Raw genomic sequence first — 72,089 nt, 5'->3', positions numbered from 1 at the left:
ATGCACAGGATCCTTAGGCTTAAGGCAAGTGCAGAGCATACTCAATTTAGAAAATTAGAGATGAGCGTATCATTATTAACAAAAACAATTTCTTTGATTCCTAGAAGAGAGAAAAAGTTTAGAGAAACATGATGTGAAGAAAACCTGGATTTTATTTCTAATTAACTTCTGCCTTACAAAGGGATAGAGAGATCCTTATATAGAGATCTTGAGGGAGGAGAGATAAGGTGGGGCCCTTATCTTTTACAAAAGCATAATAATTAAAGCACACCACGCCAAATGAGAAAAAGCATAAAACAAACTTTAGACAAGACAGGACCCTTGTCTAATTATTAAAGCAAACTTTGCAAAAAGCAAAAACATAAAAAGCAAAAGCAAGAAATTCCCATGCGTGTCTGCAATCATGGAGTGGATGGGTAGTGTGATGGAGACATATCACCAGTTGCTTTTTCATATTGGCGCGCTTGGCACGACGAATTTGTCTCTGATCAAGATACGCTTCAACTTGCAGATATGCTTCTTCATCAGCGTCAGTCATCTCTTTTGGTGCTGATGGTGCAGAAGCATCTGGGTTTGTGACTGTGTAATGGGAATTTTCAGTATGGAGAAGAGACTGAAAATCTTCCCATGGATCCTGAGCGTCTTGGAATAAGACGTTTGTGTAATCAGGACGTTGTTCCATGACAAGGATTCCTTGAGGACTTGAACTGGAACTTAGAGTACAAGCTTGGTTCTTTGGAATAATTTCCAAGGTGTGTGATGGTCCAACAGATGTGTGGTGGATGTTTGTGGCAGGTGGCGAAACATTGTTGAGTTCCATTAGGTATGACTGGAGAACCGAGGTAACAATTGTGTCATGGATGAGGGTATAAGGATGGGGATAAGTCTTCCATTCATAGGCCATGTCTTGTGTCCAGAAGTTCTTTGTTTCTGGGTGTTGGAAGTAAGGTCTGTGAATGATGAAGACTGTAGTGAACATGTTGGCTTCTTGTTCTGGCATTCTGTCTAATCTGTGAAAAGTACACAGATTTTTGAGTTGTTTACGCCACCATGTGAGTGTGGAATACCATTTTAGGAGAGTCCAGAGAAGATCTGAAGAGAACTCAGGAGTAGTGATGTGAGTGAGGACTAGTTTAACAGGAACAACCAGCTTTGTAGCATACAGAGTGGTGAGGCACCACATGTACCATAACTCATCTTCACATATGGTTAAGGAAGAGAGGGTGAGGCTTGTTAGAAATAGGTTTTCTAGACAGAGGGAAGGAAAGCGATCAGGCTTTTTGCTTTGACCATTGAAGAAATACCGGTAAAGGAATTTCTTTGCAAAATCTTGGAGCTGGTAGGCTAAGTGAAAGGGAATGTTCATGGGAAAGGTTCTCTAGTTGAGAGCTTTGAAAGGAAGTTGACAGTTCATGGCTATAACTAGGATGGTGTGAATTGAGGAAATAAGTGAGGGTTTATTTATAGCCGGACATGTAAGGAAATCTGGGATAAGGTTTTGTTTACCTTTTATGTGCTGGACAGTAAAGTCATACTTAGCAAACCAGTTTTTGAGGCTGAGCAACTGTTTGTCAGGGAGCAACTTATTTTTGAGGTCAAAGATTCTAGGAAAAGAGGGGTTGTCCATGTTGATAAGGAATTTATGGTTGATGAGATGAAATTCAAATTTTTTGATTCCATACTTGACTGCCAAAATCTCTTTGTAGATCACATGGTAATTCTTTTCAGATTTCTTGAATTGTCCGCTGGCATAGGCACAGAAATGAGACACGCCATTTATTTCTTCAAGAAGGACAGCACTCCAGTAATCATCACTGGCGTCCATTTGTAAAATGCGCTGTCCAGTTGTGGGGATTCGGAGAGGAGGAGGTGATTGGGCTATCAGCTTTAGCTGCTTGACAGCTTTTGTCTGTGCTGGTCCCCATGGAGGGCACTGTTTTTTGAGCATGCGCGACAACTGGCTTGTGTGGACTGCAACTTTAGGGATGAAATCATGGACATAATTAACAATCCCGAGGAATTGTTGTATCTGCTTTTTGGTGAGATGTGTGTCCGGGAACTTTAATAATTCAGTTGCAATGTGTGGACCATGTTGGTAATGGCCATCTTTAATCACTATGCCAAGAAAGTCAATTGATTCTTTCGTTATGCTGCTTTTCTTTTCAGAAAGCATGATTCCGTGTTCCTGCACAATATGAAAGAAATCCAAAAGGAGCTTCTGGTGGCTCTCATGATCAGAGGAAAATAATAAGATATCATCAATATAAACCAAAGCATGATGAAGGATAGGACTGAAGATTTTTGTCATGGCTTTTTGAAATAATGAAGGAGCAACCTTAAGACCAAAAGACATAACAGTCCACTGATAATGGGCATCAGGGATGTAGAAGGCAGTTTTGTGACGGTCAACTGGTGAAATACCAAATTTCCAAAAACCAGCTTTTAAATCAAACTTAGAGAAGATACTAGCCCCTTGAAGATGGACAAACAAGGTTTGGATTTTTGGAAGGGAGAACTTATCATCTTTAAGGAAAGAATTAAGTGGCTGGTAATCAATAACTAACCTCTTTTTTCCACGAACTAATTTAGATCTTTTTTCAACATAGAAGGCTTGACAAGCCCAATCTGAATCAGTAGGTTCGATAAGACCTTGCTGAAGCAATTGAGAACATTCTTGCTTAGCAAGTAAGAGGTCTGAAGGAGACATGTTCGAATGAGATGCTTTTGTGGGATTGATATCTTCATTGAGTTTGAATGGAAGGTGAATGAAGAATTGTTCATTCTTCCAAAGAGGTGAAGGATGGTGAAACTGTAAATGGTTTTCTGGACAAAATTCTAGGAACTTTTTTGAAATATGACTGTATAAAGATGGTGTTTCTGAAAGTGTATACAGACGTAGTGTTTCTGTATAAGGCAAGAACATTTGCTTGTAGCGAACTCCAGAACTAGTGAGGAATAGGTTTTTAACCAAATGAAGAATGTCAAAACCTATAAGTAAATCTTTATCTGGGAGTTTGGATGCTACAATCTTTTTCCAAATTATGCAATTTCGGAAAGAATTGAATACCAATGGGTTTTTTGGTAATCAAAGTGGTAATCAAGTGTTTTTCCCAACAATCAGAGGGAAGGACAGAAGGATCAATCATACTGGTATCTGCACCAGTGTCAATAAACCCGATGACAGGAATAGGTTTATGAAATTTTGAAGGAAGGATTGACATTTTGAGAGAAGGTCTAGGAATGGTTGAAACATGGTTGACAGTTTGGACCGTAGAGATGACTGAAATATCATCAGAATCAGAAGATTCTGTGATAATGAAAGCAGTCTGGTCATCTTGTTCTGATTGTTCAGAAAAATTTGATTCAACATCTTCATTTTCAGATAACAGGGAAGAATGCTGAAGATGTTGTATGAGACGAATAGCTTTGGCAGATTTGTGAGGATAGTTTCGAGCAAAGTGACCGCGTTTCTTGCAGATGAAACAACAGTTATGCTTTTTCTTTATGTACTGGGAAACATCCTTTTTCTTGAAATACTGGAAAGGCTTTTTGGAGGATGATTTTTTGTGGAAGTGTTTCTGAAAATGTCTTTTCTTCTTGGTCGAACAAACGCACTTCTTTTCATCTTTGCACTCTATCTTGAGATAGGGTTTTTTACAGGCTTCAGAAAAGGATTTTTTGTCTTCCATGAGATCTTTGAAAAATTCTTTTTGCTCACAGATCTTGTCGAGACATAGCATTGCCATTTGGAAAATCTTTCCCAGAGAGATGTCAGCTATGCTGAGATTAGTGGCTGTAAGTTTTCTTTGAAGATCAGGTTGTAACTCAGAAGGAAGTGAGGCTATGAAGACATGTTTGAGAGAAGGTTCATTGAACCCATTCATCTTGTAAAATAGAATACTCATTCTTTTGTAATGAGATTCTAAAAGATGTCTTTTGAGAGAACAGCACTTCATCTTATGATACTCTTTTCTGTCTGCATCAGTGGAGGCAGTTTTTTCACCGATGAACTGTTCATGGATGATATTGAGTGTTGTACCAATTGGTGATTCCATGAATTGGAGCTGTCTGTATTCTCCCAAGCTTTCTAACCAATCTCGTAAAGAACCCGTGGATCGGGCCATGAATTCTCAGAGAACAGCTTGAGGTTAAGCATTTGGCTTTGTTCCTTAGAGATCAATCCATGCAGCAAATTCTTGAAGTCTGGTAGACCATTTGTGACGAGGAATGTCATCAAATGTAAACCAAGATGCTGAAGATGATTTTGTTGAGTGATGAGGAGTTGGTGGTGGCATTGGTGGTACTGGTTCTATCTGAGATGTTTAATTTTCATCACCAGAAGGATTGTTGTCAACAATAGGAGTTGAAGTAGAAGCACCTGGATCTTCAGTTTCTGTTGCCATTAATATGCTTGTAATGTCAGCATATTCTGATTCAGAGTCAGTGGGGGTACTGGATGAGTTTATGGATGAGGAAGAGGAAGATGGATTTGATTCTGATGGGTTTGACTCATACATTGTTTCTTAGTATGATAATAATACTAGTCCATTGGTCTTTTATCTTTTTTAGGAGATTCAGGAGTGGCTTTTGGTGAATCGTCTGGAGGTACTGAAGGAACAGATGAAGATGAAGTGGCCTTTGACTTTGGTTTTGAAATTTTGACTTTGGATTTTGATTTCTTGGGTGAATATGGCTTTGGTTGAGCAGTTGGTTGAAGGTGTGAGAATCCAAAGAACTGGTTGTAAACAGGTTGTTAAGGTCTAGATGGTGTGTAGAAAGGTGCATAAGTTTCAAACATTTGAGGAGGTACTACTGTGGTTTGTGTTTGAGTAAAAAGTGATGGACGAGCCTTTTCAGCATCAATTCTTGCCAATTCAACTTTGAGCTTTCTGATCTCTGCTTCTTTTTTATTAAACTTTGGACCCCAGATGTGATGGTTGATCATTCGTCTGAGATCAGTATCTAATTCAGAGATACGGTCTTGTAGATGTATGTACATCTGATCAAGACGATTGCTGATTGAATCAACTTTAGTTTATGTCTGGGAGACTTGACTGGCAACTCAATCAATTTTCTTTCCGAGTTGTTAAAGAGTTTGATTCTGAGCATTGGCATTTTTGGTTTGCCAATTTAAAACAGCTTCATACTGTTTTGGTTCTTCAGGCTACCCAGAGGCTGTAACTGGGGATTGAACAAAAGGTTTTGAGATAACTCTAGTTTGTGTGTCTATCTGTTTTTCAAGTGGAGGGAACGATTCCTCATAAGATTGACTTGAAAACATTAGGCATGATCTTATTTGGTGGATAGGAGGTTTGGGATCTGGTGGAGGTTGTGGAGGAAAGGTTTTGCAAGATGTTTTTGGAGAAGAAGGTTTTTTCTTTTTCTTTCTCCTCATAATTTCCAGTTCATCATCAATATCCGTGTCGTCCAAGCAAGGACAATCTGGATTGCACATATGGGCTTCAGGGACATCCCATAGAAAATGACCATTGATTTTGTCAGGATATACTGGATACCCTTCTGATGAGAAACCATGAATGGGGAGTTTCTTTTCTTGACCAGTTTGAACTGCTATAATCATAGCAGTGTAGGAAAGCCTTGGAGCATCTGAAACAGGCTTGGTTTCAGGTATTTGGAAGGATAGTTGGACTTGACCATTTTATCGTCTTTCAAACGTGGCTTCTATTGTCTGAACTGGTTCAGAGTTTTGGTGGAAATGCTCATAATTGGTCAGCCATTCAAGAGGCATGAGTTGATGCTGAAAAGGCTCGTCCATCACTTTTTACTCAAACACAAACCACACCAATACCTCTTCCAATGTTTGAAACTTATGCACCTTTCTACACACCATCTAGACCTCAACAACCTTTTTAAACAAAAACAAAAAGAAAATTAAACAAAAGAGAAGAGAAAGAAATGTTTATTGATTGAATTATAGCTATGGCAGCCAAGTCTTATCTCCAATTTCCCACCCATCTTTTCCTTGCATTCTTCTCTTCTTTGGAACTAATTATTCACTTTTTTTTTCTTAGGACGTTTAATTGTTGTCCAAATATATAATTGTTGTCCAAATCCTTTTAGGAATAATGAAGCTCGTTTTGGACCTCTTTTCCCTTTCAAGAATAGGATTCTGACCCAAGGAAATAGGTACCTGTTGCAAAATAACTCCAAAATTAGTTTTTGTTGTAGGCTCAATTAATAAATCTAACTAGGGTGATGTGAACCTTAAAAAGATCAATGAGGTTCTTTTGCCAAGTATCTTTCTAATTTAGATTAAAAAAACCATAAAATAAAGACTTTGACTGTGAGGTACAATTTTCTCACTTAAATATAATAGAATTTATTTTAAGCTAACAACCTCTGGAGCACCAGAAGCACCAAAGCAGTATGAAGCAGTGCTCAACTGGCAAACCCAAAATGCCAGTGCTCAGAATCAAGCTCGTCACCATCTTGGTAAAAAGATTGATAAAATGGCATCACATGTGTCACAAACATAAACAAAGGTGGACAATATTATTGCCCGACTTGAACAAATTTATTCAAATCTGCAGAATAGAATCTCTGAATTGGATATTGATCTCAGAACGATGATCAACAATCGTATTTGGGGTCCCGAAAACAATAAGAAAGAAGCAGAGATCAGACAGTTAAAGGCAGAATTGGCCAGAATTGATGCTGACAAAGCACAACCTTCACTTTTCACCAAAACACAATCCATTCTGATACCAGCCCCACTGTTCACATCATACCAACCTTTTTACACTCATTCTAAACAGTCAACTTACGACCAATTCTTTGGTCTTTCCCATCTTCATAATATCCGTTCCGTTCCACCACCAAAAACTACTTCACCAAAAAGATCCAAATCAAAAGTCAAGATCTCAAAACCTCCACCCAAGGAAGATCTTCAAGTTCCAGAAGACTCTCCTAAAGCAACTCCTGAACCTCCAAAGAAAGACAAAGCTCCAGCTTACCAATACCATTATCAACCTCAAAAGAAAGTTTACCCTCTACAGAGATACTCAGTTCCTCTTAACAAACTTCTTCAGACTCCGAGTCTCAATATGCAGATATTTATGGTCTTTTAATGGCCACAAAAACAGAAGATCCTAATACATCCACTCCTGTTGTCAACACTCCTATTGTCGACGAATCTTCTGATGATAATGATGATGTCCAAGGCTCACAAACAGAATCGGCTCCCTCTGTTCCTCCGGTTTCTACAAAGCCTCCCAAACCATCTTCTTCCCCATGGTTTACATTTGATGACATCCCTCGTCACAAATGGTAGGCTCGACATCAAGAATTTACTGCAAGGATTGATGTGAAAATGACAAGTCCTAATGCACAATCTCATAATGTTCTCCGTGAGTTTTGTTCCAGATTCACTGGATCTCTACGAGATTGGTTTGAAAGTCTAGGCGAATACAGACAACTCCAATTGATTCAAACCACCATTCCAATAGCTCTTGCAGTCATTTATGAGCAGTTTATTGGGGAACCAGCAGCATCAACTGAAGCATCTCGAAAAGAATATCACCAGATGAAATGTTGTTCTCTTAAACGACATCACCTGGAAATGCATTACAAAAGGATGAGCATGCTTTATTACAAACTGAATGGATTCAATGATCCATCTTTAAAGCATGTCTTTGCTGCATCTTTACCACCAGAGCTTCAGCCAAAGCTTCAAAGGCAACTGAAAGCCTTTAATCTTGACATCGCACATGTCTCTCTTGGAAAAATCTTTCAATTAACCTTGCTCTGCCTTGATAAGATCTGTGAGCAAAAAGATTTCTTCAAAGATCTTATGGAACACAAAGAACCCTTTGCCTCAGCCTGTAAAAAGCCTTATCTCAAAATCCAGTGCAAAGATGACAAAACATGCACTTGTCCATCCACCAAAAAGAAACACTTCCAGAAACATTTCCACAGATCCTCTTCTAAAAAACCAAAAAAGCCTTACAGATACTTTCGGAAAAATGATCCTTCCCAGTTCAGAACGAAGAGACACAATCGATGTTTTATTTGCAAGAAACGCGGACATTTTGCCCGCAATTGCCCAAATAAGTCAGCCAAAGTTGTTCGTCTCATTCAACACCTACAGCAATCTTCTATCCTTTCTGAAAACGAAGAAGTTGAATCCATCTTCTCAGAACAGTCCGAGAAAGATGATCATACAGCCTTCATCCTTACTGATTTAACAGACTCAGATCCAGATGACATTTTTGTAATCTCCACTATTCAAGAGATTAACCACATTCGTCCCACACTTCCTGGTCCATCAGTAAAAATTTCAGTCATCCCTTCAAAAATCCATAAACCTGTCTCAGTTATTGGTTTCCTTGATACTGGCGCACAACGCAGTATGCTCAATCCCAAAATCCTTCCTCCAAACTATTGGGACAACCATACTGAATACTTCAGAGCTGCAAATGGAAAAGTTTTTGAAACTTCTCTCATTACCAAAAAAACCCATTAGTATCCAGTTCTTCCCCAACTGTATCATTTGGCAAAAGATTGTTGGTTCAGATTTACCAGACAAAGATCTCCTCATCGGATTTGATATCCTCCAACTGGTAAAAAACCTCTTCATTACTCCAACAGGCATTAAATTCAAACAAATGTTTATGCCTTATACAGATGTTCTCTGTCTGTATATATTGTCAGATACAACTCCTCCTTATACCTCCATTTCTCAAAAGTTCCTTGAACTTTGTCCTGAAAATCACTCACAATTCACCCATCCATCACCACTTTGGAAAAATGACCAGTTTTTCATTCATCTTCCTTTCAAACTCAATGAAGATGTCAATACTACCAAGGCCACCCATCCAGGAATGCCTCCTTCTGATCTCACTCTCGCCAAGCAAGAATGCACTCAATTGCTTCGGCAAGGTCTCATAGAACCTACTACTTCAGATTGGGCTTGTCGAGCCTTCTATGTTGAAAAGCGTTCTGAATTAGTTCGTGGAAAAAAGAGATGAGTCATTGATTACCAGCCACTTAATGCTTTCCTTAAAGATGATAAATTTCCTCTCCCCAAGATCTAGTCCCTGTTTATTCATCTTCAAGGTGCAAAGGTATTTTCAAAGTTCGATCTTAAAGCTGGTTTTTGGCAACTTGGCATTTCTCCGGAAGATCGTCCCAAAACAGCCTTCTGTATCCCTAATGCTCATTATCAATGGACAGTTCTACCCTTCGGTCCCAAGGTTGCTCCATCCTTATTTCAAAAAGCAATGGTTAAGATCTTCTCTCCGATCCTCCATCATGCTTTGATCTACATTAACGACATTCTGTTGTTTCCCATGACCATCAGACACATCAACAACTCCTTTCAGATTTCCTGGAAATCATGCAGACACATGGCATCATGCTTTCTGAAAAGAAAAGCAACATAGGAAAGGAATCTATTGACTTTTTTGGCATGACCTTGAACGATGGCCACTACCATCCAGGACCACACATAACAGCAGAATTATTAAAGTTTCCAGACACTGATTTCACCAAAAAACAAATTCAACAGTTCCTTGGAATTGTTATTTATGTCAGAGACTTTATTCTGAAAGTTGCGGTCCACACTAGTCAGCTATCGTGCATACTCAAAAAGACAGCTCTACCATGGGGTCCAGCCCAGACAGAAGCTGTAAAGCAGCTTAAAAAGATAGCCTAGTCACCTCTTCCACTCAAAATTCCCACTACCGGCCAATGCATCCTCTAGACAGATGCTAGTGATGACTTTTGGAGTGCTATCCTCCTGGAAAAGATCGGTGACTCTGAGTCCTATTGCGCTCATGCAAGTGGACAGTTCAAATAATCAAAAAAGAATTACCACGTGATTTACAAGGAAATTCTTGCAGTAAAATATGGAATTAAGAAGTTTGAATTTCATCTCATCAGCCACAATTTCCTCATCAGAATGGACAACAGTTCTTTTCCAAAGATCTTTGACTTCAAGAACAAATTGCTTCTTAACAAACAATTGCTCAACCTAAAGACATGGTTTGCAAAGTATGACTACACAGTCCGACACATCAAAGGTAATCAAAATCTTATTCCTAATTTCCTCACCCGACCATCTATAAAAAGCCATGTTCTCATCTCTTCCATCCAAACCATCCCAATTATCGCCATGTATCGTTCACTCCCTTTCAAAGCTCTCACCCAAAAAGCTTTTCCTCTAAACCTCACTTTCCGATCAGCCTTCCAAATCCAAGATTTTGCAAAGAAATTCCTTTATAGGTATTTCATGAATGTTCACATAACCAAACCTGAACGTTTTCCTTCTCTATGTTTAGAACACCTGTTCCTCACTAGCTTCACCATTACCAACCTTACCATCTCTGAAGATGAGTTATGGTACATGTGGTGTCTCACAGTCCTGTTTGCTACAAAACTTGTTCTTCCTATCCGACCAACACTTAGGCATCTCTCCACACCAGACCATGCACCCACACTTCTCTGGACACTCCTTGAATGGTTTTCCCCACTCACTTGGTGGCGTAAACAATTACAGAATGTATCTAACTTTCATCAGTTATATCGAATTCCAGATCAAGAAGCAGATATGTTTACTTCGGTATTCATAGTCCACAGGCCATATTTTCAATATCCTCAGACAAAAGATTACTGGACACAGGACATGGCATATGAATGGAAAACATTCCCTCATCCTTTCCCTCTTGACCATGATCCTACAATTATCTCCACTCTCAAAGCCTTCTTGTTAGAACTCAACAATGTCCAACCTGTTCCAACAGACATTCACCACACCTCCATTGGTCCTTCCCATACTCTTGAGATTCTACCAGGCACTCAAATATGAACTCCAAGATCCAGTTCCAGTCCTCATGGCATTCTTGTTCGAGAACAACGACCCGACGACACAAGAAATGTTCTCTTCCAAGACGCTCAAGACCTTTGGGCAGACTTTCAATCCGTATTAGAAACCCAAGACATCAGTACATTGTGACCGAACCAGGCTCTTCGTCTACTCCAACTCAAGCTCAACGACCAACAAGCCCCGACTTAGATGAAGACATCCTGATCTACCAAGAAATCCAAAGAGTAAAAAAAGAATATGAAAAAGAAACCGGTGACGTGTCCCCATCCAGATTTTCCTCAACTCCTTAATCACCTCACATGGCTACAGAGTCATCCGGGAATCTCGGCTTTTCCTGCTTTCAATAAAAGACATGGGTCCTACCTTGTCTAAAGTGTGTTTTATCTTTTATGCTTTTTCTTTTGCTTTAATTATTATGGTTTGCTTTTGCTTTATGCTTTTGTCAAAGAAAAGATAAGGGGTCCTATCCTATCTTTATCTTTATCTTAGCTTTCCAGCTCTATTTAAGAGCTCTTCCGTCCTTGTAAAATTCATATTGCCATCAATAATATTTCTAAGTTTTTCTTAAACTTCTATGGCTTCCTAAGTCCCTCTTCTTCTTCTAGGGAACGAAGAAAATACTTGAGTTATTAAACAAAGAGCGTTCATCTCTATTTTCTATACTGAGTATGCTCTACACTTGCCTTGCTTCAAGGATCCTGTGTATCAGAAAAGTCCTGATTTATTTATAAAACTGATTTAAAATAAAATTGTTTTCTCACAACGTTCACCCTCTTTGAAGGTCAGAAGTGACCTATTTTCGGGTGGTATCGTGATCAATGGTTTTTGCTTTTTTAGGTTTTATATCTCAGGGATTATAGGTATATCGGCTGGAAACCAAAACTTGAGGACTACTTGTCCAAAAGATAGTCTAGCACTATCATATTTCAGGTGTAACAATGCCACGTATCTGTACTTAACGCAGTGGTCATCCAAACCATCCCAATTATCACCATGTATCGTTCACTCCCTTTCAAAGCTCATGATACCACCTCTAGAAAACGTCGTTTAATTCTAAGTAATGATGAAATAAGCAATGATATAAGTAATGATGCCATAAGCAATGACATAAGTGATGACGTAAGAGAAGTATGTAGAGAAAGTTAAGAATTTTAGAATTTAGTAAGTTATTTATGAAGGTTAATCTCAACCATTAATCAAGATTTATGGTGGCAAAATCCTAACTATCCATTAGCCCTAAGAAATCCTATGAATACCCCCTTCCATTTTCAATCCAACCTAGAAATTCCATTATCTTCTATTCTAAGTCATAATATCAAGAGTAGAGAAATCCTTAATTTAGAAAGGTCTAGAAAAGTTAAGGTCAAGAGGTAAGTAACGCTTCAACTGCAATATAGGGACAAAATTATTTTCATACTTAACTTCAGTTTTAGCCATTCCTTTATTTTGTGATGGCTATTATGATGTGATTAGTTATAATCTAAATTCTCATATGGTTGGCTATGCCGCCTAATCTATGATACTTAATTACGTTATGGTCGGCTCTGCCGCCTAATCTATGATACTTAGTTACGTTATGGTCGACTCTTCCGCCTAATCTGTGATGCTTATACTTAATTATGCTATGGTCTGTTATGCCGCCAATATTAAAGAATCTTGTTCTTAAATAGTGTTGTGTGTTGATTCTGTTATGCATCTACTTCAAATGTTATGACATAAGTTGCATTGGATACATGCATATCATGGATTACATTATGAAGAATATGTTTCAGAAAATGAATTTATGAAAAATAGGTGGTTGTACTACCAGGTGGCAAAGTTTCTAAGGAGGGCAAGCCCTCAAAGCTAAGTAAAAAGAAATCTTTTGGGGACGACGATACGTAACGCCCAAAAGATCAACTAATAAGGCCCAAGGGCATGTTGTTTAAAGAGTAAAAGTGCAAACCTTGTTGTGCAACATACTTAGGGCCTTAATGAAGTTGTTTTGTATTTTCTAAGCTTGTTTTAAAAGCTTAATATGATCATCCATATGCATAATAAGTTATACATGCATTCAAGTGTTATCTTACTGGGCATTAGCTCATAAAGTCCTTACATTGCAGGTAACAATGAGTAGGGTAAGCTGGCGCCATAACCAAGACGAAGTGCATATGGGCATAATAGACCTTGGGATTTTATGATGGGCTCAGTTTTGTTTCAATAGAAAATAAGCATCTTAATTTTATGTAATAGTAAAGTTTTTACACTAAGAAGTTTTTGTATGACTCTTACTCTTTGTAAGAAAGTTTTGTTACATCTTTAAAATGAATATTTAAGTGGAGTGTTACATTGACCCTTTATCTATAAAGTTAAAACCAATGATATAAAAAATTTAGGTTGATGCCACACTCAAGAAATTTGATCATGGAGAAATTAGCTAATGAACCTTTACTTACCTCGCCTAACTTTGGTAAAACTTTTAAAATTGAGTGTGGTGATTCAGGAATAGGTATTGGAACTGTTCTGATGCAAGAAGGACGTCCCATTGTATATTTTAGTAAAATACTAAGTGGGGCAGCCTTAAATTACCGTACATATGACAAAGAAATGTAAACTCTAATATGAAATTCCCAATACAATTGAATTTTACTTACAACCTAAAGTAAAAAGGAAATAAAAGATCCTAAAATAAAAATAAAAGATCTTGTTGATCCTAAAATAAAAAGAAAGCAAAGGATCTTATTTCCAAAACAAATTAATAAACAAAGATTTTACTTTATTTTTTTCCTAATTTGATAAGGCCTCATTCAATCTTCTTGCAAGTCACTCCTACTCAAATTTAGAAGCTTGAATAATATTAACAAAGTGTTGACTATCTTGAACATTTATTTTTGGCACATTAGTATCTTAGACAAGGCATAAATTTGAGATGTGCTCAATTAATTCATTTAATGCTTCCTTTATATTCTTGGTTCTTGTGCTTGTCATTTGACCTCCATGGATACTCAATGGATTTTGTGAAGCTTTATCAACATGGTTCTCATCACCTTCTCTTTGGCTAAAACCCTCTCATTCACTGCTTTCTTATTCAGGGATAGTCTTTTCATATTTTTCTTCAAGTTCGTTAGGGACCATGCTATTTATGAAATGATAGTTGGTTTGTGGAACTCTAATTCTTCTTTGCAAGCTCAAGAATTTGTACTACTGATTGGATGTAAAAGATCATCCACTGAGTTTGAATTATAGCTGTGACCTCTTGATCTTCTTTAAGTGATTATTGTAGTTGACGTCCATATCTTCATGGTTAGATAACACATAGATATCTTGCATATGGAGGTGGCCATAAATGGGCATCCTATGATCATGTTATGAGGACTGTAAGTGTCCATGACTGATTGGAAATTAGATGACCTCTTAAGAAGTTACTATTTCTCCAGAAATATAACCAGCAATGCTTTAAATTTATGGAACTTAGGCTATTTTGTCTAGAGTGCCCTTGAAGATTGTGTTGACAGAGCTTTTAGTATCAACTAGGGTCCTATCATCTTCCTTTGCTGCAACTTTTAGTGTAACCTTTAGAATGTCCTTATGAGGGTACCTGACCCTCACAACGTCATCTTTAAAAAAGATTATCGGTAATGGGTGTTGTAGTCTATCCTCACTTCACATGATTTAGGTCCATGTTTAGGCATCCCTCGGTTACAACGGTTCCTTACATTACAGTGTTCACTAAGTCTTTTTCGTTTAACCTGCTCACCTAGTATCCCTCTATAGGTTTTTGTATATAGGGTTCATCCTTTTCCTCCCTTTTTTTGGATCTTTTGGTTCCTCATTGTGTCTATGACAATCACTTGCAAGTGTTCTCTATAATACTGTGGCCTCAATTACGATGAACCTCATAATATTTCTTACCCTTTTTTTGTCTTGGATCCTTATGTATCTCATTCTCCATAATCAAGTAGAAGATGCTCTTTAGGAGGTTTTTATTCATCACATTTTGTAAAACTAGGAGCAACTAGTGGTCAGATCTATTTTTAGCTCCTCTTAATTAGTTTAGAAAGTTGAACAACCTTTTTTCGTGGTGAAGTTACGTATGGCATGCTTCTTTCTTTTTATGGTGCTTCATTGCCCCAAGAGCTCTTTACTTTTCCCTTTCTTTTCATGTTGTAGTTCTCTTTCTCAATCTATTTAAGTTCTTTAAGAGATTAAGTGCCTTGTTCATAATTTCTTCCGTAGACAACTTGCTTCTACCTATTCTTGTGCTTTTCTATGGCTTTTAGTGTTAGAGAATAATAAGAATATGGAGGCAAAGAACAAAAAAAGTTTCTTAGGATTTGAGACGCGTTTGCACACTTTCCTTTAAGGTTTTATTTGCCCTCACCAATCTTGGTTTGCTATAGAGTTTTTTTTGGCAAATTACCCCTAAGATATATCAAATCCTGAATACAATCTCTAGCAAAAAAGATTGTATTTCCAGAACATATATGAAACCTGCAAAATCTGATAATTAATCTAATTATGTGTCTTTCTTTAATGAAGAAGATGTTTATTTGAAAGAATACAACCATTAGAAAATGGTACTTCTTCGAAGACACTCTTTTTTTTTGTTTGAATTTGCCTCGATTGACAATTGAAATTTTCATTCTTGCTAACTGTTTTTCCAATTGACGCCTTTCTGAAAATAAACGGTTAGCGGTTTTCTCAATAAATGGTGAGCCGTTTTATTCCAGAATGTCAAATACATTGCTCTCGATAAATAAACGGTTAGCCATTTTCTCAATAACGGTGAGCCGTTTTCTCTAGAACATAAAACATGCTCTCTGGAGTTAAACGGTTAGCCGTTTTCTCAATAACGGTGAGCCGTTTTATCCATAACAGCAAACATGCTCTCTGGACTTAAATGGTTAGTCATTTGCTCAAGAAACGGCAAACCGTTTTCGTCCAGAATATCAAACCAAAAAACTTGGAAAAATGTTACAATCTCTCTTACAATCCCCACTAGATTGTAATATTTTTCAGATTTATTAATGATAAACTTATACATACAAAAAGGTATCTTTCGATTTTAACCTTTAATTAGTGAGTGTATTTCAAAGCATTTACAAGACAATAGTGTGCTAAGCATTAAACTTTGTCTCTTAAGATACATCACATATAAGCTATCCCAGATTTCAAAGTTGTGTTCCAATAGTTAGCACTATTCCGGCCTTGTGCTCTATCTTGGATTCACGAACATTTACAAGATTAAACCATGACCTTGTTAGAAACGGCACCATTTCTTATGTTCACTTAGGTGAAGTTTCAAATCATGTCTTTAGCTACTATAAGACTTGAACTTCATTAAGAGTAAATACTCAACCTCAATCTCGTAGCTATTTGCGCCGAAACTCTCGAATGGGATTATTTATTACTCTGTGCCAAACCAGTCACATAACAACAACTTGTTATTACCCATTTAACTATGGAGTAGCTGTACAACTACTACATAGTTGGGTTACCGTCGTTGGTGACTTTATTATGCAAAGGTTTCAATCCCATTCCAAAAGATGTATCCTTAACTAAGTCTCTTGAAAGACCTTTTGTTAAAGGATCTGCTAGGTTCTTATTAGTCCTAACATAAACAATATTAATAACACCATCTGCTATTAATTGTTTCACATATTCATGTCTCAAGCTAATATGTCTAGACTTTCCATTATACACTTTATTATAAGCTCTAGAAAATGTAGCTTCACTGTCGCAGTACAAAGAAATAGATGGCATCGATTGTGGCCACAACTTTATATCAAACAACAAATTTCTCAGCCATTCTGCTTCTTTGCCTGCAGCTGCAAGTGTTATAAACTCACTTTCCATTGTTGAATGAGTTATGCACGTTTGTTTCTTTGAAGCCCAAGAAACCGCTCCTCCAGCAATTGTAAAAATCCAACCAGAAGTGGATTTATTGTCTCTTGTATTGGTTACCCAACTAGCATCTGAATATCCTTCCAGTACTTCAGGATAATCGTTATAAAACAAACCCAAATTAATGGTCCTTTTAAGATAACCAAGTATCCTACCAATTGCTTTCCAGTGTTCAGGCCTCGTACAATGCATAGCATACATCAAGCTACCAATAGCACTAGCATATTCTAGTTGTGCTACTACTCGGCCTGAATTCTCTAGTAATTTAATACTAGAATCATATGGGGTATTAGCTTCTTTAAATTTCAAATAATTGAATTTAAGAAGCACTTTCTCTATATAATGAGATTGACACAACGAGTAACCCCCACTATGTTTATTCACTTTGACACCTAAGATAGTATCTAATTTACCAAGATCTTTCATCTTAAATTGTGAAGTTAAATACTTCTTTGTATCATCTACTCCTTGCATATTTGTTCCAAAGATAAGCAAGTCATCAACATACAAGCATATAATCACACCAAAATCATTCGTAAATTTAAAATATATACATTTATCAGCATTATTATGCTTAAAACCATGAGATAAAATTACCGAATCAAACTTCTCATGCCATTGTTTTGGTGCTTGCTTTAAACCATAAAGAGATTTGACTAACTTGCATACCTTTTTCTCATTTCCTGGCAAAACAAATCCCTCAGGTTGTTCCATATAGATTTCTTCATCAAGATCACCATTTGATGCACATACAAATTGTTCAATGAAACAATTGCAAATAGCACTCTTATAGAAGTTAACCTAGCTGCCGATTTAAATATCTTGGCTTGCCAAGGATCTCAGCACTCTGGTAAAACAACGCCACGTACAACTACCACTTCTTTGCTTAAACCCTTTGGCTACTAATCTAGCCTTAAAAGTTTGCAAAGAACCATCACTATTGTACTTTCTTCTAAATACCCATTTGCTGCTAATTGGTTTAGATCCTAAAGGAAGATCAACCAAGACCCATGTTTGATTCGACATAATCGAATCCATTTCATAGCTTCGCTAAATGTCTTTGGATCTTTTTCAATATTTAACAACAATGGTACTTTGTTAAGTACATTCTTTCTATCCCCTTCAACCAAGAAGAGTAGTGCTTGTGATGAAATAAAATCCAGAGCTAAACTCTTTTCTTTCTTTTTACGTTGACTCCTCCTTGGTTCAAAAAATGTCATAGACTCTTTCCTTTTATTATTGTTAGTGGAGGTAACAGGAGTATTAACACATGGTTGATCAATAATTGATTCTAATTCAATATTAGAATCAAGTTGAAGTTTATTCTCAATAAACTCAACATCTCTAGATTCCACAATCACATTAGAATCTAAATCTAACAACCTATATGCTTTGGAATTTTCAGCATATCCTACGAAAACACTCTTTATACCTCTAGCACTTAACTTTGATGATTTAGGATCATGTATTTTATAAAAGGCTAAACAACCCCAGACCATTAAATACATCAAGTTTGGTTTTCTTCCTTTCCAAATTTCATAAGGAGATATATGTGTTTTCAAAGATGTAATTCTGTTATGAATATGACATGCAGTGAGTAATGCTTCCCCCCACAGTTTTGCATTAATGATCATGGAATTTATCATATCCATGAAGATCCTATTCTTCCTTTCAGCCAAACCATTTTGTTGAGGAGTAAATGGATCTGATCTTTGGTGAATAATTCCAACTTCTTCACAATAATTATTAAATTCAATTGAGAAATATTCACCACCTCTATCACTACGAACCATTTTGATTTTCTTATCTTTTTGGTTCTCAACTTCAGCTTTGAAAATTTTAAATTTATCAAAAGCTTCATTTTTTGTTCTAAGTAAATACACATAAGTGTATCTAGAACAATCATTAATAAAAGAGATAAAGTACCTCTTACCTCCTCTTGTTAAAATGTCATTATACTCACAAATATATGTATGTGTTAAATCCAATATTTGAGTATTTCGTTTGGCTTTAGGAAAAGGTTTCTTAGTTAATTTAGCTTGGATGCAAATTTCACACTTGTGACCTTTAACATCATTGCAATTAATCAAACCATGCTTAGACATGTATTTCAACGATCTAAAATTCAAATGTGCTAATCTAGCATGCCAGACATCACAAGACTCAACAATATAAGCTAAGTTGATATTAATATTATTAATGCTGAGTTTGTACATTCCATCACAAGAATACCCTTTCCCAACAAATAATCCATTCTTTGAGATAATACAAGTATTACCCTCAAGCACAATCTTAAGCCCATGCTTACACATACAACTAGCAGAAATAAGATTCTTCCTAACGGAAGGTACATGAAAGACATTATACAATGTGACTTTCTTTCCAGAAGTGAAGTTGATCTCAACTACTCCTTTCCCTGCTACTATGGCTCCATTATTATTCCCCATGAGAACCATTTGTCCTTCCGTTTCTTCTTTGTATGATAAGAAAAATTTCTTATCATTACAAACATGAATTGTTGCACCCGAATCAAGCCACCAATCATAGGACTTAGTTTCAGCCATATTGGTTCGATAATCATGCCAATTTGCATTTCAGAAACCATAGCACAAATCTCTTCAGATTTGTTTTCAATAACATTAGCTTTATGGGAATTCACTTCTTCCTTTTTCTTCTTGAATCTGCAATCACTTTGGCGATGGCCTTTCTTACCACAAAAGAAATAATTTTCAGAAAACTTTTGTGTGCTGGACTTCTTGAATTTCTTGTCATTCTTGACTTTAAAATTCTTTGAGAATTTACTAGCTTCAACAACATTAACTTTAGTAGAATCATGCTTATCCTTGGATTCGCGAGACCTAGTCCCTTCTTCAATGACCAAGTGTTTTTGCAATTCTTCTAAAGTTATGTTCTCTTTACTATGAAGGAGTTTGTTTCTATAATCATTCCAACTTTGAGGCCATTTAGCAATAATAGCCCCAACTTGAAATGATTTAGAAATTTCAACTTTTAACTCTCGAAGCTTAGCAACAATAATTTGTAACTCATGTATTTGATCAAGAATGGATTTTGTGTCAACCATAATAAATTCAAAATATTTAGATACAAGGAATTTGTCAGTACCTTCTTTCTCTATTTTGTATTTGTACTCAAGAGCATTCCCAATTTCCACCGGAGAAGTCATAGAATTGTAGAGATCATATAACCTGTCAGAAAGCGTATTGAGTATGTGACCTCGGCACATCAATTCATCACCTTCACGACGTTTCCTTGCAGCCTTAACAACTTCGGTATCATCTTCTCTTGGTTATGGAAATGGTTCCAATTTAAGAACAGTAAGGAGAAAGAACAATTTTCCCTTCCAACGAGTGAAATTAGTTCCATCAAAACAATCGAGATGGACACTAGGATTAAGAAATGACGTCAAACTCTTCTCAGTCTCCATTTAGAAGAATAAAACCTTAAAGATTGTTAGAGAATAATAAGAATATGGAAGCAAAGAACAAAGAAAGTTTCTTAAGATTTGAGACGTGTTTGCACACTTTCCTTTAAGGTTTTATTTGCCCTCACCAATCTTAGTTTGCTATAGAGTTTTTCTTGGCAAATTACCCCCAAGATATATCAAATCCTGAATACAATCTCTAGCAAAAAAGATTGTATTTCCAGAATATATATGAAACCTGCAAAATCTGATAATTAATCTAATTATGTGTCTTTCTTTAATGAAAGAAGATGTTTATTTGAAAGAATATAACCATTAGAAAATGGTACTTCTTCGAAGACACTTTTTTTTTGTTTGAATTTGCCTCGATTGACAATTGAAATTTTCATTCTTGCTAACCGTTTTTCCAATTGACGCCTTTCTGGAAATAAACGGTTAGCCGTTTTCTCAATAAATGGTAAGCCGTTTTATTCCAAAAGGTTAAATACGTTGCTCTCGATAAATAAACGGTTAGCCATTTTCTCAATAACGGTGAGCCGTTTTCTCTAGAACATAAAATATGTTCTCTAGAGTTAAACGATTAGCCGTTTTCTCAATAACGGTGAGTCGTTTTCTCAATAACGGTGAGCCGTTTTATCTAGAACAGCAAACAAGCTCTCTAGACTTAAACAGTTAGCCGTTTGCTCAAGAAACGGCAAACCGTTTTCGTCCAGAATATCAAACCAAAAAACTTGAAAAAATGTTACAATCTCTCTTACATTTAGAACCTTAAACATCCTGGTATTCCACGGAAATAAGTTCATTGTTTGCATTATCATTAAGTTTGGTCTTTTCTAAGAGATTTCAACAAGATAGCATCTTACCATACGTTGACTCACCATTGATGCAATGATGATGTTATTTTGACAAGAACAGCGATTAAGGTTGACTTGAAGCATGGACCATACGCTTTTGATAACGATCACCTCAACATCTTTCTTTGTAAGTGAAGGCTTCTTTTCACAGTTTGCATCTTCGACTGGAGCTTTGGCTTTTACTCTTTCAAGGCTTGCTTAGTTGTAGAACTCTTTTACTTTCTTCATGAGTACTTGCTTGTGGTGTTCTTACCACTTTGTGCTTTCTGCACCATATTATAAGAAAAAGGTAATTGTTTTATGAAGATAAATCCTAGTTAGAGTATAAAAAAAAATAGAGTTTTCAATTAGTTTTTTGTAGGGTGGTGCCAAATGCTTTAGCCCATCTTTTGTGAGTTAAAACATTAAATAAAAAGGCTTTGTTTTTAGGTTGATTAGGATGCACGAAACCTAAAATAGAAAATAGAGTCACTAGAGGTGGTGCTAGCAGTGGACAGCAACAGCACTTTAATAGTTAAATGAGTGCAGTGACTAAAATGGATGAAGACCTCACTTGGAGGCTCAAAGATTAAAGAAACAGTTAAGTGGTTCAAAATAATGACGGTGAAAGTGAGCGAAAAGTCCTTTTTTTTCTTTTTTACCTTGACCTTTTAATATGTAAAAGTACCCCTCAAAATGTCCTTGGTCTAATCGGATACACGGTGTGAGCCCATTGGCTCCCCCCTACCTTGTGCACCTTGTTTAAATATTGGAGCCATTGAGTTTTTTTAGTGTTGGCCATAAGTGGCTCCTCGATTAGTGGCTTCTAAAGTTTGGTAGGCATTAGGATCGCTTTCCAAGTCACACGCTTTTATTGGACGCTCAGGAAGCTTAAAAAAGTCAAGTGCTCTTTGATTTTTGTCGGCGGATCACGCCCAATGATCTCCTTGGAGCCACATTTTTAGACGATGGTGGTTGGAAAATGTAGAGACAAGCTTGTGGCAAAAGCCGAAGTTTATGGGTTCCTCATTTTAAGTTAGCAAGTACTTGTTGGTGACTCTTGAGTTTCTCTTAAAATGAGCGATTATTGGTGGAGGCCATATCACATCCTTTACAGCTCTTATGGTTAACTAACAGAAAACAAGGGAATATCTTCTAAGATTTAAGGGCCTGTTTGGTACCGTTTTCAAGCCTCTGTTTTCGTTTTCGTTTTGAGGATACAGATGTAATTCGTGTTTGGTGGGCTAAACTCAGAAACAAATTATAAAACAAAAAATTCATATTCAGCTTTCCAGTTGTAAAGTTGAAAACATGTTTAATGCGTTTTCAAATGAATTACAATTCACACTCAAGAACAAATTACAGAACAAATCTCGGCTCGTGTTCACTTCATCAACAGCTCCCAAATTCCCCGATCTAAACTCTCCGCACTCACTATCACTCTCTTCTTCCTCTTTGTCTAGATCTACAACACATATCTCTCCCTCTAACTCGATCTGCCACTCGCGTGCTGCTGCTGCTGCTCTTCCACTCGCGTGCTGCTGCTGCTAGATCCTGCTGCTACTGCTGCTCTTTCACTCGGTTGCTGCTGCTGCTCTTTCACTTGCTTGCTGCCGCTGCTAGATCCTGCTGCTGCAGCTGCTCTTCCACTCGCTTGCTGCCACCACTTACTGGTATATTTCTTTCTTTTTTTCTATTTGGCTGCACTTTGACTGTAATTCTTTTTGTTTAGCTTGGACCCATATGATGTTCAATTCGGCAAATTGGATTCAATTGGGCAAATTGGATGTTGTTATGTTCAATTAGTTTTTTAGGCAAATTAATTGGGTGTACTTCTTGATTATCTTGTGCAAGATTTGCTCTGGTTTTAAGTGGCATGTGGAAACTATTTTAAGTGGCATGTTCAATTCGGCAAATTGGAAACTGTTCTTGATTATTTTCTTTAGATTGTTTCAGATTCTAGGTCGTAGCAATGATATTTCAGCATGAGAGCAACTGGCCATGAGCTGGAACAGATGGGCTGGAATTTCTCTCCTAGGTGGAGTTCTGTACATTGTGCTGATGATCCCTTTCACGACGAACAGTTTTCCAAGGGCTCAGAACATAGTAGTCATGATTTAGACCCATGAAGTACCAAGAATTTATATTTATGGTGGTTAGCAGAAAATCTCACTCTTGAATCTAGACACATTTGGTACATATTTGTCAAGTATTTTGAAGCTTTACTCTGACTCTAGACACAATAGTTTACTAGAACCTGAAAGATAGAACAGATGGAAATACAATGTATGCGTTACATTTTTGTTCAGACACAACAAAGAAATCCACACGAAATTGTTACTGGGATGGTGGTGCCACGATGAAACTGGAGATCAAAATCGAGCAAGGCACTTGTACTGTTTGATTTGGTGCAAACATTGTTGCCAATTTTGTTGTAATGTTTCATTGGTGACATAATGGGATTCCTTATTACCCATGCCATTTTAATTTAATTTTCTTCCCACCGCATTCCCATGATTGTTGAAGTGACTTGAAAGAATTAATATCTTCTTGCTGGAGCCCGTAGACATGGATGCTTGCAAACATAGATAGAAGTTTTACCTTTGGTTGATTTGCCAGTTTAAAGAGTCTTGTTTAGTGTTTGTTGGCCTTGAATGTCTTGATATGGATATGGAGCCAAAACAATTGCAAGACGTGTTTCGATTACTACCAAAAGCCGTGCATGTCACACTAAACCATCGAACTTTAATGCTGCCGGGACTGGCATTGGGATTGGGATTGGAACAGGGACCATGAGTTCTCCTCTGTTTCTCGGATGGAATTGCGGCTTTTATGTGGCATGATTACATACGTAATGCATAATGTGTATCATGTAGTTTTTTATAATTATTTTGTTTAAATCATGTGTTGTAATGTATATCTTAATTATATAGTGTAAAAACAATGACAATGTTAAATTTTTTTAATTAATGTTAATTCTTAAACTTTATTATCATGTAATTTTTTTTATTAAATTTGGTTAAATTATTTTGTTGTATTTGTGTGTATTAGCTAAATAATTATTTTATAACTATAAATATAATGTAAATGATTAGTAAAAATTATTTTTAAAAAAAGCATTACCAAATGCATATTCTCTGTTTTTATCATTTCTAACTGTGTCTACCAAACGCATATTACTGTTTTCAGTTTTAAAATATAGGATACAGAAAATGATATCAAACGCATATTTAAATTCGAAATACAGTAACTGCAAAACACCATTTTCATTTTCATTTTTATTCTCAGAAAATACAGATTCAAAAACAATACCAAACAGGCCCTAAGATGTTTAGGTTGACATTAGTTTATTCCTAGAGCCTGCAAGTCCATTCCCCCTTCCTCAAGGATCTTTAATAGAGCCGAAGCGTCATTCCTACTCAGTGTTCCCTCTTCATCTCTTAATGAGTGTCTCCAACTTATTAGTTCAAAATTCATTTTCAACAATATCTCTTTGTCTCCTTTGAGGAAGCAGGAGGTGATAGAGACTAATGCTTCACGGGAATTACCTTTTCCCATGGATCCCCCCCCCCCCCCCCCCCACCCCCCAATGTTATTTTATCCCTAGGATCTCCATACATCACCTTTCCCCGAAGATCCTAAGGATCTTCATGTTACATTTTCCTAGGGATCCATGAAAAGGATTTCCCTTTTATGTCACCTTTCCTCAAAGATCCTAACAAGGGATCTCGAAATGTCACTTTTTTTCCGAGGGATCCTCAATGTAGCTTTTTTTTAGGGAATCTACACAAAGGGTCCTTCAAGAGCACCGTATTTTCCATGGGATTTCCTAACGCCACATTTTTCCTGAGGATCCCAAAGGACCCTCAACAGCACTTTTTCTTAAGAATCTGTGAAAAGATCTTCCAAATATCGTCTTTTTCTTGGGATCCATGAAAGAGACCCCTCTACAACACCCTTTCTCAAGGATCCTCCTAATGTTACATTTTCTTGGGATTTAAGATTCACCTAACATCACCATTTTATAGGGATCCCTTCTATGCCACCTTTCCTTGAGGGTCCACGTAAAAGATCCTTCCAACGCAGCCATTTTTAGGGAAACCTCGCAAGAGATCCTCTCTAACGTCACCTATCTCTTGAAGGAAGTAAGGGCACTAATAAAGGAAATTTGGGGGCTATTGTTGGTGGATAAATTTGGTTAGGACAATTTAAAAGTGCCATGTGGACTAACAGACAGAAAATAAAAGGACAACACTTGTTCTCAAATAGAATATTATTTTTTGCCTCATTCTTCACTAAAGAAGACTAGTAGGTATTGTTAATGGTTAAATTTAGGCTAATGATGGAAGAATACATGTCAATGATGAAAAAGATATCTAAAGGAAGCATCAAGTAGGTAGAATCCTTGGGCTGCAAAAAGGTCTTCGAGATCCACAAATGATCCTTAGAAAGAAACTCAATCTGAGGACTGAAAATAAGTTATAAAGGGAATAAAACAAAACGAGGAACATCGAAGTATGCCTAGGATACTCTTTTTGGTTCAGAAGTTGCTTCCTAGTTTACTAAGGTCAACTTCTTTTAATCAACTACTAAGACACTAAAGGACATGATAAAGTCCTTAATAAGGATCATCCAAGTTAAAGTAACCTTAAGAATCATTAATATGCAATCACTAACTGAGAAGGAGGGAATACAGACCTTATCTTGTGGTTTAAGCTTATCCCAACACTCTCCAGTTGTTATTGTACGAAATAATAGTCCGTAGGGGATAAATAGGCGTGTTGCCATCAAAAAAATCACAAGGTGCCTGACTCTCCTCCTAAATGTCAAGATAGACCAGAACGTGCCATCTAGATAGGAAGTACATAATTATTATGCAAAAAAAAAAGATACTTTAATGAAAAATTGCCACATGTCATACAAGAAAATTTCAAAGGGCTTTGAATATTTAAACTTTAATTAAAATTACACAAATGCCCCTACATAAGGAGGGCCACCACCAATCAGGTTCTATCATTGAGAGACGTAAGGGTGCCCTCAGTAGCGCTATTATACAAACTAAGCTTAAACCTAACTAAAAGGTCTGGCAAACTTCTTCCCTTTTAAATCTCTCTCTATCTAGTTTATATTCTTCATTCTCTAAAAAATAAAGGTCATTTACCTCTCTCACTTTTCCAAAAGCTCATTATCTATTTCAAACTTAGAGCTATTGCGACTTTATATTATACACCATATGGATCCCCATCTCTATTATTCATCTCTCCACAAAGAGATTGTCTTCCTCACCTTGCATTTGAATCTTCATCTTTTTAAGAGTCAACCACTACTCATCAGCTTCTCCATGGCAAATATAATCAAACTAGCCACATATTATCCTCCACACGTAAGAACTCCTCATAAGTATCAAGGAGAACGAATCAAAAGTTTCTCTCAAGGAACCAAAGAAGAAGAATAAGCACTAGAAACATTTTTTATGTTCTTTATCGCTTTTCATGTAATGGACCCATGTAATAATATATTTTACGCATTGGATGTGTAGTTGAGACGCTCCCCATAGACATAGGCCATAGGCCGAACTAAGTAAATCTTATGTGTTCTTTATATTTACCCTTTGTGTATGTTTTGTGCTCCTTCAAAAGTATCCTTAGAGCTTCCTGAGGCTGCTGCGAGCTCCATGAGGACTCCGTGAGCCTATTAAAAGATCCTTGGTCTCCCTGAGCCCCTCAAAGTCTTTCAAGCTTCCTTACCACACTTAACCTATTCGGGGACTTAACCTATTCGGGGCACCCTGACACCATCCTTGAATCAAACAAATCTCTATTGTCTTTCAGCCCGCACCACTAGGAAGAGCGAATAATTGGTCGAAACAATATTGTTTATTATTTATAGATTTATGGACTCAAGATTGTTGTTGTAGTACTAGTATATTACTATTATATTGTTTTTCACTGAATAAACAAAGTAAAATTGCTTGAACTAAATCAATCTAAACTATAAAACAAACCAAATAAAACTGAATTAATTTGGTTTGTTCCGTTTGATTTTAGTATTTGGTTTGTATTTTGTTCAAAAAATTATGAAAACAACAAGGAATAAGATAAGTAGAAGACAGTGATTTCAGTTGACAATATCTCCCATTTTTGAAAAAAAAAAGTCTTTTATATCACAAATGAGTGAATAAATGCAATTTTATTAATAAACAATTTTATTAAAAGTGGGACAAGGAAAAATTTATGGGTTCAAATTGCCTCACTTTTAAGTAACTTTCATATCGAAAATAGTCACAAATATGAAAAAAAAAATTATGAGAATAACTTAATTACAAAACATCCTTGAATCAAACAAATCTCCAATGTCCCTCAGCCTACACTACTAGGAAGAGCAAAAAATTGGTCGAAACAATATTGTTTATTATTTATAGATTTATGAACTCAAGATTGTTGTTGTAGTAATAGTATATTACTATTATATTGTTTTTCTCTAAATAAACAGAGTAAAATTTCTTGACTAAATCAATCTAAACTATAAAACGAACCAAATTAAACTGAATTAATTTGGTTTGTTCCGTTTGATTTTAGTGTTTGGTTTGTATTTTTTTCATAAAATTATGAAAACAACAATAAATAAAATAAATAGAAGATATAGTGATTTCAACTAACAATTTCTCCCATTTGTGAAAAAAAAAAGAAAATCATTTGTATAACATGTCAGTGAATAAGTGCAATTTTAGTAATAAAGAATTTTATTAAAAGTGGGACAAGGAAAATTTTATGGGTTCAAATTGCCTCACTTTTAAGTAACTTTCATATAAAAAATAATCACAAATAGAAAAAAAAAGTATGAGAATAACTTAATTACAAAAAAAAAATTGTGGGATAGACCCCGTCTTTCAATCTAAGTGATAGAACTATTGCGGGCGGCTCAAATTTGGCACCAATGGAGGTTAAATTAGCATGCATGGTTTGCTCAGTAAAAGTCCGCCCAAAGGCGGGATGCAGTAGCGTGGTGCGTTCAGCAGTGGGCCGCCTCGTACAATTAGTGAACCGTGGTGTGCTTAGCAAATGGATAGTCCAAATTAAAGCAATCTCAACCCGATTCTAGAAATCTCTACAACTCACTAGCACACGTAAATATCTAGATAATTCTATACGTATGTATTCTTGAACCTAGTGGATATTTAGGCAACTTGTGCGGAAAACTATAGACCTAAGCAAGCCCCTCTATAAATAAGGGAAGGCACCCGGCACTTTGCTCAACACCACACCATCCACCTAGTGACTCATGCATACTTTGTAAAGCTTTCTTGTATTCTTTTTTGCGAATAATAGAATTCTCTTTGACTATTTTACTCTCTCTTCTCTTTAATTTTCTTGCAAGTATCTTTACTTGGCTAATTTGAGAAGTTTGATAGGCTTACTTAACAATTTTTGTACTAAAGTTGTCTAAATATTGCACGGGCTGCTTAGTAATAAACTCATGCCATGACACAATACTCTTCTAACAAGAAGTGTATAATTGGCAGAGCTAGCTAATTTTGACACAACAAGACGATCTAATACGAACATGACATTAATAAATAAATGAGTTTGGAGTCATCAAATTTAACATGATTATTAAATGAGCTTAGTTCAAGCCTATATAATTTTTTTTCATATTGAGTTAGGGTTCAAGTTTTTAACTCATTTACATGATTAATGATATGATTATTAAATACATAATTGATAGGAAAAATGACTCATTAAGATATGACCCTTTTGGCATCTAAAAAGAATTTCTAAGAATACTTTTAGAATTAAGTTATATAAAATTTTGAAAAAAAAAAGACTAATTACCACTAATAGATAAAACCTAAATTGCCATATATACATCCAACTTTAATATATTAGAAGACAAAAAAAAACCATCTTTAATGTTTTGAAATATGTATTTTTTTATTATATTTCAGTGGCTTGTTTTTCGGTTAGATGATACAAATATTTGATTATTAAATGGACCGTGTTGGGTCCGTGCTTATTTTTTCGAGTTATGGTCTTAATATTTTAATACGATTATTAAATAGATCATATTTATTTCATCTTAAATTTGACATGATACAATTACAACTGATGGTCTATTTTGTTAGCTTTAATGGTTGGAATTCCAAGCTTGTATCGTTCGCACATAAACAATTCTTAAATAGAAAGAAAGGGCAAACTATTTTGCCTTTAGCTGAGTGGTCGATTGTGAGGGTAGCGATGCATTGTTGGGGCTAAATTCTTTTCTTAGTTATAGAAAATAATTATTAATGGGCTTTTGGTTCAGTAGGAGAATCCTTGCACTTACAATGTTGAGTGCAAGGGTTCGAGCCTCTATAAAAGTATTTATCAGGTTTATTTACAATCCTCCCTCAATTATCAAATAATTGAGTGGAGCCAGTCTATCCCTCACAAAATGTAAGTGGAGTGGACAGCCCTCGAATATTTGAGAGGGTGTGAAGAATTTGGGCAGCGCTTCAGAGGAGTACATGTCACGAAGAAAGTCCCAATTGTAGAATCTGTTTGTAAATATTAATTGTAATACCTGTAGTCCTGTATAACAGTATTAAAAAAAAGTTACAGAAAATAACTGAGGGTAATATTTTTTCTTTCAAAATATGAGTAAAATATATGTCTTTTAAAAATGATAGAAAACATTAAATTATATATAATTTAATGTAAATTAATTTTAATAATTATTTGAGTGGAGTAGACTTTCTAAATATTAAAGAGAGTAAAATTTGATAAGCCTATATAAAACTTAACATAAACTAATTTCAGTTTAATTGGAAATATCATTATTTTTCGATGTAGAGTAATGTTATAAAATCTGAGCAATAGTCGTGAAATTTAAAAAAATTACTTAAAATAATTCATAATTAAATTTAAATGATTTGGGGAGAAAAAAAGCCAACTCTAACACTCTCCAATTCAATTGGAGTTTGGTCGAATCCAATGCAGAGTGCAGAGGTGTCCTCACTGCCCTGCAGGGAGTGTTGGTTAATGGCTAAGAATACGATCCATGCTCCATTAATTACAATGGTTTGACTGTTAGCTTGTAGATCTCTTTTGGGCACAAAGCTGGCGAACCCAGAGGTACCGTATACTTGCTAAGCATTCTGACGTTAGAATAAAATTATTTTTCATCTTATTTATTTTTTTCCCTCTAAACTTGCCTGCGTTGTATTATTTGTTCAAGGGCCGGCTTGGCTTATGCGTTAGGTGTTTATATCTTGTTATTTTTTTCTTGACTTTGACTGATTTTATTGTGTATACATGTATAATATATTCTTGTTCCTTTAACAATCACATTGCTTCTTTAAAAAAATAATTACTAGATATTCAGTCAACCTCCAAAATCTCTTGTGCTATGCTTCTGGTTTTCTGTCAAACAATAGTATTTATTTTCAGTGGCTGTCCTTTGAACTCAAGATCAACCAACAATTTTTTTTTTTATAAGGTTTGTCAAAATTTGGTACTAAAAACTAAATCTTGTTAACTTATTATTTCTGGGGTTGGCATTGTTTCTGATTAAGTTAGGAGTTTACTCGTATGTAATCTAGTTGATATTTGAAATAGTAAGTTTCTTCAGTCCGTTCATACCAGGAAAGTCATTTTCAATGCAGTTTCTTTCTTTCCAGCATTTTTTTTTTCTGTTGAACATCAATTCTATGTCGAATGTGCTGTATTACTTTATTTAAAGGTCAAGGTAGCTAGGTGTTTCTTTTTCCACTGATACTGGGCATGCTGAGGCCGGAGGTTCTTTGTAATCTTATTGACATGTTTTAGTCAAAAGACTCAAAACTGACATTGGTTTAGTCAATATTGGAAATTTCTGGTAGATTACATTTAGATGTTCGGAAGATTCTTGGTAATTAAGAAAATGAGAATGTTTCTTTTAGGAAACTTTGGCATGTCTCTAGCTAGAAGAAATATTTAAAAGATTTGAAGATTCAAAATTTTTAAAATCAATGTATGTTTTTGCAAGTGGAGGTTGGTTAGAATATTTTTGATCTCTTGTAATAGTGGAAGTAGGTATGTGCTTACAATCTACTGGTCGTGCACTTAGTCAGAAGTTTCTTTCACATGCATTTGTTTGATGAAAGAACTGACTGACCCACATGTTCACGTAACAATTCCAATTAATTCTTTTTCTAGCCTAGATTGTGTTTCTTAATATGACTTTGTAGATTGAGGTTACTCTTAAGGTTACACTGGCATCAACAGGCCTTCCGGTCTTAAAATCAATAGATTGAGGTTACCCTTAAGGTTGCACTGAATATTGTTACAGCATTGTAATTGTGAGTGAACTTTATCTTTCTTCATTTTGAAAGTGGTACACTGCCCGTATTTGTGCATATTGTGTTCATGACCTGGCATAGGTTATAGAATGTCCAAATCCAGAGGTAACTGGTTACAGGAGCTTTCTTGGTCGAAAGACAAGAAAATGTACCTTATGTTGAAATGTTTTTGATTGAGCGGATGCTTTTCTTCCCTTTCCAAAGGACTTTTGGACTTTAGAGGATTTGTAGTAGTTTTAAACAGAGATTTAATCAATTTCCATGCACTTCCGAAGTCAAGAGAATATCACAAAAGGAAGCAGTTAGGTGGACACATGGAAAATACATTTGTCTTTGTTGTTAATTTACAATTAAAGGATGAAATGGATTCATTAGTCCAACTACAATAGTCGAGAAATGAATTGGCTCCGACATGTGGTGTGAACAGATCAAAACTCACATGTGTTTGCTTCCAAGGACTAACTACTGCAGAAAAATTTCATGGATCACTTCCTTAACATCTAAAAAATCTAAGTTGAGAGTGACTTCTGTTTGAACTGTGGTAGGCGTCTATATATTTCTCGATGTTGCTGTGTAGTGTCCTTGCTACTACTCATCTCGCATTGAAAGAGTACCTGACATAAGTTTGTCTTTGGGGAAAAAAAAATCATTACAAAAAATGAACAAATTATTAACATTTAATTCTCTGTCCTATAGAACTTCCTTGCAGCCTAGGATGGTCCAGCCCAGGTACTGCTATGATTTCAATGCTATGATGCATGCATTCTTACTTACTGATATAGGAAGATTTTAGGATTTTAATTGTTTTAGGACTTTAATATTTACTCTCCTTTGTTTCCTGCAAAAATGATTGTTTTTGATATTATTCCACTAATTTCTTTTTGTTATTTTGCTGCTCTTTGTTACACAGTTTGACAGTCCGGAAGGAGGGGGTTGGTATGTGCATACATCAATCATCCCTTGTTCAAGCCATTTTTTTTTCTATACTCCTTTTTCTCATTCTAGCTGCTTTATGCTTTAGCTACAATCTTTTTCTCCCATAACCTAATTGTGGAATGATAGGTCGTTGCACGAAGGTTCACCGAAACATCAATTTGGAGAAGCTGCGTAATGGCTATCTGTTTACAGAGGTGCTGTCTGTAAACCTACCATAACTTTTTTTTTCTTTTTTTAAGTTTGAATACAAATTTCACTCATGTTCATGATTTTTGATTTTCTCTTTTCCCTCCCTTAGGTGCACAGCAGGATCCTCAAAGATTTTTCTAATTCCTTAAGTTTTTCCTGTTAAATAGATGATGAGTAGGCAATTGTGGTTTCTCCAGGTTTCACAATGAGTAGTTTTGGTTGATTGAAACATGCTAATCTTCTCTGATCATATCAATTCATAAAGCACTAGATCTTCTGCCTCCTTGGCTGAACCTCTGTTTGGTCTTTAATTAACTATTAATTCTGTTAGTTGGTTTATCTTATTATTCTGTTACCTCTGAACTGATGTCTTGGTTTATTATGCCTTTTCTTCACTAAACAATAATGGATGCTTGAATTAGATTGCTCGGCGTGAACTTCAACACCTTGAGAAGTATCCCAATGCAAAGGTCATAAGCCTTGGGATAGGTGATACTACACAGCCTATACCAGACAACATTTCTATGAGCATGGCTAATGTAAGTTTTGCATACTGAACTTTTTTTGTCTTACTATCTTATCTCTCTGCTTATTTTAAGATCAGTATTCAGCTCAAAGCTCATTAAGATCCCAAATCAGCCTTAGTTAAAGTCAGATGGGCATATATTTTACAGTCAAGTTCTGATAAAATATTTTCTTACTTTAGAATTGATGATTTAATTGGATAGCTTGCCTAGTTTTATCCCTGTATTTTCTTTAACCTTTATGTCACCAAGTCACTATCATTGAGACAAAGCTTGGAATGAGGTTATTCAAAGCCATATTGAGAATAAAGGGAAAATAGGTCTGGTAAACAGTGATAACATATAGATTATGTTTTATATTAGTTTGCTTAATTGAGAAGCTGGAGAATTACCTAGTGAAAGAAGACTATTGTACACAGGCAGGTTTTCCAGGAATTATTCTTCCCATATTGAGTGCCCCCAAAGGGGCAGCCCAGTTGATTAAGGGCTTGTGATCCAGTGCTTTGCTGTATCGAAGTCTCAGGTTTGATCCTTCTGGTGAGCTTAAAATTCCACCCTTTGTTGTCTCATGGGTCATAGGGTTAGAGTGCCTGACTGACCCCCAGTTTAGGGCCTGGCATGCGCGGACCCATCGTCCAAGTTAGTGCAGGAGAGAGTCTGGGTTGTCACAAAAAAAAAAAAATCATCCATATTGAGCAAGTAATTTATATATGTAGTAAATCAACATGATAAAATATAATGGTCCCTGCCATTTTCCAATAAAGTTGATACCATCCTCCTTTAAATTGTCATACATACAAGGATAGACAAACTTGGGGGGCGGGGCGGGGGGGGGGGGGGGGGGGAATCTTACTTGTCTACATGTAAAATGGAGAAAAAATAGTATAATAAAATACTCATACACAAGTTCATGCAAGAGTATAATGTAGAAAATCATTGAATGCAATGAAAATTCGTATTTTTCTTTTCCTTTTTTTCTGTTGTACAATAGTTCTATTCCTTGGATGGCAATGTAGGAGGCAATGACTTTTGGCATCCACTTTTGTGTTACAAGGGACAATTATTGCTTGAGTTTTGTTGAAAGGTAATTGTTCACTAGTCTTTTGTTGTGCAGTATGCTCGTGCCCTTGCAACAGCCGAAGGTTACAGAGGATATGGAGCTGAACAAGGGAACAAGGTATCCAGAAAGCCTGTTTTGGCAGTTTCATGTTGTTTGTCAGTTCAACAAGCATGTATCTAGCATTTATAGTACTGGACTTCATTTCTTGAAATCATATTGATGCAAAATACAATTTTAATTATGGTTAGGATTTATTCTGTATCAGAGCTTAGTAGAATTACTTTTCAGAGTTCAAGTGGGGTTACTCAATTGTGTTGGTTTGGAATAACTTAATTCTGTTAGTCAATTAGTTTTGGCTGACTGCTGTTTATGACAACCGTTATAAGTAAACATTTTACATTATTTTCAAAAGAGGCTTGATTAGTGATAGTAGATTTTTTCTACAACTCTCACAAAAAGGTAATTCAATCCCCTTCCTCTCTGTTCTTCTCACCTCTCTAGTTCTTTTCTACTCCTCAACCCGAATTTCTGCTCTTTATTCTTTCCTCACTTCTACAGTCTTCCCTCCTATTGTACATCACGGAATCATCTTTGTTAAAACATTTCAAGTATTGTGGATTTGCAGCAACAGTAGTCCCTTATATGCTATCCTATTTGTTTTCAATTATGTTTGCCAGGCTGATGAATTCAGCTGGTAAGTCAACTCAATGAGTGTTTTCTGTTGAAATGGTTATATTACCAGGACCTATAAAAGTTTCACTTTTTAATTTTAGAAACTTGATGCTGCAAATTTCTGCATTTCTGCAGAAATAGATCAGCCTTTAGATATACCGATTTGCATGATAATTCAGTTTTGATTAAGTTTTGTTTCCTGACTCTCTTTATATGTATCATATTTCAACTGAGACAATGTTTTTATCGTGTATCAGATATATTCTGTGGTATTTTAATTTCTGGTTGTGAATAGCAGGAATTACGGAAAGCAATAGCAGAAACATACTATAAAGATGTACTAGTGAAAGAAAGTGAAGTTTTTGTATCAGATGGATCACAGTGTGATATTGCTCGCCTTCTGGTATTCAATTATTCCAAGTTTAATACATATTATGTATAATTTTTATTTTTTCCAGTTGCAGTTGGTTTTACAAAATCCGGCTTAAATTTTTCAAAAAGTCTAGAAAAAAATATTTCATCTTAGTTTACTGCAAAAAGCTTGAATGTTGATTACTTTCCGTATATGCAGCTGGTTTTAGGTTCCAATGTAACAGTAGCTGCTCAAGATCCATCATTTCCAGTAGTATTCTTCTCTTCACCTTAGTCTTATATATGTGTATGGGTATGGGTATTTAAAACGTGCGTACATTTATAATCTCTATTTATATGCTTTTCATGTACTTTTCATGGTCGTAGTTAAGTAAAGGATGTCTAATATCCTAACAGCTCAGATTATTGAATTAGAGATGCCTGACCTTAACTGTTCAGAGACTTCTATCTTCTTTTCTTTAGTTCTTAATGCTTTATGCTTGCCTTTGATTTTGGTTATACAGGAAGTAGAGATCTGTTGAAAACAATTCATTAAGCTCCAAAATCTTAGTAACCTACTTTCTGGCAAATAGTTGTTTGGTCCTAAAGCCATAGGAATTTGGGCATTATTCATGAATCAAATGTTTTGATGCAACTTACTTCGTTCTCATTGGTAGTATTGTTAGGGTATACCAAATTTAAAACCTTACTAATGATATAAACAACTAATATAGAGCAAGTAATGATCGATTTCACGGAGACAATGCTAGTTTTATTTATTATCAACTCTAAAACAAGGACTTAAAATAATGATAATAATAATAATAAAAACTAAAAATATAAATTAATCTAACTAAAGAAAATGCCAACTATAAATAAAAGGGGTTTTATGAATTTTTAACTAAATGACAAGAAATAAAGAAACTAAAGCTACGAAGATAATAATTTAATAGAAACGCTAATTAAAGGAAAAAGAAATAATAATAATGACAACTTTGGTCAAAGGATCATTCGCCACCACCAAACATGCACATAATCAATATATCAATTCTATCATCAATTTCAATTGAAACTATCAACCTTAGACAACAATAAGCTCCGTTAATCTCTATCTTTCCTTAATATGTTGTTAGGTAAAACAAGTTCTTCACCTAATCTCTAACCATTAAATAATTTAAAACAAGATCTCTAAATTTAAGATAATGGAAGCATTAAGTAGAGAAAGATCTTAGGTTGATCAAGGTAATAAAAACACAAGTTTAGATTTTTTAGCCTAGGTTACGTTCTCCAATTGTAATCACTGATTCCAATCTGCTATTAATGATTAAAATGTCATGACAATAACGGATCAAGTGTTTCAATCTAGCAGTAAAACTATTCAAATCATATCTAATTAGCCACTCAAAGAAGATGAGTAAAATTATAAACATTAATTATAAAAGAATATAAACAATTTCAATTAAATAAATTGAATGATGGAAATTAAATATTAATTATAAATCATGTTTAGGGTTTTAAATTCACCCTCAACCAAATAGAAAATCTAGCCTAATATAATTGAATTGAGAATAAAAGAGTTGACAAAACTAGTCATGGAGATTAATCGAAGCGGCCAGCTGTGGTTTGTCTATATTTGGCCGAATAGCTCTTGCTCACTTGTCTTCCGCCAACTCCTCTTCCTATTTTCTCTATAAAAATTAAGATAAAAATTTAACATAATAAAATATAATTTAACAAAATAACTAAATTAAGAACTAACTAAAATAATTAGAATATTTAAGACCAAAACAAGAAAAAGATGGAGAAATTAATAATAAAATATAGAGAAAATATGCACTTATCACTCATTCTTGTAGCAAGTAATAAGTATTTTTTGTTGTGTGGGAAAGGCCAATGAAACCCTTTAAATGAGAGGTTTACACGTGGGACAAACTAAAATAAACTAGCATAAAATCTAGCATATTGATATTAGATTTATTTGAAGAGAATTAAGGGAGTCCACAACACTTAGAGCTTGAGACTATGCCCTGAATGACTCAAACTCTTCACCATTTCTAGTTTTCACTATAAGCAAATTGATAAACAATTTTGCTCTTTTGGTTTCCTCAAACTACAGAAACAAATCAACAAACAATTTTCCTCTTTTAGTTTCCTAAAGCTACCTCGCTTTTAGATATCTTTATAGATCAAGAGAATCTCATAAATGAATGCCAGTTCTTTTAAATTCTCTCTCCCTCTCTCTGTTTCCTTTGTGTTATTTTTCCTTGCAAAAGTGAATCTACTTCTACTTTCTTGGTTGTTTATTTAAGAAACCTTGTAATATTTCAAGTGTGCAAACCCACGATGATTTTGTCTTTGGAACAGAACCATGAAATATTTCTAGAACATACAGAAGGAAAATTCCAATATACTTCTAGATCATAAAGAAGGAAAAAGGAATCCCAGTTTTTCAGAGACATCTTAAATATATAAACACAAATTTTCTCTTATTGTTTCCTCAAAGTAAACTAAACTTTTAAATGCCCTTACTGATAAGGAGAATGGCATAAATGAATACCAGTTATTTTAAATTACCTCTCTCTCTTTCCTCTTTTTTGTTTTGTTTTATTTTCTTTATTCTTTTTCTCTCTCTGTCTTTTCTTTCCATAAGTGATTTTAGTTCTACTTTTTTGGTTGCGTAATTAAGAAACCTTCTAAGATTGGAACCCAATTCTGATATGCTTCTAGAACACACAGAAGAAAAAGGGAATCCAATCTTTTGGAGACATCCTTGATATTTAAATGTGTTTCTTCCTACATTTTCTTCCGTTCTATATCCCTTTTGACATGATTTGGTAGATTTGTTTATTCTTTGGCAGAATATTAACTCACAATACGAGCTAGATATGATCACCTAAGCCACATGGTTATTTGTTTCACTGGTTTGTATTTATACCCTGGTCATGGCACTGAGGTTTTTGATGATGAAGATTTGCTTCTGACAGGCTTATATAGACTCGAGTGTTATAGTCGGTCAGGCTGGTGATTTAGAAGATGAAGTTGGGAAGTACTGTAATATTGAATATTTGGAATGCGGACCAGGAAATAATTTCTTTCCTGACTTAAAAGGCACTAGCAGAACAGACATAATCTTCTTTTGCTCTCCAAATAATCCGACTGGTCATGCAGCAACCCAAAACCAATTAGAGCAACTTGTGGAGTTTGCAAGGAACAATGGATCGATTATTATTTTTGACTCCGCATATGCAGCTTATGTTACAGATGGTTGTCCAAGATCTATCTACGAAATTCCTGGTGCCAGAGAGGTAAATTCCATTGTATGCCATCTGGCTAAGTAGTTCCGGATTTTGACCACTGTGTTAGATGTTCATATCCAGTATTGTGTTTGTCTTTGTGATATCAGAAGCTATCCATCTGCCATTTTATAAAGATAAACACATTGATCTTATTGTGTTTGTCTTTGTCATATCAGAATCAATCCATGTGCCATTTTTTAAAGGTAAACACATTGATCTCTTTCACCTTTGGGTGAGGTGAAATCTAGAAAACATGAACGTGCACAATTATGATACCTTTAGTCCAGCTCAGCCACCCACCATAATTATCAAGTAGGTAACTTGCTTTTGGCTGGTTGTAATTTGAGACATATGCCCTATTGATTATCATCTGCTTGGACGAGTCATCAATTGCATGCTCAGCATTGAATAGTATGCAGAAAAATGCTTTCTTCTCCGTTATAACTTTAATAATTCTCCATTATAACTTTAATTTTTATCATTCAGGTTGCAATCGAAATTTCATCTTTCTCCAAATTTTCTGGGTTTACAGGCGTGCGTCTTGGTTGGACAGTAGTTCCTGAAGAACTCTTATTTTCAAGTGGGTTCCCTGTCATAAATGACTTCAATCGCATTATATGTACTTGCTTTAATGGAGCATCGAATATAGCACAGGCTGGTGGTTTAGCATGTCTTTCTTCGGAGGGTTTGGAGGTAAGTTTAAATATGGGAACGCACTGCAAAATCAAATTAGTTTTAGCTGTTGTCTTTAACTTGTCATTGCATTAGTGTTCGATATGTATATGCATGCACATACAATGCACTTATGTTTGTGCTCGTGGTTAGTGCTAGGCCTGTGACCAATCTGCATCATTTGTCCCTGCTGTCTACTTTAGCTTATCCTAGTTCATTTTTTTGAAGCCACAGTGCAGCTTCTCTGGTAAGAAGCAGCTTTTCAGCTCCTAGATTTGGGCTTCAATGGGTACTTGAGTGTTTATTATTTTTTTCCAAAAAAAAGAATTCGTAGCTCATTTTTTAAATTTGGAGGGCCAATTTATAGTTTGTTATGTTGAAGTTGTAGAGCTATCCACAATATTACTACCTTCATCCACTACCTTAAGACTGTCAGTAGAAAATTGTCGACTGGAAATTTTCTGGATTTATTTCTATGGGTATTAATGGAAGAAGTGCAGAACAGATACTCTCTTCAGTTAGCTTCTTGAAGCAGGAAGCAATAATATATCTTTACAAACTTGTAATTTGCTTTTCTGTTGTCCTTGACGAAAAAATTCCTTGGAATGAAAGTGTCCTAGTAGTTACGGACAGCATCAAGTTTTTCTTCCTCAAGCTACATCAGTAATCTATAGAATTGTTTAAAGCAAGCAAAAGAATTACTTTAAATGATTGCCAAGCCATGGTCGGAAAACATAAATAATTGGAATTCTAGAATTTTGACACGTGTTTGATTAAATCTAACCCTTGATAATTTTGTACTTTGACTTATGACAAGAAGGATGAATAGTATATTCATTGTTTGAAATTTTCTCAGGCTGTACATTCGGTGGTTGACTACTACAAGGAGAACACAAGGATACTGATTGACACTCTTGCTTCCCTCGGTATAAAGGTCTATGGGGGCATAAATGCCCCCTACGTATGGGCACATTTTCCGGGTAGGAAATCTTGGGATGTATTTGCTGAGATTCTTGAGAAAACTCATATAACAACTGTTCCAGGTTCTGGATTTGGTCCAGGTGGTGAAGAATACATAAGAATTAGTGGTTTTGGGCATCGGGAAAGCATCCTCGAAGCCTCGAGGAGGCTGGAAGCCCTTTTCTGATAGTTGTAATAACCTTTACGGTTCCTTTCACATCTATCTTTATGTATTATGGAATAAAGCCAAGTGTCATGGCCTGATCAGGATCTTGAAGTACTGCAGTATGTTTGTGATGTAAGACAATGTAGCCAGTTACATGTGTTTGGATGTTGCTACTAGCCCGTTTGAGAACCTTTTATGCTGTTTGAGACATATGAATCAGTTTTTTAAGTCATCTTCGAGAATGTATTACCCATTTTATTTTAAAACAGTGTTGCTGATACTTTCTACTGCTAAAATAATCCATCATGTTCTAAAGTTGAGTTGTTTGGAAGACTGAAGATCTGATGTAATTTTAGTCTTGCTGTTGCAGTTGTCTTCTCATTGAAGTAGCAAAGTAAAAGTATAGCAGACTGACAGTTTACCATGATCTTACATTTTCAAGTGCTAATTTAGTGTTCTTCATAGAAAAAACAGGCTTTCTTACAGCGTTCATTCCTTTATTTGAAAAAGACTCTTATCTATTTTGGAGAAAAATATATATAAATAAGAAAAACATACTTAACTATTACATCAATGATGTCACAGTCACTTCGGAGAAAACTCACTTTTTTTAAAAAGAAAAGGTAAGGGGGGTTGGGCAAGCTCAAATACAATTTTTATCCCCCTTACTACTCCCAAGAATCGAACTCGAGTTTTGGTAGAGGCTACAGTTGCACTGCACTTCGGAGAACACTCACTTGGATATCCCCAACTGCCGGGACTAATTCTCTATTCTATACAAAAATAAAAGGAAAACTCGTCTGCCATAGATCATAAGTTAATTGCCAATTCTAAGGTCAAAGATTTGACCGCAGAAGCAATCAGAACAAACTATGATATCAAACTCTTCTATTATTGACTCTAGAGAAAGGGGAAAAGGAAAAAAAGAAAATTGAAAGGGTGCAACCCAGTAGCATCAAAGATTAATTGTTTGACAGCTAACCAGCTCAGCGGATCCAGCATTCCTTATGGCAATCATCTTCCATGTATCTGTTTCTGATCCTGAAGCTGGTTCATTTATGCAGTCATGGAATGAAGATGATGAAGCAGACGGCATGGAAGCAAAATGATTTTTCACATCAGCCTGCAAGACTGCTATGTTGTGATTAGCATCATTGGTTATCACATGAAGCTTTCCAAGTAAACCAGCAAGTAGATATGGTGACTCTGAATCAGTAAAGTTTGGTAAGGGTACATCCCCAACCACAACTTTCCAAGTATCGTCATGATAATCATACACCTTGATCTTTGCACTATCAAGTGCACCAGAGGGATCTAGTGCGTACAGCTCACCTTCAACTGTGATGCTCAATTTTGTTCCAGCCTGTCTCACCGGCCAACCCTCACCCATCCCAACTGGCATTTCAACCCATGAATTTACATCTGGATCATAAACCTCTCCTCCAACATCAACAAAAAAAGGCCAGAAGTATAAACTCTGAGGTACAAATAACCTTCCTCTATATGATGTCATTCCAGTGGCAATGGGCTTAAGTAAATCAGCCAAAAATGCCGTTGGTAGCACCTGAGCTTTTGAGAAAGGCATACTCAGTATCTCCGACCATAGACCTGTACGAGGATCAAAAACTTCAGCAGATTGAAGAGGGGTCAGTCCACCAGGACCTCTGGTAACCCCTCCAACAGCATAGAGCTTGTTGTTTAAGATGCCAATCTTAGAATAGGCTCTACCAACTGACATGGAACTCACTTCACTCCAAGCATTTAGAACAGGATCATACCGCCACACATTTCTCATGGCTAAGGCTCTAGAAAATCCCCCCAACACATAGAGGCAACCATCAACTGCCCCAATGGAACAGCCACAAAATCCCATTCGATCCAAAGCATCCTTCTTCCCAAGCCAGCCCCTTATGAGATCAGCTATTTTAATAGTTGATCCCAATACATTCCACATCCGGATTGCCGCCGAACCTCTCCTCAATTCATCTTCAAAGATAATGCTAGGCATTGGTGGCAACCTTTGCCATCTTCCGGCCAAGGGATCCAAAGCATGCCAAGAAAGCTTGTCGTCTTCAACCTTTGTTAATATATAAAGCCATTCTTCAGTTGTTCCAAGTTCTTTTCTGAAACTGAAAAGCTCAGAACTTGTAATGGCAGCTTTCCAAGCCCTGGACACTAATTTTACATTCAAGTAGTAAATTCTAGGTATTCGAGCAAGAATCTGAAGCGATATCTCATCAGGAAGACTTGGAATCAATCGTGGACTTTCGTCAAAAAAGCTAGACAACAACCTCTGCCTCTTGCAAGTTTCATACTGCAAAGCCTCAGAAGGTTTAGTTGCTCCAACCCTTGAAGTATTTCGGCTTAATAAAGAACCCATCAAAATCCTTCAAAAAGCAACAAATATCAATCCAGCTTTTTGTATTAATCTGTTTGAAGCCACTGCTTACAAGAAGGTATCAGTAATTATCATATCAATCTCACAATTTAATACCAATGCATTTCATAGGTAGCTACTAAACGAGTTATTTATCAAACAGTTCAATAATCTCGTCTAATTTCAGAAAATCAAAATAAATCTCTTGTCTAATTTCAGAAAATCAAAATAACAACAGAGTGAAGATGAAGCTTAAGTTTCAGTTTTAGTTTCTTGGCAACCAAACAGAAATCCTAATGAAAAAATTCATCAATTCAAGAATAAAACAAGAGCAATTTAACATTAGCATCGAAAACAAAAATACCGAAAAAATTCCGACCACATAAGATGACAAAAATTGGAAACTTACGAGTGCGAATTGCAACTGGAGCTGAAAGGAAAACCCCAAAAAGTTAAAAAAAAAAGAAAAAAAAAAGGGAAACTGAAACTGATGCAAGAGACAAAGATACCAAAGATCATTCAATTCTCCCCAAAGTAATAATAACAATAACATTGTTTTTTCTTTTTAATTTTATTTATTTAATTATTATTATTATTAAAACTGCATACGTTACCTTACCACATCAGCAAGCCCAGGTCAGGCTGCCACGGAATTCACGGAAACAATTTTAATTCCCTTATTTTGTACCATTTTTCAATTTATGTAGTTTACTTGACAATATACTATAGGGTCCGATAATAGATTCAGAAGACTTCAGCTAGACTTTGGAAAATTGAAAATTGAACATTTGCACGCTGTCTTGCGCCTCTACTTAAAAAAATTTTATAATAAAATTTAACTATACTTTAAAACAAATTAACCATTTGCCACTACTCAAACTCAATTTGAGGATGTGAGTTCAAGTCGACGTGAGGTTTATTTAATTTTTTATTTTAAATATTTAGATTAAGATAGATATTTTTATTATTTATATTATAGTGGAATTTGGAGAAGTGGAAATTCTGGGATAGAGAATTTAAAGTGGGAGTGAGATATATTTTTTACTTATACTGAAATGGAAGTATGGAATAAGAATTAAAATTTTATTTATGAGTTTACTTTATTTTGGATTAAGAGTAAATTATTTTAAATTATAATTTTACTTTTATTAGAATAATTATGGTCCTTAATTATAAAGTGAATAAAAAAATATATAAAACAAACTAGTATTTTACTATTAATTTTAATTATATAAATTCATAATAATTATTAATTATGTAAATCATAATTTTTTATTAATTTTAATTTCAAGTATGTAAATTAAAAATTATTGATAAGAACGAGACAAATGAAATATTATTTTAATAATATAGTAGAAAATTAATATTTTCTTAAAATAAATTAAGAAAATTAATATTTTCTTAAAATAAATTATTTATTATTATTAATTATAAATATTAAATAAATATAATACTATTAAAATTAAAATAAATATAACAATTTTATATTTTCAAATAAAGATATTATATAATAATATATTAATTCTCTATAAATACAATAATATTATTGTTAAGTAATTTTAATTTAGAATTAATGTTAATTATTATTTTTAACAAATATAATATTATTAAATAATTATAAAATTTTATTTAAATAAATATAATCTTATTATTTTAAAAATAAATCTAACATTATTTTATTTTAATAAATATTTAATAAATGAAAGTTAAAAAACGAATAGATGGGGTGGGCAGTGGCGGAACAACAATTGGACTAGAAAAATTATTTAAGACCCTTGTGTTTTTATTAATTTATATAAAGATAGCATTTTTATTTTTTTTCATATATGTCCCTATTTCAGATGCCCTTATGTTTTCATCAATTTCATGTAACAACAGAGTTTTTTTATTTTATTTTCAAATATATCCCTAGTTGAGTTATATTTTTGTTCAATTAAAATAAATGACTTATTTTATAAAATGATTAAATTATATATTTATTGAATAGATTGAAAACATTAGGAGTTTAAAATGTTATTACTGCTTTAATTTGTTTTTAAAAATTTTAATTGAAAAAAAGTATGTCCATGTAATATAACATTATCATTAGTATTAGAAGGACTAAAAAAACATATAGTAAAAATTATTGACAATTTCACAATTTTTATATGAATTTTGAGATTTTATTTATTAGTTACATTAACTATGACAATAAGTTAAGCTCCCAAGGGCGTAGTCAGGTTGGTTGTAGTGCAGCTATAGTCTCTACCAAAACCCGAGTTCAATTCATGGGGGTGGTAAATGGGTAAAAAAAACTGTATTTGGGCTTGTCCACCCCCCTCCTCCCTCCTTACCTTTTAAAAAAAAAGAAAAAAAAAACTATAAGGATAAGTTATAAAGTAATACTTGAGTATTTTGAGGAAATTTTGATAGAAGAATCATCAGCATCTGATTTTTAAAGAGAGTAAGAGTGCTTGGTAAAGAAATAACGACACGCAAATACATTTTTGCTGGATTGAGTTTAGTTTATTATAGAAACTTTTGACTAATAATATTTTTATAATTTAAAAATATGAATAGATTTTAGTTGTTTAATTTATTTAAGCTTGGTAATTAAGTACTTTTCAAACATAAAAGTTCTACTTGCAATTTTTAATTGATTATAAATGTATTTATTGATTTATTCTAGCTTGAAATTCTTAATTCATTTATTAATTCTTATATAATTACATGTTATTATGGTTGTAATGTCAAATTCCATTATTGAAAAATAATGTTTTTATATTTAAATTATCTTTTGTTTTCTACTCTTTTTGTATAATTATTTTTATTTAAAGTGCGTATTTATAGGGTTTTTCATGCCCCCCTTATTTGATGTTCTTCTTTCTACTTATGAATGTTTATGCTCGCTTCAAAATGTAAAAATTTTAGTTTAGCCCGGGGTAATATAAAGCTCTAGGACTGCGTCGGAGATGAGAGTGAGAATCTCATTCCTCATTCCAAAAATGAACAGGAACCATAGAAGTGAAAATTCCACTCTCCTTAAATGAGTAAATAGACATTGTAGTAGGAGGGATCCACACTCACACTCACACTCTGGTAGGTAAACACAACCTTAATATTATTAGAGTAGGATTTTTGAATAATTGACCGGTAAATCTATGGATTATATTACTACAAGTGTTTGTATCTAGACTCTCAGTAGACTCATTATTGTAATTATTGGATATTTGAAATTTTTTATATTTATGGTTCGTCGGTTAGTTTATGAATTTCTTTAAAAAAGTTTTATGTATCTTTCATATTTTCTATTTTTTCTAATTTCCTATTCCTTAATTCCTAGGAATACTTTCTGTTTTTGTGGTTATGAATTTGTCGTAATCTCTATACAATAATGGCTATTCAATAAAACCTACAACAAAGAATTCTCTCCAGGCTCATGGTATCAGAGAGTGGAAGAATTTGATAAGCTTTATTGTCAAAATAGCAATCAATTAATGGGTAATGAGAATTCAGCTTATACAAGTGCTGTGCAGATATTCTAAAATGTCATTTGAATGCTCTCCACAAACCTTATCAAACACCAATCTGAGTGTGATTTGATCCTCATTCTCTTAAAATAATCCAGCAAAAGTTTAATGGGACTTTATCAAACTCCAGTTCGAATGTGATTAAGGTTTAAGAAACTTGGCGTCGTATACAAAGATACGACAGTAATGTATTGCAGGAACCCTAATGTTGAAATCTAAGACTATAAGACTCCAAAAAGTGCATTGGGATGTGTTTAGATGATGGAATATCAGTGGTATACACGAGTCGGTATTAGCTTTCTTAGTTTTGCCTATTGTGTGACAACGGAGGAAAGTAGCTAAATAAATTTATCAGGTTCGTTTAAGGAAGCCGGAACCTCCAAACTACAAATGGTTTTTGCTTTCGACATCTGAGCTGCCCCTGAAGTATTATTCCATAACTTGATGCAATGAGGAATACAATTGTCTTTCCATAAAACTATGCACGTGCCAACAAATTAACTACCTAAATAACTTGGACTCTAAATTATTCAACAGCTAGGAAGACTTATTCAAAGCACAAAAGAAACAAATTAAATAAATAAGCTGGAACAAAATATAGGACAGCTTAGTGTTTGAGTTGTGTTTCAACAAGTAACACGAGATTTGACAGTTTTGAGCTGCTTGCTGACTAAGTTATTGGCTTTTGAGGAAAAAATGAAAAAATATGACATACCAATAGTTTTAAGGCATGTATAATGCGTCTCTTAAGGAATAGTTTGCTAATGGACTCTACTAAAATATTCCCTAAATACTGTTATTGTCAATCGAATGATGGTAGAGAGAGATGAAATAATAAAAAATGATTTACTTTCTCTTGTTGGTAATAAAGGGGAATTAATGACCTAGTTGTCGTCCTTCAATCGACACGATAACTCTTTGCCTTTAATTTAGCTTATGGAAAATTGATTACAAATTAATTGATTCCTTGAGTAAAAGATCATTGCATCAATTGATTTGTTCACTTCTTGTGCTTTTAATTCAAATTCATTGCACCATTTAATTAACCATAGTTCATTTGATTACAAACTCTCTTTATCCTTATATCAATAATATTATAATCTATTTTACAATATCTCACTAGGTTATAATATTATTATACAAAATACAATCACACTGATATTCTTATGTGATTGACATTAAAAAGTACATATTTAATAAAGATAAAATTATCAATTTTTTCGCTTATTGTGTGTATTAATGCGCTAATTATTCCTAAATTATCTTACATTCCCCAAAATATATTTTCATGTTAAATTAATTTGAAATATATTAATTTTATTTTAATTTTATATTGTAGATATATTTCAAGAATAAAGAGGAGTTGTTATTGGAAGCGGGAACAAAAAGAATTACTGGAGTAATTTGGAATGCATTATTAAGGAGATGTAATTAATAAAAAAAATATTAAAAAAAAGAAAAAAAAGAAAAAGAAAAAAGGTGAAAGATGCACGTGATGGTCAGGTGGCCATTTTCTCTACGTACATATATATTATAAAAATAAAATAAAATAAAATAATTAATAATAAAATAACTAAAGAAGGATGCATTCCTTGCCTATAAAAGACAAGGAGATGCGGGCATGAGGGATTTCTTTCTTTTCTTTTCTTTTCTTGTTTTCTTCTATATCATTTTTCTTTTAATACATTCCAGAAGTTTGTCAAATAAAAAAGAGTGTTTTATTTTCTTTCAACATGAATAGCTAATTTTACTAAGCTGAGGTGAAAGGTGAAGTTCAAGGCTTCAAATCATTAAATTAACTACTTTCTCAAGTGAGTTTTAAGCTTATTTTATTATTTTCTAGTTGTTTTTATGTCATGTTAATTTGTAGATCTCCTTGGATTTATATGGTATTTTGACATAATGTCAACACATTAATATAGTTGTGGCACATTAGGTATTTGATTTCATATTTATCCATACACATATTTAGTTAAAAATTAAATGACATAATAATTAACTGGTAAAAGTGAGGGAAAATATAAAAATGCGAGAGTATTTAAACTATAATTTGAATATTGTGAGTGGATCTTGTAACCTTTGATACGAAATCCCACAATGAAACTTTGAAACTCACACTTAAATTGTAGTTTCAACTTCCCAAGAAAGTTCTAAACAGATTTATGACAAACAAAACCTTGAGCCAATGCTTAAGAAAAGCATGAACCAAAGGTATAGGGAATGATATTGATGCCACACTCAAGAAATAGATGAGAAGGTGAGTGATAAATCTAAATTTGGAACGTCACAAGAATGTAAATTCTTGATAAGTTCACTAGTTCTCAAAAGAACTAAAGAAAGAATAATCTTTCAAATTCAAATAACATTAATCTCTTAATTTTCATACACAGCAAGGTTGTTGAGTTTAAATAGGCTAAAAGAAACCCAAGATCCTAAAAATACAAATGGAAACATTGGAACAACCCTCCAAGTATAGGTTTGTTAAAGGGTGCTTTAAAAGCCTTCACCAACCCACCATTATTAATGATAGACTTACCTACCACATTGATAAACTTGACACAAAACAAATAAATGAAGTTGAATAATCAAAGGAGTTGTTTGAATTCCCAAGCCTGAATAAGCTATAATAAATTGATCATAACTCCTTCTAGAGAACTCCAAATCCAGCTCAGTAAAATGCATTAGAAAGCTAACTTAATTATGTTTCCAACGGTATATAGCTTGCACATTAATTCTAAATCAATCAATACCAGATTTATTCCGAATTTACCCTTTCTGCATTTGATCCAAATTGTGTATTTGACTGCCCAATAGCTTGAATAATGCCCACAATGCCTTGTCTTCTCTCCAAGCCCAATTCATGATGTCTTGCATTTTGAATTGCATTTTCAATCCATTTTTTCTCAATTAATCCATTTAATGCAGCTTGCATCTTTTTGGCTCTAGTTCTTGTAATTGGGCCTCCATGAATGTGCAAAGGATCACTTGAAGCTTTAATGGTATTCCCTTGATGGTTCTCATCATTCCCCCTCTCTTCAAAAGGATTCGTCCTCGAATCTTCACCTACATCGAAAGGAGAAAGATCAGAAACATTAAAAGTAGCACTTACATTATACTCACCAGGAAGATCCAATTTGTAGGCATTGTCATTGATCCGTGCAACCACTTGAAATGGACCATCTCCCCTTGGAAGCAACTTGGAACGCCTTTGTTCTAGGAACCTCTCCTTTCTCATATGCACCCACACCCAATCTCCAGGCTGAAAAACCACTTGCTTACATCCTTTGTTGGCTTGAGTAGCATATTGTTCAGTTCTCTTTTCTATGTGTTGTCGCGTTCTCTCATGCAATTGCTTGACAAATTCAGCTTCTTTTTACCATCCATACTAGCACGCTCATCAATAGGTAAAGGTAATAAATCCAAAGGAGTTAATGGATTAAAACCATATACAATCTCAAATGGTGAAAATTTAGTAGCTGAATGGACAGTTCTGTTGTAAGCAAATTCAACATGTGGCAAACATTCTTCCCAAGTTTTCAAGTTCTTTTGAATAATGGCACGCAACAAAGTAGACAGAATTCTATTTACAAACTCAGTTTGTCCATCAATTTATGGATGACAAGTAGTAGAAAACAAAAGTTTAGTACCCAACTTACCCCACAAAGTTTTCCAAAAGTGGTGCAAGAACTTAGCATCTCGATCTGAAACTATGCTCCTTGGTACTCCATGCAATCTGACTATTTCCTTGAAAAATAAATTAGCTATGTTTGTTGCATCATCAGTTTTGTGACATGGAATGAAATGTGACAACAAAAACATAATCCTTTCCCCTTTTTGACCTAGGTAAACCCAAAACAAAGTCCATAGAAATATCAACCCAAGGTTCACTAGGTATGGGTAGAGGGTTATACAATCCATGGGGTAAAACTCTAGACTTAGCATGTTTACAAGTGATACACTTCTCACATATTCTTTCAACAACACGTTTCATATGTGGCCAAAAGAAGTGTTCTTTTAAAACATCTAAAGTCTTTGCAATGCCAAAATGTCCCATTAAACCTCCCCCATGAGCTTCACGCACAAGCAATTCACGCAAAGAACTATTAGGCATACACAATTTATTTTCTCTAAATAAGAACCCATCATGCCTATAGAACTTACCGAATGCACATTAGCAAAATCAGGATCATTAACATATAATTCTTTAATGTACTCAAATCCTAACAACTTTGCATTTAATGTAGAGATAAGTGCATATCTTCTAGATAATGCATCAGCCACCACATTCTCCTTACCTTGTTTGTATTTGATCACATAGGGAAATGGCTCAATAAATTCAACCCATTTGGCATGTCTCTTATTCAACTTACCTTGCCCTTTCAAATGCTTCAAGGACTCATGATCAGTGTGTATAACAAACTCTTTAGGTAGAAGATAGTGTTGCCAAGTTTCTAATGCTCTCACCAATGCATACATCTCCTTGTCATATGTAGGATAGTTTAGGGCTGCTCCACTCAATTTCTCACTAAAATAAGCAATTGGACACCCTTCTTGCATCAAAACAGCTCTAATACCTATACCTGAAGCATCACACTCAATTTCAAAAGTTTTAGCAAAATCGGGTAAAGCGAGTAATGGTGCAGAAACCAATTTCTCCTTAATTAGATTAAATGCCCTTTCTTGTTCACTACCCCACTTAAATCCCACATGTTTCTTCACAATTCCAGTCAATGGTGCAGCATGGGTGCTAAAATCTTTCACAAATCTTCTATAAAAACTAGCCAAACCATGAAAACTTCTTACCTCACTTACACTTTTAGGTGTAGGCCACTCTTTAATAGCCTTTACCTTCTCTTCATCAACCTCAATTCCTTTAGCACTTACAACATAACCAAGAAAAACAATCTGATTTGTACAAAAGGAACACTTCTTCAAATTAACATATAACTTTTCCTTCCTTAAAACAGTCAATACAGTTTGCAAATGTTCAATGTGTTCATCTAAGCCTTTGCTATGGATCAAAATATCATCAAAATAGACAACTACGAATTTACCAATAAAAGCACGCAAAACATGGTTCATTAACCTCATAAAAGTGCTAGGTGCATTAGATAACCCAAATGGCATCACTACCCACTCATATAAACCATATTTTGTTTTAAAGGCAGTTTTCCACTCATCTCCCTCTCTAATCCTAACTTGATGATATCCACTTTTAAGATCAATTTTACTAAACACACAAGAACCATGCAATTCATCAAGCATGTCATCAAGTCTAGGAATAGGATGTCGATACTTTACAATGATTTTATTAATTGCACAATAGTCAACGCACATCCTCCATGTGCCATCCTTTTTGGGCATTAGTAAAACTAGTACCGCACATGGACTCATGCTCTCCCTCACATATCCCTTTGCCAAGAGTTCTTCAACTTGCCTTTGAAGCTCCTTTGTCTCCTCAGGGTTACTTCTATATGCGAGTCTATTAGGAATGGTAGCTCCAGGGACTAAGTCTATTTGATGCTCAATTCCCCTAATAGGTGGCAAACCATTAGGGACTTCATTTGGAAACACATCATCAAAGTCCTGCAAAAGAGTCACAATAGCACTAGGTAAAGAAAAGTTAAGCTCATTAGTATGTAAACAAGCCTCTTTGCACAAAAGTACAACGATAGGCTGTTTTGAAAAGAAAGTCCTCTTAACCTCGCTCTCTTTTGCAAACAAGTTCACTTGCTGCCTCTCTTTGCTCTCAACAATATTTTTTTCTATCTTTTCACTTGTTTTTCTCTCAATCTCTCTTTCTTTTGTACTCTCATTTTCTTTTTTTTGTATCACTCTCTTTTTGTATTGACATTTGATCCTCATACACTTGCCTAGGTGTTAATGGTGCAAGAGTGATTTACTTTTTATTCATTACAAAAGAATATCTATTTAAGTAACCATCATGTGTCACACGCCTATCATATTGCCAAGGACGCCCCAAAAGAATGTGTCCAGCATGCATGGGTACTACATCACATAGAACTTCATCCTTGTATCTCCCAATAGAGAATGAAACCAGCACTTGTTTATTTACTTTAACTTCCCCACAATCATTCAGCCATTGTAGCTTATATGGCCTAGGATGTTTCAAAGCTTTCAAATTCAATTTTTCAACTAAACTAGTGCTAGCCACATTAGTACAACTTCCACCATCAATTATCATACTACATACCTTGTCTTTGATGTGGCATCTAGTATGAAAGATGTTATCACGTTGTACCTTTGCATCTTCTTTTACTTGCACATTGAGAGCACGCCTAACAACCATCAATTTACCATCAACACGATACTCTACACCATCATTAGCATCCTCCAAAGGTGGCATAGGTTCATCATCTGATTCACTCTCGGTTTCAACATCTCCATCATCCCTCAAGATCATTACTCTCTTATTTGGGCATTGAGATGCAATGTGACATGTCCCCAAACATTTAAAACACTTAATATCTCTATTTCTAGAGTGTTGGGAATCAGATTTACCTTTGCTTTGGTTGCATTTTCATCTTTGCTCCATTTTGACTTCCATGAGGAAGATGAACCCAAATTGGTTCTAGTGGAACCTTTCTTTTTCAGTTGTCGTTCCACTTTCATGGCCATGTGAACCATGTCTTCCAACTCAACATAGTGCTGCAAGTCAACCACATTAGCAATATCTTGATTTAAACCATATAAAAATCTTGCCATAGTGGGCTCTCGTTCTTCTTCAATGTTGGCTCGAATCATGATTATTTCCATCTCCTTGTGGTAATCTTCCACACTTCTGGAACCTTGTGTAAGACTTTGAAGCCTTTGGTGCAACTCCCTATAATAATGACTAGGAACAAATCTCCTCCTCATGATGACCTTCATCGCCTCCCAAGTGTTTATAGGCCTTTCACGATTTCTTCTCCTACTCAAAACAAGTTGATCCCACCAAATAATAGCATAATTAGTAAATCAACAGTAGCTAGTTTTACCTTTTTCTCCTCAGAGTAGTTGTGGCAATCAAATACTAGCTCCACCTTTTTTTTCCACTCCAAATAAACTTCCGGATCATTTTTACCTTGAAAAGAAGGAATTTTTAGTTTGATACTCCCCAAATCATGATCTATACGTCTTGCCCTTCTATCATCTCTTCCACGCATGTCAACAGTGGCCTAGTCATCAAAATTATCTAAGTCATCACCATCTTCTTCTCCCATGGCAACACGCCCTTGATTACCTCTTACATTAGGAGCTATTGGTTGTTGCCCCCTTTGTAGATTGGCTATGACAGTGTCTTGCTTCTCTAATTTGTCATGGATCTCTCCAAACATCAGATTCATGCGCTCAAATTGTTGTTGCATGGCCTTGAGCATAATTGATTGGTCTATAGCTTCTTGATCTTTTGACATATTTGTGATTTGAAAAGAATGTTAGCAAAAAGACCTCACAACACTCCCTCACGTGTTTCACTCAATTTGATGTCACTTAACTCTCGTGTTTAACACACAAATTGGCTTTTTCCCTCTAATGATCTCACACAATTTTGCCTTTTACCACACTTAATTCTCTCTTTCAATTCTTTATTGAACTAAATAAACACAATCAAGAAAAAAAAACCAAGTGGCACACCAAATATGACAATCCAGCACACTAACAAAGAAAAGAAATTAAGAGAACACAAAGAATGAAAAGGGAATTGAAGGAAAGCAAGCAAGCGAAGCAACACAATTGATATTGTGTGTAAACAATGTCAAGGAAAATGAATAACTAAAATTCAATTTGATGAAAGTAGAAATACTTGAATCCTTTTGTAATCTTTTTTTTTGTAAGTTTTTTTTCTCCTTTTTTTTTATAATCAAAATAAATAAGACATTCAAACTTGATTAGAACTTGGCTCTAATACCAAATGATACGAAATCTCACAATGAAACTTTGAAACTCACACTTAAATTATAGTTTCAACTTCCCAAGAAAGTTCTAAACAGATTTATGACAAACAAAACCTTGACCCAATGCTTAAGAAAAGCATGAACCGAAGGTATAGAGAATGATATTGATGCCCCACTCAAGAAATAGATGAGAAGGTGAGTGATAAGTCTAAATTTGGAATGCCACAAGAATGCAAATTCTTGATAAGTTCACTAGTTCTCAAAAGAACCAAAGAAAGAATAATCTTTCAAATTCAAATAACATTAATCTCTTAATTGTCATACATAGCAACCCAAGATCCTGAAAATACAAATGGAAACATTGGAACAACCCTCCAAGTATATGTTTGTCAAAGGGTGCTTTAAAAGCCTTCACCAACGCACCATTATTAATGATAGACTTACCTAACACATTGATAAACTTGACACAAAACAAACAAATGAAGTTCAATAATCAAAGGAGCCGTTTGAATTCCCAAGCCTGAACAAGCTGTAATAAATTGATCATAACTCCTTCTAGAGAACTCCAAATCCAGCTCAGTAAAATGCATTGGAAATCTAACTTAATTATCTTTCAAACGGTATATAGCTTGCACATTAATTCTGGCTCAATCAATACCAGATTTATTCCGAATTTGCCCTTTCTGCATTTGATCCAAATTGTGTATTTGGCTGCCCAATAGCTTGAATAATGCCCACAATGCCTTGTCTTCTCTCCAAGCCCAATTCATGATGTCTTGCATCTTGAATTGCATTTTCAATCCATTTTTTCTCAATTAATCCATTTAATGCAGCTTGCATCTTTTTGACTCTAGCTCTTGTAATTGGGCCTCCATGAATGTGCAAAGGATCACTTGAAGCTTTAATGGTATTCCCTTGATGGTTCTCATCAACCTTATCATATTTTTAAATTGATTTTTAGTGATTTCTTTCCCTGCAATTAATTTTCTTTGTTTAACAAATTGACTACTAGATTTTAAATTCCCTATGGTTCGACCCCGGACTGACTGGATTATATTATAACTAGACACTCTTATACTTAGGAGTAATAAAATTTTTGAGTCGTGTCATTATGCATACATGAAGGTATCTTTTGATTTAAACCTCCATTTATAAAAAGCATTTTAAAGTATTAATGAAGACATATGTAGCTATAGCTCCTTAATACAGTCTCCTTATTGCTGATACTGAATATACACACAATCAATATCTTATTTCCCTAAGATGTTTTCTTTATTTTAGCACTATTATATGGCTTTGTGTTTGGTGTCATAAACATTGACAACAACAAACCTTTAAACACTTGCTAGAAGCAGCACTACTTCTATGTTAATATAGATGAAGTTCCATAATATGTCTCTGCTACTTTGACACCTAAACTAAATTTGAACTTCATTAGGAGTGAGCAATTGACATCTTGGATTTTTATTTTTTATTTTGAAGTTAAATGTAGTGCTCATACTTGTGAGGTACAATTTTCTTAAATATAGTAGAATTTATTTTTTTTAAGCTAACAAGCCCCTTGAGTTTATAATATTTAATTTTAAGGAATGATGACATAAGAAATGATGACATAAGCGATGACATAAGCAATGATGTAAGAAGAAGTGTAGAGAAAGTTAAAGAATTCTAGAATTTAGTAAGTTATTTATGAAGGTTAATCTCAACCATTGATCAAGAATTATGGTGGCAAAATCCTAGCCATCCATTAGCCTTAAGAAATCCTATAAATAGCCCCCACCACCTCTCATTTTCAATGCAACCTAGAAATTTCATTTCCTTCTATTCTAAGTCATAATAACAAGAGTAGAGGAATCCTTAACTTAGAAAGGTCTAGAGAAGTCAAGATCAAGAGGTAAGTAACACTTCAACTGCAATGTAAGGACAAAATTACTTTTATACTTAAGATCAGTTTTAATAATCCCTTTATATTATGATGGTTGTTATAGTGTGATTAGTTATATTCTAAATCTTTATATGGTCGGCCCTGCCGCCTAATATGTGATGCTATGGTCGGCTCTACCGCCTAATATGTGATGTTATGGTCAACTCTGTCACCTAATATGTGATGCTATGGTCGGCTCTGCCGCCTATTATGTGATACTTATACTTAATTAAGCTATGGTCGGCTATGCCGCCTATACTAAAGACTCTTGTTTTCAAATAATGTTGTGAGTTGATTTTGTTATGCATCGAGGAATTTCAAATGTTATAAGTTACATTGGATGCATGCATATCATGTACAACATTATGAAGAAGACGTTTCAGAAAATGAATTTATGAAAAATATGTGGTTGTACTATCAGGTGGCAAAGTTCTAAGGAGGGCAAGCCCTCAAAGCTAAGTTGAGAGAAATCTTTTGGGGACGGCGATACGTAACGCCCAAAAGATCAACTAATATTGTTTAAAGAGTAAAAGTGTCAGCCTTGTAGTGCAACATACCTAGGGCCCAAAAAAAGTTGTTTTGTATTTCTAAGTTTATTTTAAGAATGGTCATTCATATGCATCATAATTTATACATGCATCAAAGTGTTATCTTACTGGGCATTAGCTCACTAAGTCCTTACATTGCAGGTAACGATGAGTAGGGCAAGCTGGCGCCAAGTCCTAACCAAGACGAAGTGCATATGGGCATAACCGACCTTGGGATTTTATGATGGGCTCAACTTTGTGTTAATAAAAAAATAAGTATCTTGGCTTTATGTAATAATTAAGTTTTTAAATAAACTAAGAAATCTCTATATGACTCTTACTTTTATGTAATAAAGTATTGTTGGATTGTGCTAAACTTTTAGAATTCGTATTTATATTAAAAGTAACTGTGTTTTTAAGCATTTTTTAAATAAATAAAATAGTGGAGTATTACAATACTATCAATTATCAGTAACTTGTTATTACCCATTAAACTTGAACTAGTGATGTTCTAATACGAAGTTGGGTTTCTATTACTGGTTATTTTTATATAGTAAAACCTCATTATAGGAATAATCTTCATATAGTCATAAAAAATTATGACTCCGATATAGGCTATTATGATGTTATATATGTTATATTAAAAATATATGTTATATTGCATTAACAGTTTAAAATGGAACAAAATATTGTTCCACTTGCAATATTGATTTATTCTTTTGAGTTGTTACCAAATTATTGTATAATATGTTATGTAACTAAATATTTTTCTAATATTTATAGAAATTACTTTGGGAGAAAAACATTAAAGAGAATGCAAACTTTTAGACTTTTAAGATGACTTTGCATATTGTCACGTGCACAAACTTAATATAGTGCATACTTTACCTCTATATTATTTGAAATAAAGATAACTAAGTCCAAACAATAATTTTTGTAATCACACTTCTATTAATTTTTAATCTCCTCATATTAATAAAAATAATTGGTCCCAACATTATGATAATAAAAAGGCTTTACTATAAAATGTGTCAATTGCATTCCACTAGAGTCCTTTTGTTAACAGTTCTGCCAAGTTGTTACTTAGATTTCACATATATGATTCCACTACAAAAGAATGTCTACGATGTACTACAAGCTTAATGGCTTTAATGATCCTTCGTTAAAGCACGTCTTCGTAGCATCTCTTCCCAAAGAAATCTACCCATAATTACAAAGACAATTCACTATTCATCAGTTGGATATCGCCAACCTTTCATTAGGGAAAATCTATCAGTTGACAATAAATTGTTGGGGAAAACTCTGTGAACAAAAAGAGTTTTTTTAAGGATCTGATGGAAAACAACCAGCCATTCAAAAGTGCTTGCAAAAAACCTCATCTCTCCATCAATTGTAAAAGTATAAAGATTGCACTTGTTCAACCAAGAAAAAAATACCATTTCCAGAAATACCGACACCCACATAAGAAAAATCGAATTTCATTCAGACCCAAAAAACCCTACCGCTTCTTCAGGAAAAAGGATTCTACCCAGTTCTCAAAATCCAAAAGCAGCCATTGTTTCATCTGTAAGAAGAAAGGGCATTTCGCAATAAATTGTCCAAACCGGCCTTCTAAATCAGTTCGTCTCATGGAACATCTTCAAAGTTCTTCGTTGCTCTCAGATAATGATGATGTTGAATCTTTCTTCTCAGAACAGGAAGATTATGACGAACAAACTGCTTTTGTTCTTACAGAAGATCACTCTGACCCATAAAGTGTTTTAGTAATCCAAGCAATACAACAAACACACACAACCCAGTTGGTCATACCAATTCCTTCGATCAAAATCCATCTTTTACCCGAGAAATTTGACAAACCAATTTCTGTCATCGGATTCATTGACACTGAAGCATAAAAAAGCATGCTCAATCCATCCATCCTCCTATCTTATTTTTGGGAAAAGCATAAAGAATATTTCAGAGCAGCCAATGGAGAATTGTTCCAGACCAATCTGATCACCAAAAAACCAGTTGATATTCAGTTCTTTCCAAACTGTGTCCTTTGGATCAAAATTGTTGGATCCAATCTACCTAATAAGGATCTTTTAATTAGGTTTGATATACTTCACCTGATTAAAAACCTTCACATTACAGCCTCTGGGATTCGGTACAAATAAATGTTCCAACCATACACTTATGTCCTGAGATTGTTCTCCATCTCAAACTCTCCTCCTTCATATGGCTCATACAAAAACCAGTTTCTTCCTTTCTGTCCTGAAAGCCATAGTCAATTTTCACATCCATCTCCATTATGGAAAAATGAGGCCTTCTTCATTAAGCTTTCCTTTAAGCTTAACGAAGACATCAATCCTACCAAAGCAACCCATCTTGGTATGACACCATCTGATCTTAAACTAGCCCAGCAAGAATGCTCTCAGTTGCTTCAACAAGGGCTCATTGAGCTCATAGATTTAGATTGGGCTTGTCAAGCTTTCTATGTGGAAAAATGGTCCGAAATAGTCTGAGGTAAAAAAGTCTTGGCATAGATTACCAGCCTCTTAACTGTTTCCTCCGTGATGACAAATTCCCTTTGCCGAAAATTCAGTATTTGTTTGTTCATATTTGTGATGCTAAGGTCTTTTCTAAATTTGACATTAAAGCTGGCTTTTGGCAACTAGAAATTCACCCTATTGACCGTCACAAAACTACCTTTTGCATCCCAAATGCCCACTATCAATGGAAAGTAATGTCATTCGGTCTCAAAGTAGCACCTTGACTTTTTTCAAAAAGCTATGATCAAGATCTTTGAGCCCATACTCCACCATGCACTTATCTACATAGATGATGTGCTCCTATTTTCTAAAGATCATGACTCCCATCAAGATATACTTTCTCACTTTCTCAAGATAGTAGAATCACATGGCATTATGCTTTTTGACAAAAAGAGCATCCTAGGCCAAGATTCTGTCGAATTTCTTGGCATGGTCATTAAGGATGGCCATTACCACCCTGGTCACACATAGCTCAAGAACTGGTCCATTTTCCTGATGAACACATGTCAAGAAAATAAATTCAGCAGTTTCTAGGCATTGTAAATTATCTTCGGGATTTTTTCCCTCATGTGACAATCCACACCAACCAGTTGTCAAAAATACTTAAAAAATCTGCCCCATCATGGGGACCCCTTCAGACTGCTGTAGTTCAACATCTAAAAAGGATTACTCAGCATCCTTTTCCATTAAAGATCCCCACTGAAGGACAACGCATTCTCCAAACAGATGCAAGTAATGAGTACTGGGGAGCAGTACTTTTGGAAAAGCTTGACGAAAAGGAATCTTACTGTGCTCATGCCAGTGGTCAGTTCAAAGAATCAGAAAAACATTATCACGTAATCTACAAGGAGATCTTAGCCGTAAAATATAGGATTCAAAAGTTTGAATTTCATCTCGTTGGCCATAATTTCCTTGTCAGATTAGACAATTCATCTTTTTCGAAAATTCTTGATTTAAAAAATAAGACACTTCCAGACAAACACCTCCTCCGACTTAAGACATGGTTTTCTAAGTATGATTTTTCAGTACAACATATCAAGGGAGACCAAAATCTCATCCCTGATTTGCTATCCAGACCTCTCTCGTCAGCTTCTCTCACTATCATATCCTCCTCCGTTACAGTACCAGTGATCTTTATGACTTCTTCTTTTCCAAATTGGGCCCTTACAAGGAAATCTTTCCCTTGTAATCTCAGTTTTTCCAATCCCTATCAAATCCAAGACTTTGCTAAGAAATTTGTTTTCCAGTACTTCATGAACATATACCAGACTCAGTCATCTGGTTTTCCTAGTTTTCACCTTGATCATCTTTTTCTCACAGGACTCACTATCGATCCCTCCAGAGATAACAAAAGATGAACTGTGGTACCTATGGTGCCTCACTGTTTTATATGCTACCAAGATTGTCTTTCCTGTACAGGCAATTTTCAGGTGCCTTACCAATCCAACCTAAGCTCATTCCTTGTTATGGACTCTCTTTGAATGTTTCTCTCTTCTCTCCTGGTGGAGAAAACAACTCAGCCTTATCATAAATCACCATCACCTCAGTCATTTCCCTGATCAAGAAGGTGAACAATTTACCTCAGTCTTTATTGTCCACCGTCCCTAAACTCTTCTAGACACAGGATCAAGCCTATGAGTGGAAACCATCCCTCATAGTTTTCCTCTAACACATGACCCTAACCTCGTCTCTACTCTGAAAAACTACCTCCTTGAACTAAACCATGTTCAGCCCACACTAACTGACATTCAACATACCTCCCTCGGTCCACATCATGAACTTATGGTCATTCCCACTGCTAAAATGCCTTTACCCAGTAATTCTTCGTCCACTGGAATATTAATTAAGGAAGAAAGACCAGATTATACCAACATTCTTTTCCAAGATTCCCAAGATCCTTGGGAAGCATGTAATGCACCTTCAACCAGTTCAGTTCCACCGACAGACTCTCCAACTCACTAATACTATGCCCATCTACCTTGGTGGAAAGAACCCTTCACAGAAGTCGATAGCGACGTTGACAACCTGTCCCCCTCTCATAGCCATTGATGATCCTATCAATGAGAAAGCATCTACTTTTCTAAAAAGCTTGCTTTTACTTTTGCTTTGTAATCATGTTGTCTAATGTTTGCTTTTTCTTTAAGGAAAGTAGGATAGGGGTCCTGTCCTATCCATTTCATAATTATGTTTTTACTTTTGCAAAAGGATAAGGGTCCTGTCTTATCCTCTCTTCTCGAGCTCTTCTATATAAGAAGAACTTATCCTAGTTTGGGGACAGAACTCGTTTAGGAATTAAATAAAATCGTGCTTTGATAACATGGCTTTCTAAGGTTCTTCCTTTTCCTCTATTCTCCTTGAAGAACAACAGACTCTCTTCATAGTTCATTTCGATCCTGTAACGAGTATGCTCTCACTCGCCTCTTTGGAGGATCTTGTGCATCAAAAAGTTTTAGACTGTGAATTCCAACATTCCAACCTCAATTCATCTTGATCAACAGCCAAGGAGTGGCTCCCCCTTTGGGTGGTAGAGGTTGTCCCGAGTGGTATCAGCTAATATATCTAGATTTTCATTGTACACTTTAAAGTAGCTCACTATCACAGTACAAAGAAATAGATGGCATTGGTTGTGGCCACAACTCTATATCTAATAGCAAATTTCTCAGCCATTACTTCTTTGCTTGCGGTTGCTAGTGCTATAAACTCAAATTCCATTGTAAAGTGAGAAATACATATTTGTTTCTTAGAAGCCCATTACAGTATCTTTTGCTTTTAGAATCTCTATATAAGAGATCGCGGGCCTTGGTATTAGCGAAGGAACATCTTCAATAAAAATTTGAAAGCTTGTTCATATTCCTTTCATGTCATTCTAAGTTCTTTTCTTCTTCTAGGGAATGAGTTAACACTTGAGTCATTATTCTAAGAGCGTTTCATCTCTATCTCTATACTGAGTATGCTCTGCACTTCCCTTTGAGTAAGGATCCTGTGCATAAGAAAAGTCCTGATTTATTTTCAAACCAGTATGCCAAAATTATTTTCTCACAATGTTCACCCTCTCTAAAGGTCTAGGAGATGACTTGTCTTTGGGTGGTATCGTGGGTAATAGTTTTTTCTTTGGACCAGTAGTTCGCAAGTTCAGGTTTCTAGCCGATATACCCCAATCCTTTAGATATCAAACCAATAAAAAAAAACTATTACCCACGATACCACCCAAAGACAAGTCATCTCCTAGACCTTTAGAGAGGGTGAACGTTGTGAGAAAATAATTTTGGCATACCGGTTTGAAAATAAATCAGAACTTTTCTAATGCACAGGATCCTTACTCAAAGGCAAGTGCAGAGCATACTTAGTATAGAGATAGAAATGAAATGCTCTTAGAATAATGGCTCAAGTGTTAACTCGTTCCCTAGAATAAGAAAAGAACTTAGAATGACATGAGAGGAATATGAACAAGCTTTCAAATTTTTTTTGAAGATGTTCCTTGCTAATACCAAGGCCTGAGATCTCTTATATATAGATTCTAAAAGCAAAAGATAAAACATGACCCTTATCTTTAAAGAAAACGACAAAAGCAAAAGTACACATGTGAAAAACATAAAAACACACTTTAGACAGGACATGACCACTGTATATCTTTATTAAAGCCAAGATTCTCAGAAAGCTTCTATAACCATGTGAAGCTTTATGGAGTGGAGTGATATCTGGATGGTGAAATATCATCTGTCTCTTTTTCATATTGCTTTCGATCTTTTCGTATATGTTGATAGATCAGATAATCTTCATTAAGCTCATCATTGTCGGTAGGTTTTGGCTGAGGGGCTGGCTCAGTAGGTAGGCTTTGAGATTATTCAGATGGAAGAAGAGACTGGAAATCTTCCCAAGGGTCTTGAACATCTTGGAAAAGGACATTGATGTAATCAGGATGCTCTTCTCGGACGAGAATTCCTTGAGGGCTGGAACTTGATCCTAGGTACATGTTTGAGCTTTTTGGTAAAATCTCAAGGGAGTGAGATGGTCCTATGGAGGTGTGGTAGATATCTGATGGGGCTGGTTGGACATTATTGAGCTCCATAAGAAAAGCTTTGAGAGTTGAGATTACAGCCGGATCATGGTTAATTGGAAATGGATGTGGAAATGTTTTCCATTCATATGCCATGTCTTGTGTCTAGTAATCCCTTGCGATCGGGTGTTGAAAATATGGCCTGTGTATGATGACCACGGAGGTGAACATATCTGCTTCTTGGTCAGGAAGTCTGTTTAGCTGGTGGTGGTTTGAAATGTTTTGAAGCTGTTTGCCCCACCATGTGAGTGGTGAAAACCATTCAAGTTATGTCCAGAGGAGGGATGGTGCATGATCAAGTGTGGAGATGTGCCTGAGAGTTGGCTGAACAGGAAGGACTAATTTTGTGGCATATAGAACTGTGAGACACCAAACATACCATAGTTCATCTTCTGAAATGGTAAGATTTGGACTGAGGGTGAATCCTGTAAGAAATAAGTGTTCTAAGTGAAGGGACGTAAAACAGAGTGGTTGAGTTCGATAGACATTCATAAAATACCTGAAAAGGAATTTTCTGGCAAAGTCTTGGATTTGGAAGGCTGAACTAAAGGAGAGATTGAGAGGAAAAGTCTTTTGGGTTAAGGCTTTGAAATGAAAGATTCATTGCTATTATGGGAATGGTATGGATAGAGGTGATGAGGGTTGGTTTATTCTTATCACCTTTGATGTGCTGAACTATAAAGTCATACTTGGCGAACCAAGCTTTCAAACTGAGCAATTGCTTATCTGGAAGCAATTTGTTCTTGAAATCAAGGATTTTTGGGAAAGAGGAGTTAAGGAAATTGTGAGTAACCAAATGGAATTCAAATTTCTTGATTCCATATTTGACTGCTAGAATCTCCTTGTATATGACATGATAATTCTTCTCTACATCCTTGAATTGTCCACTTGCATGAGCGCAATAGGATTCTGTTTCTCCAATTTTTTCTAAATGAATAGCACTCCAGTATTCATCACTGGCGTTTGTTTGGAGAACTCTTTGTCCCGTTGTGGGAATCTTCAGTGGTGGTGGTGATTGAGAAATCTTTTTGAGTTGTTTGACAGCTATTGTCTGTTCAAGACCCCATAGTGGGGGTTGTTTCTTTAGCACGCGTGACAATTTGCTGGTGTGGACCGCAACTTTGGGAATAAAGTCTCTCAAATAATTCACAATTCCAAGGAACTGTTGAATTTGCTTTTTATTGAGATTTGTATCCGGAAACTTTGTCAATTCCTCTACAATGTGTGGTCTTGGATGGTAGTGACCATCATGTAATACCATGCCTAAAAAGTCAATTGATTCCTTTTCAATGCTGCTTTTCTTTTCAGAAAGCATTATGCCATGTTCTTGCACAATATCAAGGAAATCGGAAAGCAGTTTTTGGTGGGTCTGGTGGTTGGTGGAAAACAACAAAATATCATCGATATACACCAGAACATGATGGAGGATAGGAGAGAATATTTTTACCATTGCCTTTTGAAACATGGAAGGAGCAACTTTGAGACCAAAGGGCATTACTGTCCATTGATAATGGGCATTGGGTATACAGAAAGCCATTTTAAGTATATCAGAGGATGAAATGCCAAGTTGCCAAAAACCCACTTTAAGATCAAACTTTGAAAAGATTTTGGCTTCTTGATGATGGACAAATAGTGACTGGATTTTTAGAAGAGGAAACTTTTCATCTCTGAGAAAAGCATTGAGAGGCTGATAATCAATTACCAATCTCTTTTTTCCTCGAATTAACTTAGATCTTTTTTCAACATAAAAAGCTTGACAGGCCCAATCTGAAGTTGTGGGCTCAATGAGACCTTGTTGAAGCAATTGATGACATTCTTGTTTGGCTTCCTGGATGAGTTGCTTTTGTGGGATTTATATCTTCATTTAACTTAAAAGGAAGTTGAATGAAGAACTTGTCATTTTTCCAAAGAGGGAAAGGATGACTAAATTGAGAATGATTCTCAGGACAGAACTGAAGAAGTTTTTGGGTGATGGATGCATAAAGAGGGGCTGTATCTAAGAGAGTATGCAGATGAAGAACATCTGTATAAGGAAAAAACATTTGTTTGAACTTGATTCTAGTTGGTGTGATTTGTAGGTTTTTTATCAGATGAAGGATATCAAATCCTATGAGAAGATCTTTATCTGGTAAATCTGAACCAATCATTTTTTGCCATATGATACAGTTTGGAAATAACTGAATCCCAATGGAATTTTGGGTTTGCCAGTTGAGGACTGATTTAAAAGGTTTGGGTGGTTCAAGGTGACTAGTGGAGGTTATAGCTGAAGGGATAAAGGGTTTGGACACCACATTGCGTTGGGAATCGGTGTGGGTTTCTAAAGGAGGAAAAGAAGAAGAGTAGTTGGAAGAAGTAGACAAAAACATCATACAAGCCAGTGGTGGTGTTGGAAGTCTTTGTTTTTCAGATTCAATCTGATCAAGTTCAGCTTTTAAGCGTCTGATTTCCAACACTCTAGAAATAGAGATATTAAGTGTTTTAAATGTTTGGGGACAGGTCATATTGCATCTCAATGCCCAAATAAGAGAGTAATGATCTTGAGGGATGATGGAGATGTTGAAACCGAGAGTGAATCAGATGATGAACCTATGCCACCTTTGGAGGATGCTAATGATGGCGTAGAGTATCATGTTGATGGTAAATTGATGGTTGTTAGGCGTGCTCTCAACTTGCAAGTAAAAGAAGATGCAGAGGTACAACGTGATAACATCTTTCATACTAGATGCCACATCAAAGATAAGGTATGTAGTATGATAATTGATGGTGGAAGTTGTACTAATGTGGCTAGCACTATTTTAGTTGAAAAATTGAATTTGAAAACTTTGAAACATCCTAGGCCATATAAGCTACAATGGCTGAATGATTGTGGGGAAGTCAAAGTAAATAAACAAGTGCTGGTTTCATTCTCTATTGGGAGATACAAGGATGAAGTTCTATGTGATGTAGGGCAACCTTGGCAATATGATAGGCGTGTGACACATGATGGTTACTTAAATAGATATTCTTTTGTAATGAATGAAAAGCAAATCACTCTTGCACCATTAACACCTAGGCAAGTGTATGAGGATCAAATGTCAATACAAAAAGAGAGTGATACAAAAAAAGAAAATGAGAGTACAAAAGAAAGAGAGATTGAGAGAAAAACAAGTGAAACGAAAAAAAAAATATTGTTAAGAGAAAAGAGAGGCAGCAAGTGAACTTGTTTGCAAAAGAGAGCGAGGTTAAGAGGGCTTTCTTTTCAAAACAGCCTATCATTATACTTTTGTGCAAAGAGGCTTGTTTACATACTAATGAGCTTAACTTTTCTTTGCCTAGTGCTATTGTGACTCTTTTGCAGGACTTTGATGATGTGTTTCCAAATGAAGTCCCTAATGGTTTGCCACCTATTAGGGGAATTGAGCATCAAATAGACTTAGTCCCTGGAGCTACCATTCCTAATAGACCCGCATATAGAAGTAACCCTGAGGAGACAAAGGAGCTTCAAAGGCAAGTTGAAGAACTCTTGGCAAAGGGATATGCGAGGGAGAGCATGAGTTCATGTGCGGTACCAGTTTTACTAGTGCCCAAAAAGTATGGCACATGGAGGATGTGCGTTGATTGTCGTGCAATTAATAAAATCACTGTAAAGTATCAACATCCTATTCCTAGACTTGATGACATGCTTGATGAATTGCATGGTTCTTGTGTGTTTAGTAAAATTGATCTTAAAAGTGGATATCATCAAGTTAGGATTAGAGAGGGAGATGAGTGGAAAACTGCCTTTAAAACAAAATATGATTTATATGAGTGGTTAGTGATGCCATTTGGGTTATCTAATGCACCTAGCACTTTTATGAGGTTAATGAACCATGTTTTGCGTGCTTTTATTGGTAAATTCGTAGTTGTCTATTTTGATGATATTTTGATCTATAGCAAAGGCTTAGATGAACACATTGAACATTTGCAAACTGTATTGACTGTTTTAAGGAAGGAAAAGTTATATGCTAACTTGAAAAAGTGTTCCTTTTGTACAAATCAGATTGTTTTTCTTGGTTATGTTGTAAGTGCTAAAGGAATTGAGGTTGATGAAGAGAAGGTAAAGGCTATTAAAGGGTGGCCTACACATAAAAGTGTAAGTGAGGTAAGAAGTTTTCATGGTTTGGCTAGTTTTTATAGAAGATTTGTGAAAGATTTTAGCACCCTTGCTGCACCATTGACTGAAATTGTGAAGAAACATGTGGGATTTAAGTGGGGTAGTGAACAAGAAAGGGCATTTAATCTAATCAAGGAGAAATTGGTTTAGGCACCATTACTCGCTTTACCCAATTTTGCTAAAACTTTTGAAATTGAGTGTGATGCTTCAGGTATAGGTATTGGAGCTGTTTTGATGCAAGAAGGGCATCCAATTGCTTATTTTAGTGAGAAATTGAGTGGAGCAGCCCTAAACTATCCTACATATGACAAGGAGATGTATGCATTGGTGAGAGCATTAGAAACTTGGCAACACTATCTTCTACCTAAAGAGTTTGTTATACACACTGATCATGAGTCCTTGAAGCATTTGAAAGGGCAAGGTAAGTTGAATAAGAGACATGCCAAATGGGTTGAATTTATTGAGCCATTTCCCTATGTGATCAAATACAAACAAGGTAAGGAGAATGTGGTGGCTGATGCATTATCTAGAAGATATGCACTTATCTCTACATTAAATGCAAAGTTGTTAGGATTTGAGTACATTAAAGAATTATATGTTAATGATCCTGATTTTGCTAATGTGTTTAATGCTTGTGAGAAAGTTTCATTTGGTAAGTTCTATAAGCATGATGGGTTCTTATTTAGAGAAAATAAATTGTGTGTGCCTAATAGTTCTTTGCGTGAATTGCTTGTGCGTGAAGCTCATGGGGGAGGTTTAATGGGACATTTTGGCATTGCAAAGACTTTAGATGTTTTAAAAGAACACTTCTTTTGGCCACATATGAAACGTGATGTTGAAAGAATATGTGAGAAGTGTATCACTTGTAAACATGCTAAGTCTAGAGTTTTACCCCATGGATTATATAACCCTCTACCCATACCTAGTGAACCTTGGGTTGATATTTCTATGGACTTTGTTTTGGGTTTACCTAAGTCAAAAAGGGGAAAGGATTCTGTTTTTGTTGTTGTTGATAGGTTTTCAAAGATGGCACATTTCATTCCATGTCACAAAACTGATGATGCAACAAACATAGCTAATTTATTTTTCAAGGAAATAGTCAGATTGCATGGAGTACCAAGGAGCATAGTTTCAGATCGAGATGCTAAGTTCTTGAGCCACTTTTGGAAAACTTTGTGGGGTAAGTTGGGTACTAAACTTTTGTTTTCTACTACTTGTCATCCACAAACTGATGGACAAACTGAGGTTGTAAATAGAACTTTGTCTACTTTGTTGCGAGCCATTATTCAAAAGAACTTGAAAACTTGGGAAGAATGTTTGCCACATGTTGAATTTGCTTACAATAGAACTGTCCATTCAGCTACTAAATTTTCACCATTTGAGATTGTATATGGTTTTAATCCATTAACTCCTTTGGATTTATTACCTTTACCTATTGATGAGCGTGCTAGTATGGATGGTAAAAAGAAAGCTGAATTTGTCAAGCAATTGCATGAGAGAACGCGACAACACATAGAAAAGAGAACTAAACAATATGCTACTCAAGCCAACAAAGGACGTAAGCAAGTGGTTTTTCAGCTTGGAGATTGGGTGTGGGTGCATATGAGAAAGGAGAGGTTCCCAGCACAAAGGCGTTCCGTGCTTCCAAGGGGAGATGGTCCATTTCAAGCGGTTGCACGGATCAATGACAATGCCTACAAATTGGATCTTCCTGGTGAGTATAATGTAAGTGCTACTTTTAATGTTTCTGATCTTTCTCCTTTCGATGTAGGTGACGATTGGAGGACGAATCCTTTTGAAGAGAGGGGGAATGATGAGAACCATCAAGGGAATACCATTAAAGCTTCAAGTGATCCTTTGCACATTCATGGAGGCCCAATTACAAGAGCTAGAGCTAAAAAGATGCAAGCTGTATTAAATGGATTAATTGAGAAAATATGGATTGAAAATGCAATTCAAGATGCAAGACATCATGAATTGGGCTTGGAGAGAAGACAAGGCATTGTGGGCATTATTCAAGCTATTGGGCAGCCAAATACACAATTTGGATCAAATGCAGAAAGGGAAAATTTGGAATAAATCTGGTATTGATTGAGCTAGAATTAAGCTATATACCGTTGGAAAGATAATTAAGTTAGTTTTCCAATGCATTTTACAGAGCTGGATTTGGAGTTCTCTAGAAGGAGTTATGATGAATTTATTATAGCTTGTTCAGGCTTGGGAATTCAAACGACTTCTTTAATTATTCAACTTCATGGAGGGTTGTTCCAATGTTTCCATTTGTATTTTTAGGATCTTGGGTTTCTTTTAGCCTATTTAAACTCAGCAACCTTGCTATGTATAATAATCAAGAGAATAATGTTATTTGAATTTGAAGATTATTCTTTCTTTGGTTCTTTTGAGAACTAGTGAACTTATCAAGAATTTGCATTCTTGTGGCGTTCCAAATTTAGACTTATCACTCACCTCCTCATCTATTTCTTGAGTGTGGCGTCAATATCATTCTCTATACCTTTGGTTCATGCTTTTCTTAAGCATTGCGTCAAGGTTTTGTTTGTCATAAATCAGTTTAGAACTTTCTTGGGAAGTTGAAACTACAATTTAAGTGAGTTTCAAAGTTTCATTGTGGGATTCACATCATTTGGTATCAGAGCTATTTCTTGAGTCAAGGTTTTGTTTGTCATAAATCAGTTTAGAACTTTCTTGGGAAGTTGAAACTACAATTTAAGTGTGAGTTTCAAAGTTTCATTGTGGGATTCGCATCATGAACTGTCCACTTGCATGACCGCAATAGGACTCTAAGTCATTGATCTTTTCCAAGAGGATAGCACTCCAAAAGTCATCACTAGCATCTGTCTGGAGAATGCGTTGTCCGGTAGTGGGAATTTTGAGTGGAGGAGGTGACTGGGCTATCTTTTTGAGCTGCTTCACAGCTTTTGTCTGATCTAGACCCCATGGTGGAGCCATCTTTTTGAGCATGCGTGATAATTGACTAGTGTGGACCGCAACTTTGGGAATAAAGTCTCTGACATAATTGACAATTCCAAGGAATTGTTGAATTTACTTTCTAGTGAGATCGATGTCGGGAAACTTTAATAATTCTGCTGCCATGTGTGGTCCTGGATGGTAGTGGCCATCTTTTAAGACCATGCCAAGAAAGTCAATAGATTCCTTTCCTACGGTGCTTTTCTTTTCAGAAAGCATTGATGCCATGTGTCTGCACAATTTTCAGAAAATCTGAAAGGAGTTGTTGATGTGTTTGGTGGTCATGGGAAAACAACAGGATGTTGTCAATGTAGATCAAAGCATGATGGAGGATCGGAGAGAAGATCTTAACCATTGCTTTTTGAAATAAGGATGGAGCAACTTTGATACCGAAGGGTAGAACCGTCCACTGATAATGAGCATCAGGGATACAGAAGGCTGTTTTGGGACGGTCTTCTGGAGAAATACCACGTTGCCAGAAACCAGCTTTAAGATCAAACTTTGAAAATACCTTTGCACCTTGAAGATGAATGAATAGGGACTGGATCTTGGGGAGAGGAAATTTATCATCTTTAAGGAAAGCATTAAGTGGCTGGTAATCAATCACTAATCTCTTTTTTCCACAAACTAATTCAGATCATTTTTCAACATAGAAAGCTTGACAAGCCCAATCAGAAGTAGTAGGTTCTATGAGGCCTTGCCAAAGCAATTGAGTGCATTCATGCTTGGCGAGAGTGAGATTAGATGGAGGCATCCTTGGATGTGTGGCTTTGGTAGGATTGACATCTTCATTGAGTGAAAAATTGTGTATTTTTCCAAAGTGGTGATGGATGGGTGAAATATGAGTGATTTTCAGGACAAAGTTCTAGAAACTTTTAGGAAATGGAGGTATAAGGGGGAGCTGTATCTGACAATGTATATAGACAAAGAACATCTGTATATGGCATAAACATTTGTTTGAATTTAATGCCTGTTGGCGTAATGAAAAGGTTTTTTACCAGTTGGAGGATATCAAATCCGATGAGGAGATCTTTGTCTGGCAAATATGAACCAACAATCTTTTGCCAAATGATACAGTTGGGGAAGAACTGGATACCAATGGGTTTTTTGGTAATGAGAGAAGTTTCAAAAACTTTCCATTTGTATGGTTGATTGTTGTCCCAATAGTCTGGAGGAAGGATTTTAAGATTGAGCATACTGTGCTGTGCGCCAGTATCAAGGAAACCAATAACTGAGACATGTTTATGGAATTTAGAAGGGATGACTGAAATTTTTACTGATGGACCAGGAAGTGTGGGGCGGATGTGGTTAATCTCTTGAATAGTGGAGATTACAGAAATGTCATCTGGATATGAATCTGTTGAATCAGCAAGGATGAAGGCTGTATGATCATCTTTCTCGGATTGTTCTGAGAAGATGGATTCAACTTCTTCGTTGTCAGAAAGGATAGAAGATTGTTGTAGGTGCTGAATGAGACGAACAACTTTTGCTCACTTATTTGGGCAATTACGGGCAAAATGTCGGCGTTTCTTACAAATAAAGCAACGATTGTGTTTCTTCTGTCTGAACTGGGAAGGATCCTTTTTTTCTGAAGTATCTGTAAGGCTTCTTTGGTTTTTTGGAAGAGGATATGTGGAAATGCTTCTGAAAGTGTTTCTTTTTTGTGGTTGGACAAGTGCACTTTTTGTCATCTTTGCACTGGATTTTGAGGTAGGGTTTTTTACAGGCTGAGGCAAAGGGTTTTTTGTGTTCAATAAGATCTTTGAAGAAATCTTTTTGCTCACAGATCTTATCAAGGCATAGCATAGTTAATTGAAAGATTTTTCCAAGGGAGACATTTGCTATGTTGAGGTTAAAGGCTGTCAACTATCTTTAAAGCTCTGGCTGAAGCTTTGGCTGAAGCTCTGGTGGTAAAGATGCAGCAAAGACATGCTTTAAGGATGGATCATTGAATCCATTCAGTTTTTAATAAAGCATGCTCATCCTTTTGTAATGCATTTCCAGGTGATG

The 72,089-nt window shown here is 35.3% G+C and overlaps 2 protein-coding genes across 8 annotated transcripts; one reads left to right on the top strand and one right to left on the bottom strand.

The window, feature by feature from the left end:
* Positions 1-30,491: 30,491 nt before the first annotated feature.
* LOC102619865 (aminotransferase ALD1, chloroplastic) lies at positions 30,492-40,441 on the top strand. 4 transcript variants are annotated; one of them, XM_006493227.4, is made up of 10 exons: positions 30,493-32,045; positions 32,227-32,252; positions 32,379-32,446; positions 32,864-32,980; positions 34,080-34,142; positions 34,993-35,100; positions 35,269-35,319; positions 38,033-38,353; positions 38,831-39,037; positions 39,873-40,441. In XM_006493227.4, the coding sequence occupies exons 1-10, from the start codon at positions 31,975-31,977 to the stop codon at positions 40,161-40,163; spliced, it is 1,323 nt and encodes a 440-aa protein (XP_006493290.3). In that variant the 5' UTR covers positions 30,493-31,974; the 3' UTR covers positions 40,164-40,441. The 4 variants fall into 4 exon arrangements, with proteins under 4 accessions (XP_052296916.1, XP_006493290.3, XP_052296915.1 ...); XM_052440955.1 differs by having other exon boundaries at positions 30,494-32,045; positions 34,996-35,100; XM_052440956.1 differs by lacking the exon at positions 35,269-35,319 and having other exon boundaries at positions 30,492-32,045.
* A 485-nt stretch (positions 40,442-40,926) lies between these two features.
* Positions 40,927-43,284, bottom strand: LOC102620532 (F-box/kelch-repeat protein At1g22040-like). 4 transcript variants are annotated; one of them, XM_006493233.4, is made up of 2 exons: positions 43,134-43,284; positions 40,927-42,529 (listed from the first exon to the last, which is right to left on the bottom strand). In XM_006493233.4, exon 2 carries the CDS (start codon positions 42,520-42,522, stop codon positions 41,098-41,100), a length of 1,425 nt encoding a protein of 474 aa, XP_006493296.2. In that variant the 5' UTR covers positions 42,523-42,529; positions 43,134-43,284; the 3' UTR covers positions 40,927-41,097. The 4 variants fall into 4 exon arrangements, with proteins under 4 accessions (XP_006493296.2, XP_006493293.2, XP_006493294.2 ...); XM_006493230.4 differs by having other exon boundaries at positions 43,139-43,257; XM_006493231.4 differs by lacking the exon at positions 43,134-43,284 and adding an exon at positions 42,929-43,088.
* Between the last annotated feature and the right edge of the window lie 28,805 nt (positions 43,285-72,089).

Source organism: Citrus sinensis, chromosome 5 (genome assembly GCF_022201045.2).
Source record: "Citrus sinensis cultivar Valencia sweet orange chromosome 5, DVS_A1.0, whole genome shotgun sequence".
NCBI lineage: Eukaryota > Viridiplantae > Streptophyta > Magnoliopsida > Sapindales > Rutaceae > Citrus > Citrus sinensis.
Note: the sequence above shows the minus strand (reverse complement) of the source record. Positions and strands in the feature narration are given on the sequence as shown.

Excerpts from the sequence above, each read along its gene's own strand:
- LOC102619865 (XM_006493227.4), top strand. The coding sequence starts at position 31,975 with ATGAACAAATTATTAACATTTAATTCTCTGTCCTATAGAACTTCCTTG. Across the intron at positions 32,046-32,226 it reads CCTAGGATGGTCCAGCCCAG|TTTGACAGTCCGGAAGGAGG; the intron begins GTACTGCTATGA and ends TTTGTTACACAG. Across the intron at positions 34,143-34,992 it reads GAGCTGAACAAGGGAACAAG|CAGGAATTACGGAAAGCAAT; the intron begins GTATCCAGAAAG and ends GGTTGTGAATAG.
- LOC102620532 (XM_006493231.4), bottom strand. The coding sequence starts at position 43,038 with ATGATCTTTGGTATCTTTGTCTCTTGCATCAGTTTCAGTTTCCCTTTT. Across the intron at positions 42,530-42,928 it reads TCCAGTTGCAATTCGCACTC|GATTTTGATGGGTTCTTTAT; the intron begins GTAAGTTTCCAA and ends TGCTTTTTGAAG.